Raw genomic sequence first — 72,089 nt, forward strand, 5'->3', positions numbered from 1 at the left:
AATGAAAAATTAGGTATATGGGGTTTAGAGAAGGCAGTGCAAGCCTAAGAAACACTGCTCTCTGTTCCTGTGAATAGCAATGAAGAGAAAACTGTATTCTTGAACAAAGAAAATGGCTCTAGGCCTGTGTGGGGAAAAGCATCTCTGTCCCTAAAAGTTAAATACCACTGGCATATTACTGATAATGTCCTAAACATGACTTTTAGGCTTACATTGTTAACAATGGAGCCGATGATACAAACTAGAACATGCTAATAGCATAACACTAGACTGTGGAGGTAAAATATACCACAGTTCATTTGTCTTTCCCAAAATGACCTTCCTCTTTGCTGACTGATGAAAAATCACAGATGAAAATATCCTGGATGAAACTGATGGGAATTTTCATTCTCTTTGGTCCTGTGCATATGCTGTGACTTTCAGAGAGCACCTGAGATTGCAGGGTTTTACTGCTAAGATTGTGGGTTCTACTGTAAATCTGCACTAAACAGACACACGTATAAATTGCTATCATGCTGTCGCATCAGTAGATCAGCTTACAGTCCTTTTTAGACTCTCTTTGTCTTGTTATTTTCATTCTATTCAGGAACTGAGCATCAAGATGGATATTTAAAATACAGCTTTCGATTTACTGATCTACAAATACACTTCTGACCTCCACATGTAGGCTATTAAATCCCACTGATTTGTCTTCCTGGACTTTTCTTCTTATTATTTCCATGAAAAAACCTATTCCTGAAAACTGGATGGGGATTTTGAGCCAAAAAATTCTCTGACCTGGGAATGGGCCTGTCCCCAATGGTTATTGGAATACACACTTGTTCACACTAGACTTCCAGCTCAGCAGCTCTGTAAAATAGAACACAGCACAACATCTACTTCAAAGCAATTCTGAGAGTCTCTGAAAAGTAGTTTCCCACGTGCCTAAAAAAAAGAATTAAGTCTGTATCTTAACATTAAATTCAGAAGAATAAATAACCTGTTTGCTAAGAATGCTCCATTTGTTCCCCATGCCAGAAGCCTTACTTACAGCATGAAGCAGTGAAAAGGAAGTCACTTACCTCTACCAGTATACAGTGTAAAATGAGGGTACAATATTGAATAAGCAGGTGATACCACCACACTGTGGTACAAGGCGTGGGTGGAAACAATGGGAGGCAGAGGTACACATTCCTGGTTAAGTGCAGGTCTCATTGCAGATTTTCCTTGAATACATGCCAACCATGTTTGAGCAGAGGGTCCACTTAGCATTTTTCTCCCTTTTATTGCAATGAGACTTAATGCAAGAATGAGGGAAATGGCTTTTAACAATGTAAAGGCAGCATTTTCCTTTTTCTTTGATCTCAGTTCAGATCTATTCTGTCATTCTTTTTGCTGACAAATGAAAGAACTCATCGTCATGTTTTATGCTCTGCCATGACAGAGAAGGTATTTTCTGCTTTTCATAATCCAGTAGTTATGCATGATGCAATAAATACAGAGAGGCAAGGCAAAGCACTTAATCAATATGTAGTGAGATATATATATTTGTTAAAGCCTAAGTATCATGCGATATCTTAAACAAAATCATCCGTCCATCCATCCATCCATCCATCCATCCATCCATCCATCCATCCATCCATCCGTCCATCCATCCATCCATCCATCCAACCATAAGATTATCTCTGCTAGTACATGGCCTTTAAAACCTGCAGACCATCTCTCTGTCACCTAAATAAAGGGCCAAATCCTACTGTCTTCACTTGGTTTTATTCATACATCCTCCCTCTCGGTGGCACCTCCGCAACTTGATAGCGATGCAGTGCAGTCTGCATGCTGGCCCCAAGCTAGAACACATTATTGCTCAGGCTGTGGAAAGGCTGATTTGGATCCATTCTTTGCACTGCGGCAGTCCTGTGTGATCCTTGCCTGGCACGAGCTTCCTAGCTCATACCAGCTCTTCTTTTCTGGGAGTTTTCGTGCAGTGTTAACGTAGCAGAAAGTTTTGGGTTCTTTAATGTTTTTTTTCTTGTGGAAACAAAATGACTCCTGACAAGATCAGGGAAAACATTTGGGACACTGCTCATTGACATTTTACCTGAGGAAAAAGGAGATTGCAGCATACTCCAAGTAAATCACACAGCAAAGGGAATGTCCTCATTTTAGACTGCAGAGCAGAGAGCCCGTGTGCTGCAATTGCTAAGGTAATGGTTGCTGCCGCTCAACTGTTTCCTCGAAATGCAGCCACTCTGCCTTTTTATTTTTGGGCACTTTTGCATGCATAATGATGGCCATCCATTTAAAGGCAAATGTTCTCTTAGTTTTAATGGGCTTCTGTTCATGGAACATTGTCAGATACTATCTTTACTTTAGTGGAGGTTTTTTTCTTTCTTTTTGTAATTTGGAGGTAGCCGCTGCTTTGTCATGACTCTCCTGGAAGCACAGGGTACCTGTGCCCTTCAAGCAGCTGCTCAGCCTCTTCCAGAACAGCTCTGCTCTATGTACATTGTGGAAAGATACAAATTTTTATAGTGCAAGTGTTTTTACAGTGGATTTATCACATAAATAAGGAATGGAAGAGACCTTGCTGGTCTGGTAATTTACCTCCCTGTAATATTAGATTATTCCCCAGAGTGCATTTTCTAGATCCATGGACAGTCCAATTTTAAATGTTGCAAATGATGGGGTTTGCACAGCTTCTTGCAGGTGAATTCATAGTCTGTATGGCCTCAGTCACCTTTCAAATATTTACACGTTTTTTCTTCCTTATTTTTTTCTGAGTTGACGTGATGCATGCATGCATTTTATTTTAAACTTTTGTTTACAATCTATTGTCTCCCTCCCTAAGAACATTTACAGGCCTTTCCAAATTCCTCTCCTTCTTACCACTATCATTTCCTATTCATTTGTTCTCTCATATCGCATTCTTTGTATTTTTAAGATACTCTTTATTCTCTGCTATCAAACTCAGCTAATTCAAGCACTGCCTAATGCTGCTTCTGCAGCAATGCAAAGGGTGAGAAGGCATATGTGTAATTTTAAAAGGACTGAATATTTTCCAGGTGTTCATTTTACCTACATAACAATGTTTCTGGGGAAAAAATGCATTGGAGAAAACACAATTCTGAGAAATTAAATTTCAAGTAATTGTTTAACAGATTTAGTAACTTCCTTTAATTTTTTTCTAAATTAAAACAAGATCTTGCTTTTCTCTTCCTTCACTGTGAATATATCTGCTCTCTGTAGCTCCCAATTAAACATCATGTGTGAATTTACCACCTTCTTCAGATCATTAATAAATTTTACTTAGTTAGATTCCAAACAGGCTTTTAGGGTATATGATAATTGTAATACTTTATGTTATGGTGCATCTTCAAAGCTGGATTTAATGAGTCACAGAGCCTACCTGTAAAATTGTGTCTGGAATGAGTTGAAAGGGGAATAATATTTTTTTTAAACAAAAATATTTTTTGCTGAAGCTCTGAGTAAAAAAAAAAAAAAAAGGCAATATTTCTTAAATCTAGCTATCTCCCAGCTCTGCTTTTTTGCATTAATTTTTTATTTAAAAGTTTTTCATTCCAGTTGGCTTGCAAACCTTGTAATAAAGTGCTTCTAGGATCAAAGGAAGTTATTTTTACAGTATTACCTCATTTTCTTTTATTAAAATAGAGAACAGCTTTAAGTTATGCACATATTTGGTCAAAATGATAGAAGCTCTAACCATACTTTCCATATTTTTTCTAAGGCACAAAGGATCGTCCAAGTTTTGGGTGATAGTCATTTAGGGGGGCACAAGACCTCATCTGGAACAAAACAATGCTATTCTTCCGTGCAGTGTCAGAAACTCTCCACGGCATTTTCAGAAATCCCATTTCTTAAGCAAGAGCAATATTTTCATGGATGTAATTCCAAAATAAAGGCCTTTTCTTTCATTTTGTTCATTGCAGTGGAGTTTAGGGTGCTTAGGAAATGAAGGCCAGGGCCCTAGGTAATAGTCTATTCAGGTCAGGAAGGCTAATTAATATGCAGACACTAGCTATGTTTCCAGTGTTGTGTTAGAAGACTTGGTTTATTTGGCCAATGACAAGTACAGTGTGATGGAAAAGAATCAGCCTTTGGAATTGTAATATTTACTCGCAGGTACTCATGCAAGAGGGTGAAAATTATGTCCTCTGTACATTGAAGGAAAATGTAAGTTTTTAAAAGAGCTATAGTTGAAAGAGAAACAATCCATACTATGTGCTGGCCTAAACAAAGATGAAGAGAGATATGTGACATTTATTCCATCATTCCTTTACAGATTTCCCATTAGACTTTTAATAAGATATGTAACCCTTACAAGTTACACTCTTCTGTAAAAGGTGCATCACAGCAAACTCTATTGCAGATATGCGTGTGTTTAAAAATGAATTGAATTAGAAAGGATTATAGCAATGTATATCAGAGACTTCCTCTCATTTACTCCTTTTGGAAACAAAAAATTAAAAGTCATGCAAGCCTTTTTGGGCTCAGAAGACAATCCCAGGTGCAATGTACCATGATGCATCAGTCTTAGTTGGTATAGTAAGATATGGGCAGGGGTCTTTGTGATCAATATAGTTCTTATGCCAGTGGTTACAAGTTCATTCAGGCATTTACAGCCTAGATTTGCCTACTACTCATGCTGATTACATGCAGGCGTGCACCCACGTGCCACTGGAGGCCAAAGTCAGAAGCACATGTGAGAGGAAACACTTCAGCTTGAACACTGCACTGAGCACTTCATCTCAGCTTAGGTTCACTCTCTCCTTGTGGATTTGGGTTGGACACAAACCAAGATAATAGGCTGAAGCCCACTTTGTCGGGAATCTGCCAAGACTGGCTTTTCCTCAGCACAGGGAACGATTTGAACCTTAGTTATAGCTAAGCTAGTAGCCCGTGATTTTGGTGTGGAACACATGAATGGATCATGGACGCAGCACAAGTCTGATCCCTGGTTTATGCTTCTGTTAACTTCACAGAGTTCATAACTGCTGAGCACAATAGTAAATATATGTACCCCCCCTATATAAATGAATAGTGGGTGCAAGTCTGCCCCAAAGACAGATGTTGCAAAATTAAAAAGGAACCCGGAAAACAATTCTGATACATTAATGGGTAATCCACCTTACATATAGAGTTAAATCTACCAAAAGCAGCATCGATTGCAGGGTAATGCCATAAGTGTCTCTAGCAATCTATTTCTGGAAGCCCCATCACTGCAAACCATTTGTATGTTGGACTCATCAAGCTACTTGTGGATTTATAAGATGTTATTCTCATTAATGATATATAACTAACGTGAGTCAAGGCATTGCTTGTCACTTTAACAGAAGTCAGTGCCTTGTCTGAGAGATGTTGTCTTCAGACTGTGTACAAGAAGGTACATAATGAAACAAAAAGGATCAGTGAGTTATGACCATTTCAGACATGGATTAACAGATAGCCTTTTGTTTTAAAAATAAATCAAAGGAAAGATATACTTTAGTTTAGTCCCCATAACTAAACAGGTAAAAATACCAAATATTTTACTTTTTCTTATCATTCACTGGTTCTAAAATAACAGCCTGAGATAAAACAGACAACAGGCTGACCAAGAGCTCCTAAGCATCAGTACAAATGCTCCTATTGACCTCACTACAGCTTGGATTGGTCCCCAAATTATTTTCATTTTTGCAGTTTAAAACTGCAGTCAAGCTGATTCCTGGACCATATGTTTCACCAGAAACAAAAGAATTGTAGTGATTGTGGATATGAAAATCCAGTATTTTTCTTAGAAAAGGAATGAATAATACATATATGTTGCGTAATTAATTTAAAATTCTTACATGATTAAGCATTGATGCTTCTTCTAATTTTTGCACTGGTTTGGGTTTTTGTTTTTTCATCATTTCAGAGGTAATAACAGTTCAATAAATATTTCTCAATTCAGTTCATATATAAACCAGGTTGTTATAAAAATGTCTTTAATTTTGGTTTATGTACCCTATTTTACAATGCAGCAGTCATTTATAGTTATATACATTTTAGAGTTAGGACTACTGTATCCTGCTAAGGAAAAAACATTTCTATTTTTTCTATTGTTTGAGCAGGCTTCTTTTTCTGCCCTTCTTTAACATTTCAGAATATAAATTGATTAGGAATTCTCTGAATTGATGGAGATTTTCTGTTTTACTCTTTAAATTTAGATTTTAAAATATATTTTCCTCTACAAGCTTTTGATAGATATGAGGCTGTGCTACTGTTAATATAAATAATGTCTGGCCACTAGGAAGACATATATTTATTTACAATAAAAACTGATGTATTAATTATTTCATTCAGTAGACAAGTATCATCACAAAGACTGGGCTTATACAACATAGCAGGCATCACAGTAAAAATCATAAATACTCTACTTCTGTTTAGCTTGACAATGGCAGGTAATAGACTATCATTTCTGTTCCCTTAGCTACTGTATCCTTTTCTATCCATCATTCTTTATTGTTATTATCACACTTATTTCAGCACTCTTATATCAGCAGCATTTAGTGATATTGCAAAAACATGGTTCAGAAAGGCTGAACTTTTAATTGTTATGAGAAATAAGTTAGCTTAATTATTCTATGTAAGTAGAAAAGATGTGGTTTGTTCTTCTTCCTAAGTCCTTCCTTCCTAATCGCAATTCAACACCCTTTTTAAGCATTGCTATGTATGAACTTCATGCTGCTAGACAAATAAATTCTTTGGAAAAATGCACATTTTTATTTGGAAATAATGCCATCTCTTTGTTAGATTTGCAGCAATCCTATTTTGCCTCTACTGTTTTTAAGTCGAAAATGAAAAATTATTTAGAAGATGTTTGTGCATCATATTGTGCTGAATGGTATGTAGGTCAGCATGCTGCACCATAGCAGATAAGGCACAGTGAACAAGTGTTCTATGTACTTACAAGCAAATATCAGTCATAATAGAAGTAGACAGATCTACAAGAGCGTTTTGGCTTAGGAAATGTTTCTTGTCATTAGCATTTAAAAAAAGCTATGAGATTCAGGCCTATCAGCACCGATTCACAGCAAAGCCTGGCTTGCACAGGTTGTTATCTGTTCAGTACAGAGGTGCAGCTGGTTAGCAAATGGATTTGCAGATTTTTTTTTTTTTTAGCAGGGATGAGTAAAAAGGCAAAGAATCAGGTACTTACAACCCATTCAGAATGTAACAATTTTGTTTGTGTTATAAACCAAACCTTCTGTTTTTTGCAAACTGCATTATTTTTAGAAACAGAACCAAGAAAAAACGGCTGATTTAAAAAAAATCTTTATTCATATTCCAGTTTCCCTAAGGGCTCCAATATCCATGAAGTAATACCAGCAAAGGGAGCAATGAAGACTGCAGACTTCCATGATTCAGTTTACGATGCTGCTTTATTGTGTTAGCAGTCAAGTCAAAAGGCAATATCTAATATTTTTAATTTTTTTATTTCTTCCTCTATGTGTTCTCAGAAATGCAAAGGGGAAAATGTGACTGATTCACTCCCTAATGCTATGGCTGAAGGTTAGGGTCATTTTTATTTTCCATGGATGTGGAATCATTCCTCATGGAGATAATAATCAGGGCTGATACTGAAAGTAGCTCAGTCATGCCTGAGTTGTAGGGTGCTGTTCTGCACAGCTATTTACAAGGTGGAAGGGATGGGTTTCCTTTCTAAGGAGAAATGCTGCGCATGAGCTAATGGGACTACTTATCAGGTATGTGAATGCTGTTCTTTTCAGTATGGCAGAGAAAAAAGCTATAAAGTGCATGGAAAAGGTCCTCTCAGAAGGCTTCCTTGGCTGAGGAGGGGATGATGAAAGGGCTGTGTAGGTGCATGTCCTCCTGCCAGGCCTGCATGTAAAGGGAGCAGCCAGTGCAGTGAACGAGTGAGGACCATAGCTTCAGCCTGAGCTACCATCTGAGTTTGAAAGGACTGTGGGATGATTTTTAGCCTCTCTCCAGGACTTTTAAGATGAAAAACAGCTCCATAGTGTATGAACTTAAGGAAAACAGATAAACATAGGAAAAACAGATATACATAGGAAAAAAACCCCATGGTTACAGCCAGCATCTTTCCATCATATAATCATACAATCTCAGAATCACAGATTCATAGAATATGCTATACTGAAAAGGACCCATCAGGATCATCAAGCCAAATCCCTGGCCCTGCAGAGGACACTTCAAGAACCACACCATGAGCCTGAGACTGTTGTCCAAACGGCTCTTGAACTCAGACAGACTTGGTTCCGTGACCAATTCCATGGAAAAACTGACCCACAATTTTAATTTAGGCTGCTGGACTTACTTGGAAGAACTCAAACATCACAAACAGTAAACATCAATGAGGCCAGTAAGCCACTGATGCTCCTCAACTTGGTTTTATCAAATGACAAAATTGCTCCAGATTTTAGACCAGTGTTAAAGGCATTTCTCCTACATCTGAACCAAACATTAACATTTCATGAATACCAGCCTTGGACAGTGTCCAAACAGGAGGGTACCAGAAGTGTGTACCTTAAAGAGTGCATTGTTGAGTCCCTGAAGGCAGAGAACCAAAGCTTAGAATGAAAGGAATAAATTCTAGTGAACAAGTATGAATGAAAGGATTTGATTGAATATGGTAAGGACTATACAAGTCCTGAAACTGTGAGGTGAAATATACAGTAAGTATTTGTATTGTTGACTTGAAAAAGGGAAGGAAGAGATATTTATGGTTGGACAAATGAGAACAGAAAGGAATCATAAGTAAAGTGCCATGGAAAGTAGTGCAACTTAATATTTAGGCTTTGATTTTGCACAGAGAAGTGCTAAAACCAGACATAAATGCATCATGTGAGTATAATTCAGAATGGAGTATATTGTTGCAGTTCTGCTTTTTAAGGTACTGCAGCCTTATTGAATGTATTTTAGATGTGAATCTAGTGATTCACAAAGTTTAAACCCTTGGAAAACACCTTCAGGTGAAACTAGAAATAAGAGAAGAACCTCCTCAAACTAAGTTACTTATGGTGTCTGCTAGTCTACTGTAAAATTAGCTCAAATTTGCCAAGTCATAATTATGTTCTGTTTTTCCTGGTCTAAATTCGGGTCACTTAATTTAATGGACATTCTATGGGTGAAACAGAGAGCAACATTTGACTCAGAAGCTACAAAGAGAAACGTCTCCAATATGATTTTATTATATTGTTATCTTACATTGAGTATCTTACTGTTGACTGTAGTAGCAGGTCCCTGCTTCTGCACACTTGCCATTGTCTGATAAGAGACATTTTTGAGCCACAGCACTGATAAGATTCTCACACTTGTTCATGGAAGATGAGCAAGATTCCCTTACTTTTATTCATGTTGAATAACAATACATGGTCTGTTGAATAGAAGGAGGTAAAGAAAATCCTATGCAGATTTTTTTGAGATTAGTATCCTATAGTATAACCATTTTTAATGCATAACCATATGGGAGTGTCTGTACCATGGATTTAAATTTTACTTTGCTCTTGGTTTAATGTAAATTTTTCAATTAAGCATTTGTATCTCTATAGATTTTGTAATTGTTAATTTACTGCTCGTCTTAACAAAGTTTATCTACTGATGGAAAGCAGATTTCTTTACCCTGAAAAAGCCAAAGCAGGAAGCTATGGTTTTCCCACACTGGCTGAAATTCATATACTTAACTTAAGGGCGGCAAGTATATTAAACCATCTCAACAAAGATGTGAAGACTTAGTGCAGGTGACCTGGACATGTATGTGAACTTCAAAATGGGTCCTGCTCCATAAATAAGGCGTATCCTGCACGCCTTTTTCCTTTTCTTTTGCCACTAGCTATCTAAGCAAGTGACAGTATTTAAAAGCCTAGAGTTGGGCTGGACTTTGCATATAGGAATCCAGGGTTTCACACACATGGAGGGAACCTTATTCAACAGAAATGTATTTATATGAAATCATCAAATTATGAAATGTAATTCTGTCATAAAGCACAGTTGAAAAGTATACAGTAAGAAATGTAACCCTCCTCAGGGCCATTTTATGGATCTAATAATATCTCTTTTTTTATACTAATAGAGATATATTTGATTGTGCATAAAATTCATAAATAGTATAACATATAATGGAAAAATCAAAGATGACATCCTAAAAATCAGTGGAAAAAATCCCATTCATACAAGTGGTAGATTTTATGAAGTGAAATTGCCATTTAAGCCAAAATTATCTTTAATGTGCCCAATTCAATGTAGTTCTTTGTCTTACCATAAGTTTGACATTTTCAGATTGTTGTGGAAAAACGCATCTGAGGCACACTAGGAGAGAGTTTAGTTGTAAGAACTTGCATTAATTACGAAGTTCATGCTTATAACATCTATTACCTTAGCAGGAGACGTGACCAAAAATCACTGTTTAACTCAGGGTGTGAATTAATGGAATGTCACTCTACTCACATTGTGAAACAGGTCCCACCTTCGGGAAATAATTGGGAACAGCAGCTGAAGACTCAGGGTGCATTAGCAGAGCCCTGACCATGTGGGCACTGTTGCATGGAGCGTGAGCAACAGCAGCAGCTCCTGGTCCAGGCTGCCATCAGTGCTCAGCCCTCCTTGGATGTGCCCTCTCTCAAAAGCTTCCTGGCAGCTGCTGCTCAAGTGATGGAAAAATGAGGGAATGCCACCTGTGAGGGGCAAATAGGACAAGCTCATGGCCTCAGCATCTGCTCCCTGCACTGAAGAGCTGCAGGTATACTGGGGCAGAGTGAGGAAGTGTGGAAATAACGCAGATCAAGGCAGCCTCTCCAGGGGACACAGAGGACTGAGTAGTTCATTACATCTCTGCCTCTTAGGACCTACTACCCACAGTCAGGCTTAAGTTTTCCAGCCCAATTTGAATCCACAATGTCCTCCATACCTCAAGGAATGTAAGAGTTGTGCTAACTAAAGAGCAGCCATCCTGGCTGCTGAGACAGGTTCTTTTGTTACCTGCATGGGTAAGTTTGGTAAATCGTGATGCAGTGAAGAGACGTGTCGATAATAGTGTAAAGTGTTTCCTTGTAACTTGTCCAGCTTTTGCCACCTTACATGCATAATGAATGAGGAAAACATTGTGGGCCCTGTTTGAAGCAGCATTTTAGCTGACTATCTGTGTATCAGCACTTGTAAAATGGTGTTGTGTCACTGCAACAAACTGAGTTACAGCAATTTACACCAGCTGAGGACTTGGAACTAGATTTTTAGGAAGATTTGATTAAACAATATTAGAGCAAAACTCTATCTTCGGCAGTTCCACATTTGCATCCAGTAATGACCTGTATCTAATGCATCAGAGGGAAAAAAATAACTAAAGCGACAAAATCAGTACACAATTATTCTGGTGAAACTCATGCATTGGATTTCCAGAGCCAGACAAGTCAAGCTCAGGCATGTAAAAAGAAATCTACTGATCGTATCATTTCAAAAGCAGATCAGCAGAACTCGATCTTACTTGCACTGCTGGTTTCTTTGAATTCAGTGACAGCAGGATCAGGGCTACAGTCATCATAAGGCTAAACTCCACCTTACAACAAATGGAAGAAGGGGTGAGAGTTGATAAGGAAATATGTGTAATGATCTCATTTAAGGTTTCATGTTATTTTACTGTAGCTCCTCTGAAGCATGGTAGTAAAAACTGTTAAACCAAGTAGTCCCACTAAGACCTGCTGGAGGGCACCTGTTTTTTTCCTGTATCATATAAAAAACACCAAAGGAAAAATTAATAATGAAGCAAGAACAGCTATAAAAAAGTAGACAATGAAAAATTACTGTGTTCAGGGACAGAAAACAAATGCCAAAAGACTCAGATGTTGTACACATAAAAAATGCTATATATATTGTTAGAAAGCCAGCATATATACCATGCTATGGATCCAAAAAAACATCATCATGGATCAAATCTGTAAAATCCTTCACAGCTTTCTGTTCCTATTCCTCTGAATATATTTAGATTTGCCTAGCATCAGTCAGAAGTAGGATTTTTAGGATGTGTCTGAGCTAGGTTTCCATTCAAAGATGGGATTCAGTTTCTTACGTCTTCTCTGGGAGCTGTTAGTGGAGTTTACCACATTGGGCTAATGGAAAAAGAGACACATTTTGAGCAAATAAACCCACTAAAAACATGATGTGCAATTGCTTGATGGCAAGGCTATAGTTATTAGCGCTTGTAAAACTGCAGATACAATTAATGGAACACGGCTGGGACATCTCCTGAAAATCAGACCTATTGCTGTGATAAGGAGTGGGTAAGAGAATAGGCTAAGAGGAGAGGAATCAAAGAGCTTGATGGTGGTGAAGAGAAAATGTGATTAAGTAGGCTGATAAATTTCTGGGGAGGGTGGTGGTGTAGACCCCCTTAGTGGGTGAGATTTATAGGCAAAGATGTATCTTCTAGAAGCTCCCAGGAGAAAGACTGATTCCTATGCTTGTAGCCTAGCCTTGGAAAACAGAAGGCTTTCAGCCCTTTGTTATTTTGCCTTCATTGGCATTTTACTCTACCGATCATATTAGTCACGCCAAAAGCCCCTCATTACAACCCCAGGATGCAGTCTTTCTGTTTTACCTGTCTTGGTGGCACCGAAGCAATCTAGATCATTTTATTATGTTATTTTAAGGTCTCACACTAATCCCTTTTGGTCATAATCAGCATCTAGAGAAGTCCCCATAACTAAACAGGGCTCCTGTGCTAAAAGACATTCTAGAAACAAAAGCCTTCAGTGGATGAGTGATGCAGCCAGTCCTTTTGTAGGCTTCTTCCTCATCTCAATTTCTTTTGGCTGTTTGCTCAAATACAAACAATAGAACTCACTGTCCTGATTTGACACAAAATAATGCACTTATTTCAAGAAACAACAATGTTTGAATTAAATAACTCTGCTGGATGCCACATGTGGGAAAGCACATATGTACACATGTCCAAATACACACTTTTAGAAATGCTCATTTGGCAAATTAATAGCCTAAAAACTTCCCAAACAAAATAAACATGCAAGTAGTGATTTATATAAAAAACACTTCCTTCTGATTAAAGCGTCAGCTCAGTGTAAACAGGGCAGAAGAGGGTTTTAAAGAGAAGGTTGTGAACCCCTTCCTCACAGTGTCGTGTTGCTGCTCAGCATGCAGTGACACAGGGGTTCATGCAGCTACTTTTTGGAGTAATTACTCATGTTGTAAAACAGAGGCTTACAAGCTGGGGCTTTGTCATTTGGTTATGAAATTAACTGATTTGTGCACGTATTCCTGTAGATTCAAATATTTTATCAGTATGGAGTGCAAGGCATGAGGGCCAATCCTGTGCCACAGCTGTCTGAAGTGTATATGTGAGGCAAACAAAATGAAGTGAAAAAGAAATTTACGTACAAAAAAAAAAAAAAGAAAAAAAAAAAAGAAGGGAAACTGTCCTTGATGTTAGAGCTTGTCTTGCTTTATGCCGGAATTCTGTTGTTACTTTTGAAAATGTAAAAGCGGTTCCAAAGCACATTGGCACATGCATGAAACTGCAATACTCACTTGGCACTGCCTGCTCCCAATGCTGGCAGTGTGGCACACAGACCTCTTTAGCCTCTTCCTCTGTTGTTTTCTGCACAAGAGCCAACCATTGTGGCTACTCATGAGGCAAGGCTGGCAGCTGAAGAACCCAGATGCCAAGCTCTGGATTGTCTGTCTGTTCTGCTTGTGGCTGGTCTCTTCCCTGGCATCTGCCCTGGCATTGCAGCAGGCTGTGTAACCGTCTGTGGAGTTGGGTTCAGGATTAGGCTTCTGCTGGATAGCATGCTCTCCTGGTCACTGTTTGCCTTTCGAATTACCCTTGATTATGAGGAATGCTTTCTCTCCTGCAGACTCCACCCAGGTTTGTGCAGTGCTGTTTGGTGGAGAAAGGGTGGGTGCTCCCCTCTCTTGGCACAGCATGGTTTTAGCTTTAGAGCAGAGCATGAGTAATTTCAGCCCAGAAACCCAACCATATCATCTCAGCCAGGAAAATTTTCAAGTTGAATGTGATAACATGCTTGTATATCTTCTATGGGGCTGAGCCCCCCAGGCCCCAGCAACGGCCGCAGAATGTCATCTCTGGTTTGTGTTAGCCCACATGCCTGCAAGACTCTGCTTAGGCTCTGGCTGGTTTTTAATCCCCTGCAAGTGTCACAGCTAAGCTACATCAGGTGGTTGTTTCTCTTTGAGGGTATCTATCTTTGACAACCAGGAAGTTCAGCAGGGAATTTAAGTGGGGAAACTTCCAGGACAATAGAAACACTGCTAGCTAGTGCCTAAAGGGGTAAAGTGTCTTTTCTTGTAATTTATTAGTGTAGTATTGTTATACCTTGTGACAACAATCCTTTAATCATTAGTATATATTCTTCTGCCTTTCTTTTCTTAGATTTAGAGAATATAAGCTGATCAGAACCCATCAGTCTCTGGGTCAAACTTCTTTGTCACTGTATCTGCCTCATTCTGGGGTGAGCAAAGGAAAGGTTTCCCATATTGAGATCAGGCTCTTGCCCCACTGACACAACACTCATCTGAAGCCTGATTTTCAAAGGACATTTCTTTCGTCTAGAGTCCTCTTTAGGTTATGTATGGATTGGTATAACTCCAGGTCACTGCTCCCACATTTGCATATGCTGAGAAAGCCAGGAAAGCCAGCTAAAAGAGCTTGATGCAAAACCTGTTTTGAACCCCTGTAGTATTACGAAGTTGCATTTATAGATGTTACATGATAATGATTCTAAAAGAAAGAATTTTTAGTGAGAAGAAAGAGAAAGGGATTGTTTAGCAGCCCATTTGCTGGTAAGTAAATCTGTAGAAAGAAGGATGTGCCCAATTCAACATTTGTAGATGCTGGGCCAGTCAAGGCATCAAAGAATCACAGAATAGTGTGGGTTGAAAGGGATCCTTAAAAGCCATCTAGTCCAGCTTCCACTGTGAGGCACAGGGACATGTTGAACTAGATCAGGTTGCTCAGAGCCCTCGTCCAACCTGACCTTCTGTGTTCCTGAGGGTGATGGACAACATGGGGGCTCACACACTTTTGTAAATATCTGTTTGAGGCTTCTGGGAAGAGAACACTAGGATAGAAGAACCTTGCTGGTCCCAGCTGGACATCTCAAGCCACAGAACACCAGCATGGCTGTGAGAGTAGCTGGGAATGAAGGCGATACTGCACTGCCTGCATTTGTTCTTTTCTCTTTTAGCTCATACTTCAGATGTCTCATGCCTCCAAAAATTTCATACAGCTAGGAATGCAGAAATGCAGGAGGGAGCAGCACAGTGCAGCTGTGTGGCTAATGCCCACTGGTATGCTCTCACTGCATCAGAGGCACTGTCACACCACCTATCAAAGCCTGCCACGAGTGTTGTGTTGCCTTCCACCACACTTCCACCACATCCAGAGCTACTACATATCCAGTACATCTCCACTTTTTACTAGAAGTTACTTTCAAAACATTCCTATTTGGAGCTGGAAACACTCTGAGAGCGGCCAGTGTCCATGTTATTCTTTCTGACTGGAGGCAAAGAAAAAGTGGCTTTTCAACAATTCATCAAATTCTGTTTGGATCCCGGAACTATACTATGGTATTGTGCCAAGCTGCAATGCCAGCTTTCAGTAAGATGTCAGAAGATAATTTACACATAAATTTCATACTTAGAATACTATTGAAAAATGCCTTTCCCAATCTTTTAAAAATGAAGATAATTTATAAACCTCAGAAATATAACAGCACGTCACAGAGTCATTGTCATTTAATGAAAAGTTTTTATTTTATTTTCTAGTTAGTAATAATTTTAATATTATTAAAAAAGTTCTCTTTGTTTATAAAATACATTTTTCCTATCAGGAGGAAATTGAAAAATTTCAGCCTCCCAAAATGATCAAGTTGTTTTAATGAATTTTATCACAAGAATCTGTTGCTGATTTCTAATGAGTAAACTCCTTTCAGTTGGAATGTGAAATACGTCCAAAAAAATTGAAATAAAAGTTAATTTCCTAAATATAGTTTGGATTCTATTTCCACATTTGACAGCAACTACAACTTATGCCAGGAGTATGCACAGGTAAACATTTATCACTTTGAAACGGCATAAAACCCTACAAATTAGTCATAAGTCTCTAGTGTAACCTGGATTGCTAAAATCTTTCATTCAAAGCTTCTAACCTATGATGGTCTTTAAATCTGTTTTTAAAGTATTTAATATCTGTAGCCTCTGTAAATGACCACGCCAGAGAACATACAGGTTGTATTGACTGTGCTGGTTGTGGGGAGCTGTTGTTCATGCTTAAGAAGGTGGTGACCACTTAGCTAGAAGTGCCCTCCTTCCACAAAAATCAGGGTGATGCTACAGCATGGTTTCAGGATGCTCTGTGAAGTGCTCTGAATTGTGTCCAGAAACAGAATCAAGAGATTTTCATTTTACCCTCAACATGCACTGCATTTACTTTATATCCCTTTCTCTTCTCTGGTATAAATCTCCAGAGGCAGATGCTTATCACTTCTTACATCAATAAATCCCTTCTCAAAGACTAAAAAGATTTATGAGTCATCATTTGTTTTGGAAATCCAACCTAAGCAACAAAATATGGAAACATTATCATTATTTGAAATTATATTTGGACAACAAACGACAGATGTATGCTGGTGTTGCATTTACCTCTTCTCTTTAAAAATGTAATTTTACCGAATATGTAGTTTTGGTGTCTTATCCCTGAAGAATTTAATCAGTAGTGGTTGGACCGTGTAGATAGTATGTAGTCAATTTTTTTGGTACAAACCCCTTTAAGAATAAGTTGGCAGAACAAAATATTATTTAAAACCTCATTAAAAGGAGCAGCTAAGGTTTGGCACAAACAAATCTCAGTGTGGGAATTAATTCTTTTTCACCAAATTAAAAAATATCACTTTGTTTGTTTTAAAATTATATTGGTGCAGCAACCCCCCCATACCTCCTCCCCCAGAATATAGCTGATCTGCTGGGTTTGATGCTTTTTTTGGTGCTTGTAGAATTCTTATATAGCTTCTATTTGAGATGAAATTTGGCAAGTGATTAGACCATAATATGTCTAAATGCTTTGTGTATTTTGGAGAAAAAAATAAAAAAGAACTGAGATAATAAAGCTCCAAAAGTTGCTGCTGCGTATGTACTGCAAGTGCTTCTCAAAGAAGTTTCATAAGATTTTTAATTAGGTGGCTAAGACTATACGTGGTAGACTGGAACTGTTTGGTCTGTGGGGTAAATAATGTGCATTTTAAAAACATTTATAAATACATATTCCCCCACTTGACTTTGCTATTCCAGTCCACTGAGTAAATAATGCATATTTTAAAAAATTCATAAATACATATAATATGTAAAAACGCTGCCCAGATACTGTATGTGTGGGACCTAGAAACTTGGATGGTGCTGAAACAGACACAGTCCCCAAGGATAATGATACATACTCTATAACCTCCCATGAAAGTTTTCTTTCAAAATAAAGCAAGGAAGGAAATTCTATAGACTAAATTATGCTCAGATGAGATGAAGGCTGTGATGCAAACCTTCAGAACTCTGCAGAGTCAAAGCAAAGTTTGCTTTTGTCCTCAGATCATGCTGCTGAGTATTTTACTCTATTCCTTTCTTTTTCTTCTTGCTACCTTAAGAACAGCATGATTTAAGAAAAGAAGGTCAGCATTCATGTTTCATTTCTTGAGCCCTGTGGATCCGAATACACGTGGATTATTCAGATAGAAAGGTCTTATTTCTGTCCAATTGTTTTTTGGATTCGGTTTTTTAAATCTTTTTTTTTAAATTAAAGGAATATAGACGTAATCTCAAGCAGCCAGAACGCCCCAGTTTGAGATAGGAAATGCAGAAAGTCTAAATAAGAAGTATAACTGAATAGTTCACCTTTGTAGTTATTTATGCAACAAACTGCTGAAACACACACTTAGCTTAACTTTAAGCACGTGCTTATCCTCACTCCTATTCAGCAAAAAACTTAAACACATCCTCTGATCAACTTTAACTAGAGCATATGTTTATATGTTTTTCTGAGTTAGTGCTTAAAGTTACACTGATAAAGGAGCAATGACTGAACCTCTATCAGCAAGATTAAACATTATTAAGGTATGTAGACCTGCTGGGAGTTGTGCTGTGTGGTGGTCAACAAATCTGCTCCCTCCTGCTCTGTGCATTTATTTTCAGGTATGCAATAAGGTGTGCCCACTGGGAGCAAATTCTGCCCAATTGAATGGCAGCCCTTCATGTAATCCTGAATTTTATATGGAACAGAAGAAAATGAGACCCCAAAGAGAGCTGGATTGCAAAATTGCCCATAAAATTATAGGGAGTGAGTCTGATAGGAAATGTTATGAATTTTAACCTCTGGTTTGGTTTTCCCCCCCCCTTCCTTCCATACAGAGACCACCTTCATGTGATCTGGTTCCTTAGTGGAATTATTCCTCTGTGTATCTTTATATCATTTTCTTAGCTTCTAACCACTGTATTTCTGCACAGTTTCGTATCTGCTAGCCCCAGCATTTCCAGCCTATGAAAACCTCATAAATCTACTTCATTTTTCTAATAAGACATGAAAGTCCTTAATTGGCCTTAATGAAATGCACTTAAAGGGCAATAAACGTGTTTAAGCCCCTCTTTCAGGGTGAGCTACAGTACTCTCACTCTGCTCTGTTTTAGCCTTTGTGGTAATTAATCACTTATTCATATGTGGCACATCAGTAACAAGATCAAGCAACTACTGCACAATTGCATGATAATAAGCTGCTCATATATGTGTCAAGATTTAGCAATCCTTTTTAAAGCCTAATTTAAACTCATTTTACAACTAAGCAGGCTGCTTCTCTGAAGTATTTCTACCCAGTATCTTTTTTACATATTGCTGCTGAAATGCCATCTTTTTATTTTGTTTATAGAGCTGCATTTGCCTGAAATCTACTCATGGCACCAATGTGAATTACAGCAAAGTGAGAGCCTTACCTTGTATTTTTGCAAAGGCTATATCTTTGATCAAAGACTACAGTCACCCTCACACAGAAGGAAAGGCAACAGAATTGGCATCCATTTGGATAACGTTTTTGAAAAGTAATGAATTACAATGAACTTTTATTATCCAGGCCTCTGAGGCTGTGTCCCCTGTGAATCTCATGCTGGTTGCTTTTGTCAATGGGCAAGAGCACAATGTGGGAGAAGGGAACCAAAGTAATTTTCTAGCAGTCAGGTCTTTGATTCCTGAAAATGAACCTGCTCCTTAAATCTGAAATCTGATTTGTATTTACTGTAAGTTCTGGAATTTCATTCTTCAGACAGAGAGAAGAGTATACATTAGAATCCGAGTTCGATTAATATTGACAAAAGTTGATGTCTTTTGCCAATCCAGTGGCCTGAGATGTAGTGTCCAGTAGTGTCCAAAATGTCTCTGAGACACATAATTGCTTTTACCAGCCAGGTGTTTTACCCCACAGTGACATATTTATTGGAAATGACCTATGAATGGGAAGTGAGGCATTGGTTTTCAAGCAAGCAAAGAATCATGTCAATGCTTACTACACATAAAAAAACATGGCTTTAAAATGAGCATGTCATTCTTCATAGATTATCTCAAGTGAAAAGCTGTTAAAAACTTTATTTTTAGTTTCAATTTTGGAATTGTGGAGCCTATTTTTTATTACATTATTTCACAATAGCAGTAAATCATATAGGGATTTCTAATGGTTACTTGTTGTCTCTTAGGCATTCTGATTTCTTAAAAGTTTGTGCGTTGTTGTATTTGACCTATAAGAATCAGTTTGTGTTTCTTCTTGTAAGTGGAGGCACTTAGAGACCAGAGACCATGTGAGTGCATGGGCACTTTAAAATCACTTCTTAATCCAGCTCCTCACAGTAACCTGTATATGGTAAAAACACAGTTATCTGTGAGCATGCTTGTGGGAATGTGTGTCTTGGCTGTGGTAAGGTTGTCAGTAAAGCTAGAGACATGCCCTATATTCTGGCAGCTCAGGATCAACACCCATGGATATTTTCTGGTTTAGGCTCAATTTTAATGTAGGGAGACAGGAGAAGAGAGAATACAAGCCCTTTTCCTAGTTGTGCTCCCCATGCAAAGAAAATGGACCCATATGGTCTTCTGTATTTAGGTGCTTGTGGGAAATGCCCTGACTGAAGAAGCAGTTTCCAGAGGGGATGATAGAGTACATTGAGGAGAGCCCATCACAAGCCACATCTTTGTGCTATAAAGGCGGCTTACGTCACATATTGCTGATCATCTAAAACTTAGAAGCAGAACACAGCAGGTTTTTGTCAGCCTTGAAATACCCTTATACCCACAGTTAAGCAATTTGAGGAAACAGCCAGATTGGAAGAATGGAACAATTAAAACCCTATTAAAGTTTAAACTCTTTTCAAAAGTGGAAGATAACTAGTGAAGGTTTAAAGAGTTCTTCAGTCTGTAGCTGCAAGCAATTGGGACCAGCAGGAAAGAAGGCAGTTGGGAGACGGCCTTATTCCAACAGTTGCTCATTCACCAGGAATTGATGTTGTCAGTACATTGTTAGCTCAGGCAGAGGAGGCTCAGCTATGAAATGGTACCACAGAAGTACAAAGGCTTCTGCACCATGATTAAAATGTAATAGAAAATCTTTTGTTTAAAAGAAAATATCAAAAAGAAGGTGGAAAGAGTGGAGAGTTGGACTTGACATTTCAGTTCCAAGGCAATCAGTCTCTCTGAAAAGAGCACTTCTGAGAGATGTTATGGGAAATCCTAAAATTATTGCTTGACAAAGCGATCCAGTTTTATCAATCACAGGAAACCATTTGGTCATAATATATACAGAGAAGCTTATGTGAGGGGTAAGGTGCTGTGAGGTGCTGGATGTGGCCCAGAACGGAGAGCAATGGGAATGGGGACGGGAAAAGAAAGCTGCTAGAAATATCCAGTGCATGCTTTTAGGAATAATCCTCAGCAAGAGATGTGGGAGAATTTTAAACAATCAAGAACATGATTCCTAAGGTGTTTCAGATATATATACTAGTAAGAATATACATATGTAGTTTAGACATTAGAAAAAACCTCAAGGGATGTCTAGAGTATTTTATATCAGGCTTGTGTCTTTGAGACAGTATTGCATGAAAGCCAGAAGTGTAAATGGCAAAAAAAAGAGATTGGGCTACCACAGTCATCAATTGCAACCTTTGTTTCAAAAAGCCCTTAAACCTGCTTCTGATGGAAGCCAGTAAAGTATACCAAGGAAACAGCTCAACCATCTCTCATACCCTTCCTTTTATTGTCCACTGTTATTCGGTGTTGAAGATACAGTATTGGGAAAGATGGACTATGCTATGACCTTGTATAATGCCATTATAATAAACTAAGAAAGCTATAAAATCTTCTTCTTATGCCAGAAATATAGTCCAAGTTAAAAAAAAAATAATACTGGTGGCACAGGAAAAATTGGCATTAATTTGCCAAAAGAATAAGAATAAAAAGAACAGTTAAGGACTTGTACTTGTCCTTAACTGTTATTGTTATTCTTATTCTTTCTCTGGGATATTCTACTAGAGAGAGAAAGAAAGACTGCATATCAAGTCTGTACACTTCACACAGAATTCATAAATGCCTGATTCTGGATATAGAATAGTTGTCAGGGATTTTCACTGCTCAAGCTTTGAAATAAGGTTGTAGATGCAACACTACTGATCCTATTATCCAGTAAATTCGTAGAAAACCACAACTAAAAAAATTCTAAAGAATCTCAATTCATGTGGGCTGTAGTCAATCTCGTCTCTGTTTAGAACTCTGAAATTACAGAGCAGCACTAACGAATCAACCATGGGTTATCAACTACTACCATTTTGTTCAGCTGAAAACTGAAAACCAGGATACTCAAATTGTCAAAAAGTAATTTCAGAATCTCCAAAGACTTGCAGAAATAAAAAGGGACAGATAAAGCAAAATAGGATTACTTGGAACTTGGGAATTTCCACCATGTCATGAAAATGATGCTATGTGTAGCTACAACACAAGAAAAGAGGAAGAACTAGCAGTGGTGTCACAAAGACAAGCCTCAGGGTTGCAGATCTTACATGCTTTTTTAGTTGTTCATCCCTCAGGAATGGATGGTAGGGATGAATTGATAGCTGATGGGCTTAGTGCTATCAGCAATGTGCTTGCGCAGTCAACTGTGGTCTGCAGTACAGCATGGGACCATTGGTGCAAGCTGGTCTACTTTCTATTACATTCTTATATCTTTAAAGAACTGGCTTTAGAAATTTCAAGTTTTGCATTATTTTGAGCATTCATTGCTGTTACTGTCACATCTAGTGGGCAAAGGAAGTTCTGTATTTTTTAAGAGGTTGGAGACAAATGAAATAGTTAATAGATGCTCTTGTATGCTGTCTAACCAGGACTCAGGTGCTGAGCAAACACAGCAAGAAAGACAAGGAGCTTGGTCCTTGGCTTCCATAGAGTAGGCAGCATGTTCCAGGTTAGTGGGCTTTATATTTGCGTTTTTGAGTAAGCACCTTGCTTATTTTCTGTAATGTGAGCTAGTGCACCAAGTCCTGACATTAAAAAGCTGTCACAATATGGTTGCATCAAGTTACATGGATGCAGACCAAAAACCTCATACATTTCATTAAGACTGAAGTGAATGAAGGAGAAAGATCTGAGTGGAAAAACCCATCTTTGTTCTCAATTCTTGTAAACCAGGAAATTTTTCCTCATGGTCAGAGGCAGACTTTTAAATGAGAAGGCTGATGGTCTATTCTCAAAGCCAGGCAGAAGTGTAAGTTCATTTGATTTCTGAAGATCCACCATCCATTTTGACTGGCTTGGTAAGGCTGCTGTTATTTATTGGCTAATGTCATCCTGAATCTAGCCATCTGTTCCCTCCAAACAACTTTTGATTTTTTTTTTTGTGAAGATCAGCTAAAGGTGACAAGAGATCACTCCAACCAGTGTGCAGAGTTCTCTCCTTCAGGGCAAAAATGCTGTTGCTTTTCAAGGTGTTAAGTGAGGAAAGAGGAAATGATGATACTGTGGGATGGACTGCTAGAAAAGGAAAAAGGAGATGATGTGGTCGAAGATTTAAGAGTCTTAGACTTGTTTCCTATGGAGAAGGTTTACTTTCTGTCATTTAATATAAATGTGGAAAAAAGGCCAGTGTCCTGACTGACTAGAGAAAGGAGTGGAAATGTAATGAAGGAAAGTAAAGAACAGAAACTTGGTGTCAGGTTTAGGGGCTTTTTTGGGGGGAAGATTACATCTCCATGATGGACTTTTCTTCAATTAATTTTCCAGATTTTAATGACTTTTTAAACACATTTATGTTTTCCTCACTACATTCCACAATGCAATGAAGTATGGGAAAGCACATACCCTTTTGTGTTTTACTTGTTAGAGTCATTCAGTGAATGATTTTTTCTTGATCACCTTTCCTACATGCTCATGACTGTCTACTGCTCTTCCTGTCAGTCATTCCTTTTTCCAAGCTGAGAACATTTCTCATATGGCACTCACTCCACACCTCTGATCATCTTTGTCACTACCCACAATGCCTTTTCTGAATCTACTGTAACTTTTTTGAGGTGGCTGATTAAAATATGCAATATGTGCAGCACTCAAAATTATAGCTGAACAAGGCAGAGGCAGAATAATGTTCCCATTTTCTTTGCTGTTTCTTTCTAAATTCTGGCCTGTTTGAGTATTGCTGAATGTTGAACAGGCATTTCTAGATTAGTATTCAAAAGTACTTAAAGAAATCCTTCCTAGTGTCAATACTAAAAAAAAAGCCTCTACTTCTGTCTGTGTAGTTATAATTTTTTTTTCTGGACTGTGCAGTCCCTCAGCACTGTGAGAATCCTCTGTGACTCTGCCTGTTTCAGTTCTGAGAATCCTGAAAAGCTTCGTGTTATTAGCAAACTTTCTTGGCCTCTCCATTGTCTTCCTGTTCCATGTTATTTATGGTATGTTGAAGCACACAGGTCTGCCTGTGGGTCCCTGAGGACTTCACAACCTTCCTCTGAGAGGAAACCCCTACCTTACTTAAACTCTTTGTTTCCTGTCTTTTAACCAATTATTAAGTCATCAGAGTACTTTGAGTTTTATTCCATGTTGATTTAATGTCTTTAAAAGTTTTTGGTGAAGGATCTTGCCAAACCTATTTCTTTCAATCAAAAAATACTTTCTCAGCCGGATTGCTTACTACTGTTAACACTTTCATTTCATTTTAATGGATCGGTGAGGTATGATTTCCCTTTCCATAAGCTGTCCCAATGTATCATATTTATTTACACCTCTACTGCCCATGTTCTTTATCATTGATACCAATTTTGACCCTAATGATATCAGACTTATGAAGCTGTAGTTTTCTGCATCTTCCCCTGGGAAACGTTTTAAAAACCCATCAGAGTAGTCATTTTTTATTACCTTATGATTTACTGACAGTTTTAAAAACTTCTTTAGAACTGTGGCTCTATAAAATGTAACAGAGTTTATCCAATTTTTTTCCTTGATTTCTTCTGTTTGAAGGATACAGATACATTTTGTTTAATTTCCAAGCTTCTCTTATACTTTATGGCTTAAGCTAAAAAGCTTTTCTGTATTTTACAGTCTTTTTTGATAGGTGATAAGTGTATTTTCTAAGCTAGTAACATGAAATCTGAAATATTTTGCCATTTAACCTACTCCTTTCAAAATTTTTTTCAGTGTAATATTTGTCTTTACTTCCATGCTATGTTGAAACTGGAAAGAACTCACAGTCTATTATTTTCCAAAGTCTTATGATCTGTAAACAAGTCTCATGATTGTGCAGAGGGTTTGATTACAGAGTTCCAGCTAATGGAATAATGAAATTGCTCTGTCTCTGAATCAGTAGCCTCCTAATGACCTATGAGCTTGCTGCCAGTTTCAAACAAATTTGATAGAAGGGTAGATCTGAAATATTATTACATTTTTAAAGTTTCATGGCAATTGTCTGGGTACTGGAGGGGGACCTCGGCTGCAATGACCTGAAAGTCAAAAAAGGTAAAATTGTCCTGTTTCTCAGGAGATGGATTTATAGCCAGAAACAGAGCAATTGTTGTCTCTTGCCTGATAGAGACAGGAGAATAAGAGAATCTGAGTCTGGTTCTGGGAGAAGTTTTGAGAGGAGGAAGGCACAGATAAGCACAAAACCTAATTGCATTAGTCCTTCAGCTCCTGAAGTCAATTTCCCAAAGTTTGAGTTGACAATATGATGTAATTATGGCTAAATTCTCTCTGTCCACCAGCATTTTTTAAGAGGGAAAACTGAAAGTCAGCTTGCTGTGACTCCCTATACTACTTTTTGTTGGGTGAGGCAGCTAATTCTTCTGCCCCTTGCAGTAAAACATCCCCAGAAACCTATTCCAAAGGTAACCAGTCTTTTGGACTCTCCACCCTGAGGGAGTGGATAAGAAACAGCAGCTGCCTGTATGGCATCTCTCTATAACTCCACAGTTTGCTTGGCCAGTCTCTGGCCCCTTCCAGATCATGGGTGCTGAGACAGGCAAGGAAGACTTGAGTTGGGGCTGATGGCAAAATGCTGCAGTGAGGACGGAGATCAGAGTGCCATGGATATGCTGGGAGGGAGCTTGCTGTTTTTGGGTGCCCTGATGCTCCAGTGAGGGTGCTTGGAGGTAACTTTGTTGTCCAAATGAGCTCATCTAGCTCAAATGTCTGCTCTGAACTATAGCTCTCCTCGTTCACTTACATGCTGTTTAATCCCATGCAGGATCACCCTGCTAATTTGGAATAATTAAAAAAAAAATCAACAGAACCAAACAACTTGATAATATGTGCTAAGGAGAGTTGGCACGATTTGCTCGTCTGTAGCACTTAAAAATGAAATGCTCCATCAGCAGGCTTCCTCAGTGCCATTCAAGGTGATGTAAACATGTACTGAAAATCTGAATAAAGTCATATTTCTAACGGTGCAGGCAAAAATTCTGACCTAGTTTAATCAGTCACTGTGCTTTTCTGGTTCTTCTGATTTGTTGTTCATTTGTGTTGGGCAGCTGGACAATAGGATTTTGCATGGGCCACAAACAGTGAAATAAAACAGCAAGATGTACTGTATTTTACTGAAACATAGTATAAAGGGCAGCAGGGGACTAGTCAAAGCCCAATATTCTGAGACTGTAATTTTTTATCACTAGTTTATTTCCTAAACCAAAATGTTTTTGAGTATAAATATTGGATGAAAGCAAAGCTGCACCACATTGGCTGTCATGGAGGCAAGACCAAAACCTACTTTTTATTAGAATTAAATTAATATGGCATAAGTAGTTTTATAGTTCTAACATTTTAATATTATTTATGTTCTAACTGCTCTGCATAAATAGAACTGTTCCTTGCTTCTTTTGGTTTTACTACTAATAAAAAGTAATAGGCATAATAATTCAGGGACTGTTTGCATTTCCAGGCACTTTTGTTCTGTCATGTTTACCTACTCAAGCAGACGTACTGAATGCCAGACCACAAGAAGTTTTTAACACAATATATAGCAGCCACTTTTCAACCAAACTATGTATCTGGGAGCAGGAGAAGCCTAAAGCAAATACTTACAATTAGGATTATTGATGGAAGGTCTTTCCAACAAAAAGAAGAGTGAGAAAGTAGCTCTGTGCACAAATCTACTAGGATGACTCTTCAGTTTTACTCAGCACATTACAGTAATTACATTACGGATATATTAACAGACATATTTCCCTAATTATCAATTGATTTCCCAGACTACTCAAAAATGTGTAGAAAAAAACCCCTACTCATGATGGACATGAAGGTAATATTTTAGCACTGACAACTTGTTGCATTTCATTCAACAGGAAAAGGAATTTTTACGTATGGAAGAATGCCATCAGTCCCAGTGCCAAAAAAGCTAAGAATCTCAATCACCATAAAACTCATGAAATCAGATTGTACTTCCAGGGTCTCTAATAAAAAAGGGACAAATGTAGATTTCCTCTGCTAACATGCCAAAGGATGTGGTATAGCAGCAGTATTTTTATATTTTAAAGTATATTTAAAAGTACAAGTATATTTAAAGTATACTTTTAAAGTATTTAAAAGTACATGTTCCAAGTACAGCTTGGAATATAGAGAAGCAAATGGGTGATGTTCTGAAACTCAAAGAAGTTTTTTCTTAAACTTCCCTGGAGTCAGGAATGTACACAGTGCACATTGTACTGCTGATAGATTTATGTAAAGCAGCCTACATGCAACCTTTTTCTAGTTAACCCTTAAAGGTAAATCAGTGTGTCCTTTTCACAAACCCTGACCTCAGAGTGTGTAAACCTTACAGACTCCTCCTTCTGCCAGTGCCTCCTATGAACGCTTCAGAGACCAACAAGGTTTTAAAAGCCCCTATCCTGACAGTGTCTAAGCTCCTTCTTGTCTCATTGACATTTAAGAAACTAAACAACACAGGTTTCCTTAGATAAAGGCAGCTTTTTTAAAAGCCTCTCAGAACCTTTGGTCAGTCACTGCTTAATGCAAAATGAGACCTCTCCATTTACCCACAACATGGGTTCCACTTAACCACTTCAGAAAGTTTTCTTCCTGTGTCTTCAAACTTCAAACACAAATCATCTTGCATTTGTGGGACTCTAACCACTCTTGGCAAGTAAATGATGTAAACTGCATTAGCAGAGCATATGATGTCACTGCTTTTATGAACTACCTTTAAAATTTCCACTGTTCCTCTAAAAGGTATGGTCCTCCTTCCATAGTTGTGTGGTTTATGGGTCATAAACAGAAGGGAGAAAGGTATGCTTTTTGTGATACTTAAGCATATTGAGTAGAGTGGGTTCTATCCTTATCTCTGCCAGTTCTTGTCCCCTTCATTCCACCAATACCACAAAAGGCAACTGAATGTCCACTGACTTCAAAGGATTTTCCATGAAGTTTTGAGAGTCATATAGTCTTCATAGTTTATTAGCAACCTAAGGATCAAATTCAGCTATGGACTAAACTAGCACGAGCTCCTTGATTTGACTTCTTACATGGGCTGAGTCTGGAGCTGTCAGAGTCTGCTTCTGATTTTGCTTACATTAATATAGCAAACAACACAGAAGTCAGTAGAATTGTTATACAGTCATAAATTTACTAAAAGGTAGAAGAAAATTAGGCCCTAAGTCTCCTTGGCCTGAGTCATGTTTTAGTCATTGATCATTTTATCCTCAATTTGGGATAAGCCTCGATGAAATTTTGCACAGCCCTATCATGTTTGCAATCTAAAAAGAGGTTAAGGAAATAGCCACACTGGGAGGAGTGACAGTATGCAAATGCCTTTGCAAAGCACATTCATCCTCAGCAGAGTTGTAACATGTCCCATGGTTCTCATTAAGGGTTCTTTGCTAAATCTTTTTGTTTTTCCTGTCTTACTGGCAAATGTTTACTATTCCCAGATACTTACTGTACTTAGCATCAAGCTGTAGCCAGAATCATAGACAGCTGCTGAAAATGTTGGTGAGCATGTAAAATACTGCAAATAAATAAAAGCTGAAGGTGGGAGCAGTGTAAGAATTCTCACACACAGCAGGGTAGAAGACCAGGGAATGGTTATGCTTTCCTCCACAGTGCTGTTCTCTTACAGTCTGGACAGTACTCCTTTAAAAAATGAAATACTCTCTGCATGTCTCCAAACCGTATCATGACTTGAACACTAGTCCTCCCACAGCATTCAGAAAATAAGTGCTGCTGTTGTCCCACACATTGACATGAAAATTCTCTCTCCTTCCCAAAGCATCTCAACCTCAGAGTGTCTAGACTGCTGCTGCTGGGTTCACCATGGCTTCTGGTGCTTCTTTAGGGCAAGCAGGTGTCTCGCAGAATGCAGATTTTCTGCAACAGAGAACAAGGCCTCAAAAAAATCTCTCTTCCTTGTACAACCGTGGCTGAGATAATGTTCCATTTCCCTAGTGAAGGAAAATCCTGTGGCTCCTCAGAATCAGTGATATAAACTTCTGATGGCAGTTGCCGCCAATTTACTTATTTAATTCTTAATGTTTGCATATTGGTCACTGAAAAGTCAAGCTCTGGCACAGAAATCCTGGCATTTTTGAAATTCAAGTCTGAGAACTGAGTATGTATGCCTGGGAAGTTTGGGCTATCCCACTTCAAGTCTACACGTAAAAGAAAATAGAAAAATGCAGTGAATGGAGTCCTACGTTTAAATTCTGTATTGGAGATTGGAAACAGCATTCTTCAAAATCTATAAAGTGACAATGACTTCTCTCAGCCCTGGAGGGATTTTTAAAAAATTGATTTAAAGTGATTCTGGATCAGGAGGTACATACCACTTTGAAAATGCAAATGCAGAATTGGTATATCCTATTAAAATATTCCTGGCTCAATTACTCATCTCTCTGTTGTACATTAATTGACTTTGCCTTATCTTGTTCTCAAAAGAGAAAGTTTCTGTCTGTTTGTACTGTAAAGTTATTGATCTGCATGGTGGCTGTGTGTGAGTCCTCAGAGACATTTTGCAGGAGGCAGGGGAATCAAGTGCTGTAGAGCAAGTTACTGCAAATTCACATTGGCTCCAAATTTGCTCACAGTCTGTTGAGGCCTGATCAGTCTGCAAAGCTCAGAGATACAGCAACATTTGGATGGTAAATAAAAAAGGCCTTGTTAGGAGGATGGGTTTTTCCAAGTGCAGTGGATGTAATTTTAAGGTCAAAACCCCCAGGTGTCCTTCCTCTGTGCAAAGGACCAGTGGGGGCTCAGAGAGAAAATGTGCTGGCTGGCTCAGGGTGAAAATAAACTGCCAGACACTGATGTGGGCTTCTTTTATGTGGTGTCTGTGGAACCAGTTACAGCTCAGAGCAAATACAGCCGCTTCTCAGTAAATTGTTTATGCTCCATTTCTAGTAGTTCTCCTGCTAGTACAGATTGTTCAGCAACCAAATAGCATGCTTAATCCATCAGGTCTGAAAGAGCAGAAATACTTAGAGAACAAATTTGGCCTCATGTGTCCATGTTCAACCTAGTGGCTCTTTTGGATGTTTCATTTCTCAGTTTTTCTGTTAGCTTTTCTCTCTTCTATTTGATAAACCTCTCTTCTTCCATCTGGATTCCACCTCCTCTGGCCAAATCTCATCTTTCTAACTTTTATAAACTTTAGGAAATAAAGAAGATATGTATATAAGCCAGAAATGAAATTCTGGCTCTGCTGGAGGAAGTATAAAAACTGGGGCTGATTGGTTGCACTCAGATTTAAGTGCTTCACTTTGAGCACACAGGAATTCAGAAAATATCAATAGCATTAAGAAATACATGCTTTTTTGGCTGTCTGTGTTTCTTCATGGTCCATGACCATTTGCAAAAGAATATGGAAGACTTTTTCCCATGGAAGGTCTTTTACATGCAAGACATGATAAGCAATATTCAGTAATACTATGTAACTCTTACACCACGTATTTTGTCTAAAAATCTCAAGGTATATGGCGCAAGAACAGAATCACTCCTATTCTAGGGGAAAGGAAGACTCAGAACTGTACATTTCTTGCTCCATGCCACATTCACTGATCTATGGTGGAGGAGCAATTGCGAGTCCACTGTTCCAAATAAAACTGCTTGTGCAGACATAATTGTAGATGAGAAGGACATAAGCAGGTACTTGCCTGGGGTTTATTTAAATGCCTTTCTGCCAGGGACCAGCAAAGACACTCTATTTCCCATCTTATGGCTTCCATACTCAGTTATTTTAAAATTTACTATAAGCAAGTGCTCAAGCATGTAAGCTTAACACTCTCTTTCTGGGAGCGTTCATGTGAACATGAGTCAAGTACTTGAATGTTTGTGGAAAATGAAGGCAAAAGAGGCGTAAGTGAATATTTATGGAAATTGATTGTGATATGCACCTCATTCTATTGGACTAATCAGAACAAGAGTGACTGTGGGGAGGCATTACCAGCAAGTTGCAGAGAGGCCACTTGCCTTCCAGCTCCTAAGCAAGGACCAGGACAATTGCTCCAAGGAGAGCAATAGCCATCCTTTGTGCATTCCAGTGACTGCACATTGCCACACAGGTCTAGGTGAGAGCCCAGGGAGTGGGATAGGCTCACACCCTCAGTTTAATATAATATCTTCTTTTGAAAACAAGATCATATATTTATTTCTTCATCATATGACTAGGGAGAAGAAAAAAAAAAGATAAAGCAGACAAGAATACTCTCATTTATTAGGCTTAGGGAGCTCTGATGTTCAAGCTTGGTTCTTGTGGGAACTGAAGATAAGAGAAAAAGCTCCCCACTGCCAGATATAACCTCTGCAGCAGGATCTTTAGAAAAAAAAAAAAGAAAAAAGAAGTACATCTGAAAATGTTTTCCTTTGTACTGTTGGGTTTTTTATGTTCCTAGGGACCAGCTACATGGATCTGGGAATTATATGATAAACTTTGGATTTATGCTGTCAGTTCCTAGGCTTCTTTTTTTTTTTTACTTGCTTAGATTCTGATCTCAGTGCATTGCTACTTTTCATAGTACATTTCAAAAATCCACTTATACACACATGGGTTTGATATATATCATACCCTAAGGACAACAGTACTGCCACGAGATTACATTTTAACAATTAAAAGGAAGGAAGAAAGGAATTAAATTATTACCACATTTTAATTTTTCTCTTGGTGAACTTCATATATTGGCTATACAGTGCTCTTCCAAAGTATAACGGGTATCTATTTGTGCCAAAACAGACCTGAAATAGTGTGGTCTGGTACTCTTCCAGATTGCACATCAAAATGTGACCTAAAGCAAAGAGAATGGTGGAACTGATTCAAGATCCACCAGAGATCTTTGAATCAGGCAGAGAGCAGACATATTGTTCTCTAGAAGAAGGGAAAAATTAAATTGAAAATGAAGAACTATTTAGAAAAGTGTTTTTTTAAATATAATTTGTTTGATTCCTAAAGATTCTTAAAGTATTGGGAGCTCTCCTGATTCTTTAAGGAATAGGCGTGATGCAGTCAAGCCAGGAACAAAACCCTAAACTGCTACAACTTTTGTTGTATTAACAGAATAAATACAATAGTATTTAACACAAAAATTTTATAAGCATATCACCGCCATGGTACTTTGTCCTGTGAGAAGCATGCACATGAAATTTGCAGTTCATTGTATGAAAAAAGTGACCATTTATTTTAAATTATGCACAACTTGTTGGCATCTGTTAACTAACTAGGAAAGATTGCTGTGAGTTCCTAGATCATGTTCTAGCTCCTCATTCTGTTCTTTTAAGATGCAATGGTAAGCACACAATAGGAGAGGGCTCTTGATTCAAAGAGGGCAAGTTCAGGTCCTGAAAAAGTTGGCAGAATGTAGCCAAAAGTATGTACACATACGACCTGTGGAACAAGCTGTCACCAGAAAGGTGAATTCTCTGTATCCTCTCACAAGCCCGAGTGGGAAGATTGCTTCATGCTCTTCTCTTAGTGGTTTGTGTTTTTAAACATATGCAGCAGTCATCTTCTCCAGGTATTTTGAGGAGTACATTTTGGTTCATGAAATATATACTGAATACAGATATCTTTTTCTTCAGACTTAACCAAATGTAGGGCCCAGGACCTCGTGTGTTTTTGGTTTTATTTTGGACTGCCTAATGCCATGTTCTAAAATATATCAGTTAAATGCAAGCAGATTCTCTTGCAATTAATTTTGAGATATTTTTGACATACATATAATTTTGGGGAAAACAATTTTTTTATAGCTCCTATCATAAACAAACAATGATGTTGTCCCAGGAAAAATATATTTCACTCTCATGGGCTTTCATTGAATAAAGAGATTTTGAACTGAGCTCCTTAAAATATCAATGCTCTATATTACTCCCCAGATACAGATATAAATCTTTATAATAGTGCACTTTACAAGCAGCACTCCTGAGTCTTTTTTTGATTGGTAATCACAGTGTTTCCTTATTAATACAGTAAAAAATGTAAAAGACATAAACAGTTGCAATCTATCTGTTCTTTCTGCGTGGAGATACATCAGCTTCTGCTTTAAGCAGTCCTAATGTTTCAGCCATCATATTTTTTATGGGTTTATATGAGAAGAAAATTGTACCAGAAAACTGAATTCAATGACAGCCATTCCATGAATAAATCCAGTTATCTTTGGTATCCTGAATGTAGTAAAAATGTACAAAAGTTAAATTTCTGCATCATCACAGAGTTATGTTGACTGTTTTTAATGTCAATAGGGAAACAGATTTCCAACCAGCAGTTTTTTCCCCAAACACTGCCTAATTTCAGGTTATGTTTTCATTAAAAGGGTTCTAAGAGACATTGTAGGCTTGCTAATCCTGATACTAAAATATCTGATGAAAATGTAAAAATATTCAGGAATGAAAACTAATCTACACTTTGGATAAAGCATAATAGTCCAGATACTCCTAATACTTTCAAGCCTCATAATGTTCCCACACCCTTGTGCTGTGACTTACGAAATTTCTCATGACCAAACTGCTTCCCTCCCCAGTTACAGAGGCAACATATCTTTCTCACACCTTGATTAATGTTATGTTTGTGTTTGGTAGGGAGCTGTGAATCTGTAGGCTTCCATAACTTGGCATGAATTCTGGTAAGCCCACGTCCTTCCCACTAGCAACTTGTGTTACTGGAAGAATTCAGTGACATTCCTTACCTTCTTTTTGTATGCCTGGACAACATTTTTTAAGAAGTCTTGCCTCTTATTTTGGGAAGGCAGAGCAACAGTGGGGGTTTTTTTGTTGGTGGGGTTTTTGGGGGTTTTTTGTGGTTTTTTTTTTTTTTTTTTTTTTTTTTTTTTTTGGTATTGTTTTATTTGGGGTTTGTTGGTTTGTTTGTTTGTTTGTTTTTGTGGAAAGCAAAGAAGATTAAGATTTTTCTCTCACACCGTCTGTTGTATGCTAAGGGAAATGTTTTGAAAATCCAAGAGCTGGGTGTCTTTAGAGCAAAGCACAATTTTGGCAGTGTTGGGTGTTGATATAATTTTCCATTTCAGAATATTATTTTGGCTTTAGTGCTATTTGCTGTTTGCCAGCTGTCATTACCTGTTAGTCACCTACAATGAAGACAAATGGAAAGTGAGTCTGTTTCTTAGACTCAAGGCAGAGTTAAAGCAAAGCCTGAATGCACCAACGCTGCTTGTCACTGTCAGTCAGACACTTCCATAGTGCTGGTGGAGCCCAAGAATCTCTGGAACAGCTCAAGCAACTGGTCTACAAGTGCCATGCAGATGTTGAACCCACCTTATTCCACCAAGTATTTGTAGAGTAGGGTATGTTAATCTTCTGGAACATGAGCAACCAGCACAATACAGACTTCTTGAACTACACCATCTGGCTTTAGGAGCATCTTCTCTGGGTTTTCACAGAATATCCCTCAGTTATCCCAACAACAATCTTTTGAGGTCATTACGTGAATCTGTATATTAACTTTCAGGGGATGAATGGTGAAATCAATAGCAAAGATAAATTCTGTAGTTCTGTATTATTAGTCTTCCAAGGAATTATATTTACTCTACAAAGACTGTGTTTACAGCTTAGTTGTATAATTTACAGGGTAACACTGGAAAATTTCTTGCTACTTAGTCTTAGGGATAATGATAGATACTTAATGGGGATGTTGATGCCATGTTGCCATTTCATAAGAATGCCATGGAAACATGGTTTGGTTGAAGAATCCATACAGCACTACAAAAGCTGGCTGGATGACTGCATGCAGGTCATAAAAAAAAAGGATTTCCTGTCAAAATACTAATTTATGTTGATTAATATTTTGCAGGGATCTTGTTACCTTTTTGGTCTATTTCAGAGTGATGCAATATGAACCTTATGGGAAATATGTGCCTGCAATTTTTTCAGGTTATATGAAGCTGGACAGACAGCAGGGGTGCTGAAAAATGGCATTAATATTCAAAATTATTTTGACAAGTTGTATATATGGCCTGAAAAATGGATGAAAAATCAAATGATACAAGGAAGCAGATATATCTGGTAACCAAATACAGGGCAGGAAATTTGGTTAGGATCAGGTTTTCAGAATTAGTTTTGGGGTTAGTGTGGAACATAAATCCTGTGGTTCTGAAAGAGATAAGATTACTAATGGGATTTATAAACAGGAAGTTAGTCTGTCATACAGAAGAAATGCTTGTACTCTGCTCAGAAATGGTAAAACCTAGCTTGATTGCTAGGTCTATTTTTTGGTGCTTCCAAACAGGAGCTGGATCATACAGAAGGAGTTCAGAAATGAAATGTGGAAATGGTGAAAGTTCTGGAAAAGTGACTTCCATGAAGTACTGCAATACCATTTGTAGAGTTTGGTGATGACACATAGCTGGAGAGAAACTAAGGCACTGAACTGTGGGGTTTTCTGGTTTTGTGTAGAAAATTCATACCTGCAGTACTGTTTGCAGGTTGGAGCAGTCCTGTGGAGAAGCAGGTCTTTGTAGTCAACCATGTGCTGGTCACAGAGGGTAGTAAATATGTAACTCTAAGTCATCCCAAAGTTCAACACATTGATATCCTGATTAATAGAAACAAGTCCTAAACTCTGTGGTGAATCACTATTAAGCATTAAGCATCACTTATAGAATTTCTTGGTTGGCTCTGGCAATCTATATGTACAAATTAAGATATTTTCATCTGGCTCTACTTCTCTGCAAAATAATCAAATCAACATTGTAACTTTTAGAAACTATGATGCCTGCTTATTCCAAGTAATGCTTATTCCAGTACTGAATGTCTCCTCCTGGTAATTGCCCAGAAAGGTCCCTTGGTGCAATGTGTCTGGGGAATAACGTGAATAGTAGAAAGGGGCTGTGTTGAAAATTGATGACAGCAAAAAAGTGACACATAAATTGACTGGGATGGACCATAACACAGAAGAACATAATAGGAAAACTGTGAGGGTATAATGTTGCAGAAGTCTTCAGAATAGATTGGACTGCAGAAGTGACCTTGCTTGTCCTTTTGCTTAAGGTGCAAGAAGTCTAGATGTTTCTCAATTATGTTTAATGTGTTTTTAAAAATCTCCCTCCTTGCTAAAATTTTCACATAGTTCCCAGTTTCCAGAGATATGTAACTATTTTTATACAAACACACACACAGAGGAATTTTCTGGTGAAAAATAAACCAATTGCCAAATGCTTTTTCTCATGACTTCAATAATTCCTTCATTACCACACCAGATTGTGATGGTTAGAGTTTATTGTGCATTTCTTTCCAATTATACCCATTTTCTAAACATCTTACTACTGTTCCTGCTGCTCTTCTCTTCAGTCTCTTCTATTTGTCTACATCTTTCATGAAGTGTGACACAGGGCTGACACAGAAGTACAGCTGAGCTTGCTAGCAATGAGGAGAGTGAGACAATTTCTTCCCATGTCTTACACAGGATGTTCTGGTTAACACATGTCAGAATGACATCTGTCATTTCTTTTTGTAACAGCATTACACCATAGGCTGGGAATTAGTTACTTTGCTGTCTTCTGCCACACCAGGCCCTTGTCTATGCCACTGGCTTCTGACTAATTAAGCACAAGTGGATCAGTGCCTTTGGGGATTTTTATTTTTTCCTCTATGGATCCTGTACTTTCCACCTTCCCACACTGGGTTTTGTTCTGTTGACTTAGGAACCACGTTCCTAAGAGAAGAGATCTCAGAGAAGGATCTCAGGCTCAACCAGAACAAGCAAAGTGCCAGTATTTCAGAGGTATTGTGTGTTAGCAACTAATTAGCTGGGAACAGCACTATCTCCTGATGGTGGATATGGACTCATTCTTGTGATCCTGGGTCACGTCAAGGACTGAACTCTCTGTGCTTTGCTGTTTTCTTCCTTGAATTGTGCGTGTACTGTAGCAGCCATGACAGCAGATGCAGGACTGTCTCGGGAGCTAGACTGATTGTGAAAGCTGGTGTAAGCATGTAGCATCAAAGACAGGGATGAGCCCTGTCAAAACTGATGCCTTAAATTTTAGCTTTCATGTTTTCAGATTCTGTGCTGCCTAGGGGTGTAGTTCTGAGCCTCTTAAGTGTTAGCAACCTCTCTTCACAGAGTAGGTAGACAAAACAAATCCTTTTCCTGCTGAAGACCAAGGACAATGAGTACAATTTTCAGGCCCAAAAGCATAAACAACAGTGGACTGAAGAGAGAAAATAAGAAGGATGGGACTTCATAATCTAAAGCTGTAATTAATGAAACCCCGATATGCAAATGGACCAAAACTTGTAAAAGTGTAAAACCTCGTGACCAGTCATCCATTTTGTGACCATTTTAAATCCACCTTGGGTGTAGCCCTGGCCAGACTCTTGTGCAGCCCAAAGTATACCCTTAAAAGTCTTTCAATAAATATCTACTTTGTTCTCTAGCTCTGTCCGGTCTCTGTTCCAGGCCAGCCTTCCCAAGGCATCAAAACTAAAGATCAGACTGGGCCCCTGTACCTGTTATTTTGCATGAAAAAAGGAACAAATCCTTGGGCTTTTTTCCAAAGGACCATAAGCATTGAAATCCCAGATAAAAGAGAAAATATTCCACTGTTTAGTCACATTTAGTCTAGGTTTCCATAATTCCCTGATCATGGATATCTTTACAAATTGCACTGTATGGAGAACTAAGCTGTCCTTGAATATTAATAACCCAGCCCAGCCAGATCAATTCTGTATTAAGGTCATGTCACTCACACCCTGCCTGATGAGGTAGGGCAGTTCCAACAGTCTTTAAAGTACCACATTATTTAAGGCCACAAATGCTAATTAAAACTTTTGGTTCCATTAATACACAAGTTCAGAAATTACTTGGAGTTGTCTAAAATGCTGGGCTTTTGTCTATAATGGGAATATCAGTGGAAACTCATAGGTGCCAAAGGCTTTGCATGTTCTGCCCCCAGCTTTGGAGCATGGTGCCAGCTGAGACTCAGAATGTTAATTCCATAAATGCCTTCAAGTCAAGACTACAGGCATGTTTGTTTAATCTGGCTTTTCCTGAACAATAGCTTTGTCTCTGGGTGCATTCTCTAAAGTGCTCTGAGATTTTTTTTGTGTGTGAGTTCTTTTTTAACACGAAGAGCACCACATACGTAAATGTATAAAATGTGCGATGTATTTTTAATGTGCAGTGATACATTTCTCTTCATCACCCTATACAAAAAAGGAAACTTGCATTCATTTGATTCTAAGAACTCAAAGCCTTTTTTTATACTAGCTTGAAGTAAAAAAAAAAAATCAGCCCCTTCTAAACTTGTATATTACATAAATAATGAACATTAATGCATTTTCAAAAATGGTAGCAATCATTTCTCAAATGTATTGTTATTTTAATACTCACAAGAGATTACTTTGATTTTCTGAATAATATCTAGGTTTACAGCAGGAACTGCACAGCCTATGTGAGTAATATGAGACCTAATTATGTTATACCCTGAAATCAATAAATATGTGCTCTTGAAAGTGAGTTATTGATGCCATTTGAGCAAAATCACCTTACCTAGACCCATGATGCAAACTTGGACGCAGCAAGTTTGGTTGGAGGAAAAACCAAACCCTTCTGAGCAAAGCTGCTATTTTGCTGCTATCTCCCTCTCACCTTCACCTTCAACCCTCCCCCATCTCTCCTGCTTGCCTTCACCTGGCTGCCTTTGCTCATTTGCAAATCTCAAATGAACACTTTTTTTTTTTTTTTTTTTTTTTTTTTTTTTTTTTTTGTTATTATTATTATTTGCAAGAAGAAATGCAAATTGCTAAAATGCAAATGCTGGTAGTGACAAGAAGCTATATGCAAAAATATGATATAGGACTTTGATATAGAACCAATTGTGTCTGTAGGAATGACAAATGATACTCATATAGTTAAAATGTTGCATTTATTTTGCCACGACTCTCCATGTGGACATTCTTACTCAGAAATAAACACTTTTTGTTTCCAGTTTAGATAAACTGCTTTCAAAGCAACAGAAGCTAAAACGGATAAATCCATTCATTTTATTCACATGCACACATACATTCACATCCTTATGGAGGAAAAAGGGGCTTATATTGTCCAGCTACAGTGGTTTAAATTCACACATTACTATATATTGTTGTAATTTCTGATATAGGCAGGCTCTTACACTCCATATGGCTTCCATATGCACAAACCCTTGGTTACTGAAGATGGATGAAAGCCATATTGTTTTTTAATGCATGTGCTGAGGAAAAAGAGCTATCACTAACCTGTGAACTGATTATACCTGGTATACTTAAACTGATGTTAAAGGGTAACTGTAGTTGCACAAAGCTATGCCTATAACAGAAATGTTTGGTGGGATACAAAGAACAATTACAAACATGCTATAATTTTTCAAAAGGGATTTCCATTACTGGCAGAAGCTTATAAAGATATCTTCGCTGGAAAGGAAATGTTTCTGCTAATGTAGCTAATTTTATGAAAGGAGATGGCAAAATCTGTGCTAGAAGTGTCCTGTTGGTGGTACAAGGGCAGTCACAGTAGGACTGGTTACTGACAGAGCTCCCCCAACAAACCCTTCCTAGGCAGACCAGACCTCCGGGTCCATTTCAAAAGGTGTTATGTAAATGGGGTGTTAAAACCATTGTGACAGCAGAGTAACAAAGACCATTCCCTGAGGGGGAAGGAATATGCAAAACTGGCTGGGATCCAACAATTTTGGGTCAGGTTGTCTTCTTCTGCAGGGATCTGGGTGAAAGAGCCAGCAGGCAAAACTGGCTTAATTTGTCACGACAGGGCCACAAACCCCTCTGAGCTGAGCGCTAAGTCCAGGGCCATCTGGGAGTTTTGGCAGTATGGGTGGCTCATGTCATAGAGTTCAAGCCCAGTTTTGGGCCCCTGTTTGGTTTTGTTGAGACTTTAGCATGAAGTGGAAAGGTTGCTGTAGTGGGGAGGATGCAAGTGTTGGAGGAAAGGTGCAAAGGCCTTGTGCAGGCACTCCCTGTTGTCCTGCATGGAGGGAGGATGAGCAAAAACATGCAGACACACATGTCCCAAGCATCAGACAGCTTTCACATAGCACCCAGATGTTTCATGGTTCATTTCCTGTGGTTCTGGATCTGTGTCTGTGAAGAGGTCATAGGCAGAGGTCTGCTGAGCTTATTTGTTCATACATTTATAGAGCTGTGGTTAAAATACTGAAACGGACTGAAGAACAAAACTGTATGTAACCTTGGGCAGAGCAGTCAATAGTCTCTGCTTTCATTCCTCTCTCTCCTGCCCCTGTGCACCCTTAGACATCGACTGGATAGTGAATTAAAGTCCGTGCTGGGCAAATCACTGTCAGCATGTAGTACAGCCTGAGTCCAACAGAAGTGCTCCTGATCTATCAGCAACATGAAAGAAATATTACACCCCAGCGGCAGCAAGCAGGGGAAAAAACAAATAAAATGTTATTATAATATTTCCTGTGAAGGAAGTTGGGATAATATTGTGGCTGGTAGCTGACCAGCTGCTTTCATTTAATATTTTTCTAATTTTAGTTAGTGTTGGTCAAACAAACACAGCTTTCAGGGGATTTCCTTCAGTGTTAACAGACTGTCATGTAGTTAGTGGAACAGAAGCTCTGCAGTGTGAGGTATGATCAAGAAATGTGCCCTTTTTTAAAAATAGTGCTTCATTGATACAATTAGCTGCTTGAGGGGGCCAGATTTTCCAAACCTGGGGTCTAGACTGCGCTGTTCATTGGCTTATCGCTGCTGCAATTGCACATCTCAGGGGGACTGGATTTGGATGGGCCAGACCTGCTCTTGGTGGTGCAAAGCATTAAGAAAAATGGAGAAATTCTGTATTACAGTCTGGCCTGGGTAGCTCAACCCCTGGAAATGGCAGCTGTAGCTGGAGGTGAGAATGTACTGCCTCGCACCTGCAAAAAGGAAGTCTGGGACTCAGCCCTCTAAAATTATTCCTAGGTACAGAATGGGCTATTATAGTGGAGTTTTCAAAGAACTCTTTTTAGGGCGAAAAATAAAATTCGCTGGCTGGCTGGTAGCTGAGAGTCATAGACAGTCTGCCACTGTGTACTCAGTGCCCAATGTGCTGCTTATTCTAAGTTGAGCTGCTAAATTGCTTAGTGTTAATAATTTGTGATTTGTTGCAGTAGTGGATCTGCCTGCCTGCTCCTGGGGCTACAGCCATTTAACCATTCCCTTCCTGAGAGGTGCTACCCTCCACCCTCACCTTGACTCTCTTTTTTGCTGCCAAGTTGCAAGACCTTTAGATTGTGTGTCTTTTGCTTTGCAAGAGCTTTTCAGGAGGTGTTGAATGCTTGCATGACTCAGAGCTGGCTTCCACTTGAGATCCCTAAAATCCATAACATTGGGATTCAGAGCCACATGCTTCTCTAACGTTCACAACCAAAATGTCATGGCCATGTGGCTCCTGCATTCAGCAGAATTATGGTTTGCTACAGATGTTTATGAGTGCATGGGCACAGTTAGAAAGTTTGCTGTCCAGTCTCCATTCTGCATGAAGGGATTTGAAGAAAAACCCAGGCACCAGATCCATTTTAGAAACCATAAAAGCTGTTTTGGGGTATTCAGGAATCCTGACTAAATTCACTCAAATGTTAAAAAATTGTGTTTCTGTGTTAAAGGGAGAGGGAATTGCTAGAAACATATGCCATCTTGTATCTGTTTCATTTAGTACTATTATGATCAGAAACTCTCTGTCATCTTAGCTTTCTGATATTTATGTTCCATCACTATGCCCATAACACACTGGTTCAGATGAGAATTTAAGTGATATTTTCACTTTGATTATTAGTTGGTAATGAAAACACAGTCTGTTATCTTAAAATCAAACTGTGAAGGTCGTTGCTGAAGACTTCAATGGTGAAACCGGAGCTCTCTAAAAACAGCTCTCGGAGAAAACTGGTATGCTTGCAAACAGTGTAAAGGAAGAAAAAAAACACAGAACAGTGAATTACCAGAAGCAAGCATTACCAGGAAGGATAGTTTTCTGCCTAAAAATGTCTGTGTTGGAATGACACAGTGCATATATCCAAAGGCCAGGTAAGGTAGTCTTAATGAAGGTGTTCTGAGGCTGGCGATATTCTTCTTATTCCAACATTTTGTAAAAATAAAAGACTTTCTAAAATGCATAACCACAGGCTGAATTCGGTCCTGTTGAACTGTGTTTAATTTTTTAAAGTTTTATAAGGCTATTCTTCAGCAAAACAATTAAGACATATGAACAAAAAAAGAACAACATTTAGAAATTACAGCAAATGATGGACTTTGCTCTTCAGAATATGTTCACAAAATTTTGCTTTTTATTTATTCTTTTGTTAGTGTTGCGAGCAAAACTCTCTGTAACTAGCAGTGGATTCAGAGAATAGAAAAAAACTGTGCATCAGTGACTTCTACAGATAAAACATGAAATAGAGGACACGTCACGGGGGACATCTGCCATAAGTTCAAAAAAGAAGGGCAGATATTCTCCTGGTAGCCAAAACCAGAGTTATAGTCACGGTGTTAAGCAGACCACAATACCTTTTTTGGTGCTGTGGTTCTGATGGCACTTTAATTTGGTGTTCTGTCTCTAATCAATATCTATAAACCTTGCCCTCATACCACCTATTTGCACAGGGTATGCCATGCTTTTCTACCCATTTGCCCATTGAAAATGGCAGAATTCACCCTATAAAGGGCTTGCTCTTAATTTTTCATCCTCAATTAAAAGAACCACACACTTGCCATATTAAAATTTAAAATTGTGTTTATTGAGACATATGGGTATTTACTATGTGCAAATGTTATGTTTACTTTGAGATGTTTTCATATGTGCATATTTCTGTTAGTGATAAAATTATTATGGTAATTCCTACATAAATGTGTATAGTATGTATTTTGAGTATCTCTGGAAGTATTTATTAGTTGTCTTGTTGCTAATCACTTTCAGATTGTAAAATATTGACTAGTGGGCTACGCAGTTCACATGCATGTTGATTTCCCTTACATTTTAAGGAATATTTAAGGCAATATAAGATCTGTAACTTGTCCTAACAAGCCTCATTTGGTTCAGTTTATTGAGAAAATTTATCATAACAAAGATGTGAGGAGGATAATTGTCAAACTCCTGGAAAATATTTTGCAGAGGGGGCAGGAAGGAACGTTGCAGTTTATGGAAGTGAGGACAGAGTCTGACCTACAGATACAAGGAGATGATTAGAAAACAAAAACAGCTTAAAAGCCTTATATTCACAGATGCCTTTAGTCTTAGTGTGCCATTCAATTAAGCATTCTCTGAGAATGTATTGCAATGCTTTCTCATACTTCCACTTTGAAATGCCAGTTCCTTGAAATGATACTAGGAAAATCAATTAATTTGGTGGCCACCAAAATAATCACATATTATTTAATATGACCACGGTATTACTAGCTCTGAGGTGACAAAGTTAAGGGAAGACTGAACACTTGCCCGAAGTGCACGAGAGTTTTGGTTGTCACTTTAGTAAGGCTCTGATTTGGTGGATTTTAATGTAGCCACAGCAAAGCTACCTGGACCTAACACTCCCTAGTATTTCCTGAAACTCATGGCAATGTGGTAATGTGACATAACTGAAGGGCACATCTACAACAGCATCTTAGTTCAGATAAAAACTGTGGGCTTGGATGGCAAAAAAAGTGATCCCTGCTTTTGGAGTCTCCATGGCATACAGGACCATGGTTACACAAAACCTCCTCATAGATGTGCAATCATGATCCAGGAGATTATTAAAAAAAAAACAAAGCGGAAAGTCACATTAATTATTGTTGTCATTCTTGGCATGCTAGCTGAATTATTTCAAGATAAATTTGACTCAGTGTTGAGAAGAAGATTCTGTGATACGTTCGTGTGCTTATCAGAGTAATGGAATACACTCAAAGTTTTGCAGCAACCCACTTCACCAATGCATTCTCATCATAACAGCAGTTGGTCAACTTTATATGAAATGATTTATAAGGCAAGTACCCTGCTTTAATGATGGTGATAATCACGCTTTATCAGATGTATTTTAGCATCCTGAGAAAGAAAAAACAATTCTTATTATGAACACATTACCTTAAATGCTATACGAATGGTTTGTATCTTGAATGTCACTCAGGTATCCAGCAGGTAAATAAAGCTTGGAATCTCCACCAAAAAAACCACAAAACAACAACAACAACAACAACAACAACAACAACAACAACAAAGTAAAAATTACATCAGAAAGAAAGAGAGAAAAAAATCTATTACATTACAAATTTTTTTTGTTGTTGTTTTGAACACAATATAAATCTTGTAATGGCAGGTCTTATATTCCTGTGAATTTAGCAGATGGAGGAAGGATGTATGAAGAGCTCCAAGTCAACTGACAGAATAATTTACATGAAATCTTCACTTCTGAAAACAAAAGCATTCCTAAGCAGTAAGAATCATAGCAGATACTGAATTGGAAAGGACTCTCAAGGATCTTCAAGTTCATCTCTTAAACAAATATCCCATTTAGGGACTGAACCCATAACCTTGCCATTATTAGCACCATGTTCTAACCAGCTGAGCTGGTCTCAGGGTCAAGCAAATCAAGAAAACTCTCCCCTTGATAAAATTAAGCTGTATGATTTGCAGTTATGTGGGAGAGGGATTTTCTCAGTATATTTCCTTGCTGAAAAAAAGGGACCTCGGCAAGATTTATGGGTTTAAACACGTCACGTTTTTATCATGAACACCGAGTTTTCTAAGTGGGTGGGTACTGTTAAGCACGCCAGGATGTGTCACAGAAGCGTGGGGTTGTAAAGTCAGGCCAGTAACTCAAAATGCTTCAAAACCTTTCAAAATTTATTAGGGATGAATGCTCCTGAGCACCTCATGTTTTCATACTTCTACTCTTGCTTAGGTGTTTAGTGGCTGCCTGGAGACAGATAACCTCTGTGGTTATCTGGTTAGCTCTTAACACCTAATTATCACTTCATCCAAGGCTTTGGGCTGGGTGATTGAGAATCAGTCTGTTTAAAAGTCTCTAAACAAAGGATTTTGAAAAATATGTTATTTTAAAGGAATTAAACGAATTATTCCCATAACAGGAATGTTCTCATAGATGTGGGAGAAAAACTAAGCAGTGGCCCAGGGCTTTGTGGGGAAAGGCTGGTTCAATTAGGCAAAGGATAAAAAACTTGCTCTGATTTTTCCCCATGTGTTTTATACCTTTGGTCATCTAAGACAAATAGTAAGGAAAAGCATGGACCAAGTCAGAAGATTCCTCCTTGGCAACAACCAGTACTAGTTAAAGAACTAAGCAAAACACCTTCCTTTATAGCATTTTAAATGTATGGATAAGTGTAAACACATTATTTTTACCACAGGAAGTGGAATGCCTGTGGTCTAATTTGTGTCTTAACATCTGCTTCTCTTGTGACCAGATTCAAGGAAAGGGAGTTGCTCCTAGTTAGAAGTTTCTTTAAAGGCGCTCCTGGCAAATATTTTACTATTAAAGCTGATCGAATCAGGTCCTCTTTCACTTTGTCCCCCCAAGCTCTTGTCTCTTAGCCCATTTCAAAAGCAAACTTTCAGTGCACACAAAATAGTAATCTGCTTTCATTTTGTTTGCAGTTCCTGACTGTATACAGAATTTATATAAAGCCTGCTGTGGCTCTAAAGGCATTACCAGTGCTGGAGATGAAGGTGAAGAGAAAGAAAAAGTGTAGGAATCAGGACAATCATCCAGGAGGAGGAGCCTCAGTTAAAACTGGTTACTGGGGAACAAGATGGGACATGGTCCACCTTTCAGAAATTACAGGTTGCTGGCTATACAGTAGCATTTGTCTCTTACAAAGAGAGAAGGATTTCTGTGTTCTTCACCCTTGTGTGCTTACCTAGACTTATGAATATAGCCTTCAAGATCTAGATATAGTTAATAGTTTGTTCAAAAGGTAGAAGCCTGGAAAGAGGTGTTGAGAAACAAACTAATCAGCATGAGACAACCATGAATGAGTATTCCATATAATTACTACACCTTTGATCTCATTCATTAATTTGCTCAAAGACTGTTTCCATTTCTCAACTGTCACAGCATCATCTTCAAGATTTTGAGCCTTGTCTTCCAGTCTTTTTGTTTCCCTGAAGACTTGCAGTCCCAATGCCACATCTTCCTGAGGACCTTGCTGATCTTCTCTGTGGTTAAGTCTATAACCTTTGTAAGGAATGTTTTATTTATGGATGTGCACTCAGCTGGTGAGGGGGAACATTTGTGTACAATTGTGTATGCATGCACTGCCATGGAAAAGTAAACAAAGCTGATAATTTCTAGAACTATGTGGGGAATGTCAAGGGCATAAATATCAGCATGTTTCCTGAAATTCATGTACGGACAGGCATTCTGAATCAGATCATACATACTGTTTCCTCTCATGCCTTATCTGTTTTCTGTGGGTGAAGCAAACTGTCTTTTAAGTATCTGTAAAATAATCAGCTCAAATGGAAATATTTTTCCTGTCATCAATCTATAAAAGTTGTTTTTCTCTAATTCTTAGAATTGTGTATAGAAGTAAAAAGTCTTCTTATGTCAGGAAATACATTTTTCCTTTTATAAGCTGCACCAATTTTTCATTAAAATATCACAGGTCAGTGAATTCCACCGAGTAACAGACTTTTGCCTTTTGGTGTGGCACTAGCTAAAAGTCCAGAATCACTGACATGAATACAGATCTCATTTTAAATGTACAAACAAAACACAAACAAACAAAAAACACAACACGTCACCACCCCACCTCCCCCCCCCCCAAAAAAAAACACCAACAACAACAACAAAAAAACCAACCAAAAAACCAGCAGAAATCTGTTGAATTTACTAGTGCTTGGCTGTGATATACCCAAGGATAGAATTTGTTTATTTCCATATATTCAGCTTTTTCAATGTCTGAGAGAAAGAAAGACAGGCCTCATACCGACAGGTTTATTCTGGAGAGGTGACAACCTTGGTACTGAAATGTAGCCCCAGACAGAACTTCCCTTTCCACTTGATTCAGTTTTGCTTTTAGGTCATTAAAAAAGGAGAAATTAAGCGCAAATATATCACAGTGGTTTGTTTCTACATGGTGAACATACAAATGCTAAAGGCATCTGCTGCTCCAGGAATATGATGGCTCTGCACAGACCCAAATAATGTGAAGAACAGGAGCAGGTGATCAGCGACTGCAATAATCACAGCCCAACATTTCATTCAGTGCAGTTCTAAAGATGACTACTAAAGAGAGAAAATATGTGCAGAGGCTTAGTTCAAGAATATATCAAGTTCTTTATGAAATAAGTGTTCCAGGGTAAAAGAGGAAGTATCATTCAGCAAATGAGTATTTACTTTAACTCTTAGGAGGAAGTGTACAACCAGTGTGTTTTGGTGCAGGAAATATGGTTGACAAGCAGCTTTAAAGGAAACGTTGAGATTTTAATTAAATCTCTATATTGTTTTTTTCTCTGCAACTAAATATTTATGTTTAAAGAAAATAATATTTTTGGAGGAAACCTCCTTCAGTGTTGCTATCTTGTCTACAAGTATCTTCTGAGAGGTGCTCCTTATAGAGAATACATGGATCTGTTGGCTCTCAGCCTTCTGGTTTCTTATGGTCTAGTGTGACAAATTGAATAATCAGGGATGTGAACATGGCTTAGTCTGATTGTATTGCTGCACTAGTCAGAAGCTTGTGCTTGGTGGTACATACTACCTGCCTGTACAAAAAGGGAAAAGGCTCCCTGTGGGGATTTATAGGCTTTCAAGGGCTGCTGGAATTCAACAGCTGAATAAAGAGACAGAGTCACATTTCACACCTAATGCATGAAGCCTAGCCCTGAAATGCCTCTTCCAGAAAAATGTCCCGGACTGCCAGGAAAGAACCATGGGAGGAAAATTTATAAATTGGAAGTTCAAATCTCATATGGAAGAAAGTCCCAAGAGGCTAACTGCTGTATGCCACTTATTCAGCAAAACAATTCATTCAAGGAGCATATGATAAGTTTAAGCCAGAAATACTGGCAGTTTTCTAGGCAAATAATAGTAAACTTGTATTCCAAGAAAACCACAATCTAATGCTTACCATGGTGAAATAAAGACTATTGAGGGAATTGGAAATGTCTTCATCTCACTATGGTATATTTAAAGTAAGTGAAGATGATATTCTTCCCTGTATTTATCAGTATTCCCAAAAAGTTACCTGAGCTACCAACAAAAGTTAAGTTTATTCTGAAATTTGCAATGGTCTGCATTTATATCTTTTAAAGTGACATTGAAATGATAGATGAATTGATGGAAGAAAAAAAGAAGAAAATTTACCTGCTATTGTGTTAACCTTAGTTAACAGAAGAACCAAAAAGAACAATATCTAATATATTCTTTACTTCAACAATTAAAGCACAGCTAATTTTTTATAAGTTTAGAGAGAAGTACCTCAGGTTTAGTGAATAGACTTAGAATAGTCTTAAGGGGCTGCAAAAGTAGGCAAGAGGTTTTTTCCCCATAGACTTTTTTTTCTATTTGTCAGAGTAAACTCTTTTAACCTAAAGCCTCAGCAGGCTTCTTGTTTTTTAAAGCAGCTATTGTTCTGACAGTCTCTTCATTTTCACTTTATTCTTTTTCTTTCAGCAGACCTATGCACCAGGAACTGAAATGCAATGTGAATTTTGTCAAATCTACATCAAAATAAAGTTCCAAAGCAGTATTTAACAGGAAATGGAAAGAAAGTAATCTTCTTTGCCACACTAGCTTGATGCTTAGTTGTCAGATTTCTCACGTTTGTGATTTTTCCCTTTGATCACTCTAATAATAATTCCTTAGACTATTAAAACTGGAAATCAGAAACCTGTTAGTGGAAAATTCTACTTTTCACCAATCACTGTCTGTGTAACTTTTGTGATTTCTCACTTTGGACCCTGAGCAGAGGTTAGTCTCACGACTCTCTTGTCCCTGTGATATGCCAGTGTAAACCTGTCAAGACTCGTTTGTAAGGAGGTTAGTGATGTGTGATTGACAGGCTTTGACAAAACCTACTTTTGGGCCAAGTGCCTTTGGTGAGGAGGAGTGGATGTCGTCAGTAGAATTTTTCTGTGTTGCTGCTATCTGTTCCAGAAAAATTAAGGAACAGGTAAGACTGGCACAACATGGAAACATTTGCACTTGCTTTATTTCTAGTTCTGCTTTCTAGTTCTCTTTTAGAACAAAACTCCTCCTGTATGAAAAGTTCTCCTAAAGGAAAGCGCCTAAATTAGTTTGCAATCTGACCTGAAAGTAGAGTGCTGTGTAAATGGTCTTTTTTAATTTTTTTTTCCTCAAACACTTAGAACACTTCCAGATGAACAGATAATCACTGCTGTTGGTACTTGTCTTTTAAGAATAACCAACAGTAAATATTGAAGGAAAATAACAAAGGTGAGAATGTTAACTCCTATGCCACAAATCCTGAAATCAGGACAAGTAACATGGGAATAACTTGGAAATGTTTGTCTTTCCACCTCTCTGTCAACACCTGTGGAGTTGTTTGCATTAGGTACTTTATATGGTGCTATATTTTGGGCTGCTGTTTGACACCATTTACAAAGCAATCTGTGTTTTAACATTAACGTCTCTGATTTGCTAATATTTTTAAAGCAAGCTCCAATCATTTTCTTTGCTTGCTTTTTATGGAATCAATAAGTACTTCTTGTAAAGGTGGGGGATGTGCAGTGCTAGCTAAAGCCATCTACTCCGAGAGCCATCATCAAGTATACTCCTCTGTGCAGCAGTGCCAAGGCAATACAACTTAACTGGCAGTTAAGTTGCTATTTGTTCCTAGACTGCTTCTTAGTAGAGGATTGACAATATGCTTGTTCTGTGACATAGTTAAATGGAAAACAAGACGAGGCCACCAAGATTATTTCTGTTTGGGACATAAGGCAAGGTTTGAAGTCAGATACTCAGGAAAAAATACTGGTGCAGTGACCTGCTCAGAAAGAGAAGCTGTTGTAGAAGGGCTTTTGTGTGCAAGTGCTTTTGTGCACATATTTTTTTTTTCCATTTTCTATAAGTCTACCATTTCAGAATCATTGATACTGGGTCCTGAGGGCATGGTTTGGTTAGTGTAGCTGACTAGATGAAAGTATGGATCCTTTATTAGCTTGTCAAAGTATGATGCAGCTGCATCATTTTCTCACCCATTTGCTTAACTTAAATAAAGGTTCCTGGTTAGGCTTCTGTTGCATTGTGCTCTCCTGCTAATTATCAGTGTACTTGTTTTAGAGACAATTAGCCACCTGGTTCATTCTCCCATTGAAGTCAGGTCATCATGAGTTACATCTGCTTTCAGGACTCTTCAAGTCCAAGACATAATAAAAAGATGATGGTTATGATTATAAAAAGCATGCAGGGTTAAGAATAAGCTGTACAGAGCACTGAGTTCTCAAGGAGGATTGAGTTACAAAGCTCTTGCAGGGGCTTTCTTCTGCATGTCACAGAAGATGGATGTGAAAAGGAAACAGATTTTGTGATGCCAGAAGTCCTTTAGTTTTATGTATGGTAAAGAGTTTTTGCAAAGGTAGATGGATAAAGGCTAGGCAAAGGGAGACATGATGGTTCCCTTTGGCACTGCGGTGATACAACACAAAAGTGACAAGTAAGCACGTCTCTGTGCATACAGCATTTGCATAAAAATAAAAGTTGTTCAGACCTGTGGGTGTTTCCTTTTAAAAAATGTGCTATATAATGTGGCATAAGATTATGTGTGATGCACATTTACTTTTATAATCCCATATGTTCCGGTAAAACTCTGTATTTTGAAGTAAGATTTTATTACAGTAGAACCTCGTTAATTCTCACTAATGACTGGGAGACCCTTTGCAAATTACTGAATTTTGTATACAATCAAATGCCATTTAATGTATTGTGTTGCTAGATGGTCTTCTACATCCTGGGGAAGACAAGCTGCGGAGAACCCTGCCGTTCGTGCCTCAGCTTTATTCACTGTGGAGAAGGGGGGTACAAAGTCATTGCAGTGGGTTTAGCTCCAGGTGTTTGTTAAAGATGGTCACGTGGGGCTAGCTCTGGAGAGGATGGAGCCCAGAATGAAAGGAAAGAACAGATGGGGACCTGACAATGAGTAGATTAGCATAATTTACTGTTTCATCCTCTCTGGCTTGGGGTCATGGAGGGATCACAGTCTGAATTTTTCTGGAGAGCACAGGTATCATTATCCTCCTAGATATCAATATGGCCATTTCAAATTTAATAGGGCCACCAACTTAAACAGAGGCAAGACTGAATCTTCCAGTAAAGAGCATGCCATAGCTTCTCCTGAGAAACTGCAGCAGCACATATAAACTGAGACTACAGTGTTCACATTTATTAAGGTATATAAAAGATGTGTGCATCAAATGTAGGCAACAACTTAGAGTGTTCAAATGAACTTTTTGCATGCATAAATATACTCCTGGACATATCTACTGGGTGAGTTCTCATTGGTTGGTATGGAATTGTAGAATACCTTCTTGCATCTCTTTTAACTGCTGTATTATGGAGTAATGATAGCAACTCAACAATTAAGATAATAGAATTCAGCTCTTCATTAGGCACTCATTTTTAAACCTTTTCAAACTAGCTATGCCTCAAAGAAATCAGTCCTCCTGACTCCTTGTCTCTCCCAGGACAGAGACTTTTTCAATTACATATTGTAATTGAAAGCAAACCCCCTTAATTTTGTTTACAAAGATTGGGTAGGAAGAGGCTAAGGAGAAAAATCTGGAGAACTAGAGGGCCCAATAAGTGTGTACAGAGGGAGACAAACTTGGGTTTACAAATGGGGGAAATGGCAAAATTTGTGGGGATGTCTAGGAAAGGGTATGCAATTTTTGGGAGGTCAGGTTCATCTTGGGTGAACCCTCAAGATGCAATGCAGGAGTCATGGAGGGATGAAACTCACTCAGAGACACAGAGAAGACTGAAGCAAGGAGAAAGACGGCAAGCAATATCATGGTGCATCCAGGGATGGCAATGGAAAAGAGGAGGGAGATGAGAGGCATGAAGGTGGAGAGTTACGAAAGGGGAAGACAGGCACGGACGTGGGCTTATGTGAGAGGGGTACATGGCATGACCAGATTATTGGAGAGAAATGAAGTGCTGGCGTAGGCAGGAGAGAAGTAGAAGTGAGATGAAGAGAAGGAAGATGATATGGCAATGGGGAACTGGAGCACACTCTTAACTGTTCATTCGCAGGGTTCTTTAGCACTTGTCACGTTTGGAAGACATGTATTTTAGAGCCAAAGTGTAACTTATAGTAGGGCAGGAAAGACTGCTAGCCAGTTTCCTCTCAAAGACTACTTTCAGCTAAACTTCTACTAGCCAATCGTTTGGTCAAAGTTTCTCAGACATCAAACCATCCTCCTGTGGAGATCTAGTTCATCCATAGTAACCCAAATATTTGGCATCATGAGAACTGCAAAGGAAATGAAAAAGCCCATCATGATCTGACACGTGAATCTTCTGTCCTGAGGCTGGCTGCAGCTGCACCCTGGCATTTACAAGGAGTAAAAGCCCCTCCAGCTATATGCTTGGATCTGATCAACCACCCTTTTTCTACTCTGTTTCCCTCATCATGTTTGTTTTTTTACCCACTCACATGTAACTTGGATGGGAATCCTCTTTCTGGTGCTCAGTGGCTGTCTAAGAACAAATCATACATGAAGTCACACAGCTTCTTTTCAAGCCTGAAAAGCATTTTTCAAGTCACAGAGAAATTACTTCCTATACAATTGCTCCCATAGAAATCAGCAGGAGAAGAGTGAATAGGAGGACCCTGTGGGAGCAGGATGGCAGAGTAGAGGAGCTAGATGAAAGGCACTGGATTGCCCTAATTTCCTGGCATGTAAGAAGGTAATTCACTTTGATAGCACATCACCACTGGTGGCTTTCCAACAGATGGGAAAGAGTTGCTGGTTGAGGAAGTAAGTAATGTCACATGAAACATACATAATTTGCACAGAGAGAAAATGTGAGACCACTAGAGTTATTGTTTTGCTAACAATGATTCATGACAATGACACTTTGGAGAGTGCGGGCCTGGGTTAGAAGCTATGAATAAAATGCATTTCTGCTTCAGGGGTCTGTTCTTGTATATGTTTTCTTGCAAACTTTAAGGAAGATGTTGCAAACTAATTCTGTTTAGCAATTATGATTTACTTCAATTGGCTCCACTTTTCGTACTGTTTAAACTTAGATTTGAAGAATAATATCCACCTTGTTGCTTAACATAAACCCTGTTAAAATAACACACATTTAAAATGGCATCCTTGGCATTATGGAACAGTCAAAGGGGAAGACAAAAGCTTACCATAACATTTATATATATATAGATATATTTCTCAGGGAAAAAAAATAAGATCTTTTAATGATGGCATCAAAGAATACATCTCTCTTAGCTGAAAAGAAGAATGTCTCTTCACAAAAGCCAATTAAGGAGTGAATACTTTTTTTATTTAGACTTGAAAAATGTACATTCTTGAAAAACCTGAAAAAAAAAATCCCACCACTTCATCCACTCAACCCAGTGCTCTTTTAGGGCTATGAAGTTACTAAAGAAATATAACGATGGAAGCTTGATACTTCATGAAAGAAACATAAAAACTGTGATTTTGCTGTTACCTAAGGCATGATATTGAATTATGTGTTCTGGAAGAGCTCTTTCTCAGCTTGCCTAGAGATTCTGGAACAAATTCTACTCCTGTTTACACCTCTGTAAATCTGGATTTACTAAATGACAGGTGGTAGCGTTATCCCAACCGTGTGCGCTCCTAACTGAGAGCAGGACTTTGCCCTACATTAAAGACAAACTAATAGTAGCTATCCCATGAGATAGCCTTGTTTTGTGCATTCCTTGTCCTTTACTTGAGGCTGTCAACCTACATGCTATCAACTCCCTCTTTAAAAATCAGTGTGAGAAGTCTTTCAGCCTGGGATAGCAAAGAGCCTCTGCTGGAGGCCCTGAAGGGCTGTACTGCTCTGATCTTTTTCCTCTTTTACAGTAGGATATTAATGCATTTGGACTTGATTATCCGATGGTTATACAGCACATAAATCCCAGTGGTGGAGCAGGTCCTGGGACAAGCCCTGAAGCAATTTATGCTGCCTTATATTTGCTGCCTTAGGAGTGGCTAGGTTTTATTCAATCAGGTGTTGCCCTTGTTTTGGATAAACATTACAAAATATGTTGAAGAAGTCAGAAAAAATCAGATATAGTTGTAAATGTTTGCCTGTCTACTGAATGGGAGGTTTGAAAATCAGTAGTCAGAAGACATACAGGTGCATGCACGGAACAGAATGAATTTTAAGATATATATAATAAATATGTAAAGTGACTACTGCAGGATGGGTGTGATTTTAGAAACAGCCAAGGGAGTGAGTACAAAACGTTCTGACCTGCCCAGGACTTAAACCACATGCAAACAGCAGAAGCATGTACTGTCAAACTTGATTGTCCTTCATGTCCTGCACTTTTCATCCATTGCTGTGTATTCACCTGGGGAAGCAGGAATAGAGGCTTTCTTCACATGACGCCCAGATACTCCTTCCATCTACTTTAGTTTATGCATTTAAGGACAGTGTTTACTGTCAATACTTATATGTGAAATATCAATATGTTCACAAGAAATTTGGTTGAACTGTTTAAGCCAAGACATTATTCCTCTGTGTAAATATTTGCAAAATTGGGACCACATACTCTAATTTCCTTTGAGCAAATAGCATCTTCTGCTATACCTGGCATATGGGGTGTTTTAACTTTGATAATGTAACAATACAAAAATATCAAAAGGAGGTAGCAAAAGTTGAATGAAACCTATAAGGAATCAGAGGAATTCTGCTATATGCCAAACCAACTGCCTTTGTATTGCAACAAAAGAGAAGTAGATGAAGAATTTAGAGAGAACTTAGAAATAAGGCATAACTTGCCATATTGTGCAAGCCCTAACTCAGGAAAATCCCAATTGTCTTGGCACCTTGTAGGTATGGCAGGCATGATTAGAAGGCCTGCGTGGCACTGGAAATAGAACTCTAAAACGTTTATTCTGAGAAAGAGTAATTGATGCAGGGCATTTTATACCACAGAATGGTAACTGTCTTTAAGTTTGATGCTTTCTAGGCTTTAAGTAGACTTAGACTTTATAGTTTACATTTAGCTTGGAGTTCTGATGAAAACAATGGATTATGTTCCTTAGCAGTTGCAACAAACTTTTAATTTATAACATGACAGTGAAAAATAGGTTGTGTCAACAAAAGAATATTCTTTGCTGTGACAAGATAAAACTATGGCTCATCAGAATCATGTGGATACTGATCCTGCAATTTGATTTATCATTTATTTGTTCTGAAAATCTAGATTTAGGATTTGAACCCAGGATATTTATTATACTATAGCTTCAAAATATTGGGTGACACTTGCATTAGACTGGAACAGACTAGTCAGGATTTAAGAAAAAAATTAATTTGCCTGTGTTGTCTGGGGAAATGAGAGTGTGTAGGGTAAAGGTAGGGTCCCATCATGAAGAAATTGCATGGTAAATAGAGCTTTATTGTGTACTACAAAAAGGGAAGTTGACGACAGTTTTCTTTTATCATTCAGAGTCATTCTGCAAAATGGATGGTAAAAACTTCAAAGTCAAGTGCTTATTGATGTTTTTCCTTATAAAAATAGTACAGGCACTTAACAGCCTCTGTATTATGTACATTCTTCAGCATGAGTGGGTAGCTGTGTTAGTCAGCAGGACAAACTAAATAATAAAGTTACTGATACATTTTTATAGACAAATCAAAACAAATACCTGGGCTTTCAGAATCACTCAGGATGCCTCTTTACAATAGGAACAGCCACAGAAGCCTGAGTGGTTCCAAATGTTGTGTCTACAGAATATTACTTAAAACAGCAGTGTAGCCAGAGTCCTATTGTGCAACAGCAGATCAAGCTGAAACACCTCTCAATTAATTGTGCATTTATTAAACACTGTGATTTCTGAGAAAAAATGTAGTTCATGGGGGGAGTTCATACCTAAGTTTTTAGGTTTCAGCATGAGCCAGCAAGCATTTCAGTATGGCATATAATTTTTAAACTGAAAATAAATGTACAGGCCTAGAGCAAAGAAACAGCTTCATGGGTGTGCTTCTTTGCCTGTTTTGAGCACCTATTCAGGCAGCCAGAACTCCAAATCTGTTTCCATATCTATTCACAGGACAACATTTTATGATCTTTGAAGGGTGATTCAGAGAGCCTGAATAATGTCCTATGGAGGCACCTGGAGCCAGCCAGAAAGAAGCACAAGCATGGAGATATTGCTGGACTTTTAATACGAGGATTACTGACCTCAGGTCTGTGGTCTACAGGACTGCTTCTGCCCCCAGGCAGCGCCCCTAGGTCTCCACATACAGTCTGGAATAAATCCTGTATGCCTGGCCTATGGGACAAGCTGCATTTTCATCCTTGCAGCTGGGAGAAAAAAGGTAGTTTGCTTACAGAGAATGAACTTGAATTTCTTATATTTGCATTCTGTGGAGAAGAGGAAGGGATGTAGCCCCTTGAAACCTGGAAAAATCAGTTTATACCAGAGTGACACAAAAGGACTGATGTGTCCAAAGTGATTTAGTACAATAAAAATTATTTAGGGTTTTTGTATCAATGTTAAGTCCAGTTTGATCAATTTTAATAGAAATTGTATTTTAGATTAGAGTCTTCAGGGCAGCCATGATCATGCCTCTTTAATTCTCATAACCTATACATTTTTACTGCATGGATAAATATGCTTTGAAACTAATACAGCGTCATTGAATCCAATGTATCTGTAGTGGAACCAATCCATGCATACTCAAGTCACTAAATTTTTATGGAAATGAATAGATTTTCTTTCAAGTCATAATATTTTCACTTACACCGGTAGCTTCTCATTAAAACCAATGCTTTGTTTTCTAAAACCAACATATTTCAGTGCAGGTTCATCTACATAATGCTTGAAAGTTTTGGTTTTTTTTCTTTCTCATTATGAAACCCATTGAACTAAAGACAGTATTGGATGTCTAACGAAACCAACACATTTTCATAGGGACTACTTAGGGTGAGTTTAAGGCAGAGAATAGAATGCAGTGTGCTTCTCAGTGTGATTTCATAAAATGAACACTGTGAAATGGAACATGCTTTTACAGTCTGCCTCAGGACTATGCAACCATATTTTCCCATAAGTGGAATTTGAGGCCTTAAGTCTTTTCTGCTCATTCAGAGGATTTTGCTGTTCTGTGGTAGCTAGAGAGCCTACAAGGTAAGGGAAGGGCTGGGGTGAATGGATGAATGCTGGGTGAATGTTGACTGAATGCTAGGGCATTTTCCTCTTCTCAGAGGAAAAGAGAGTAGTCAGATGACTACCATCATCTGTGCTGCCATGATGCTTGACCACTTTAGATAAACCTTTGGACTCTGCTAGCTGGTACATTTTAGGTGTCTCTAGATTATTCTGGATGTGGTGAAACTGGCTATCACACTGCAGTCTCTCCAGGACTCATCTGTTGCCATCTTGCAGAGCCGTACCCAAACTGTGCAATTTTTAAGTGGTGGCTGTGATCATTTCCATTGTATGTCAGAGGAACAGGGGAATTCTGGGGCAACTCCAGAATAACTCTACTTTCCTTGAGTTATTCTAGAATTAAGCAGTGTAACTGATCAATTTGACTCAAGAAGTTGCCATGCACTGTAAACAAATACACTGTAGAGTGACACAGATTAATTTAATACAGTGCAAAAATAGATATTTGCTTCACAATTGAAAGGAAAATAGCCACCGTTTTGTTGTAGATGTTTCAATGTTTTGGCAAAGGTCAGATGTCATTTTTGTAGCTCTTTGTTGGAGTTAGTAGGTTTCTGAGTCTACTTACAAGGGAAAGAAGCCTAGGAAAGGAAGGAGAAGGCTGTAAACAGAACAAAAGTACTGATGGAGCTGTGGAAATGAGGCCTGTAAGTTTCTAAGAAGCAAAAACTTTGGCATTTTGTGAACAATAGAGGTGTTCACAGCAGTTTCTTCCAAACTGTATGGCACTTTTCAGCTAGGATTGTGTGCAGTTTATGTCAAAACATTTCAGTGAAGAAATACAAATACAGACTAATGTTTGACTTCTTTTGTTGTGTTGAACTGGAGCCAGAGAAAGTATTTATATATAAATCCACTTGTGAAATGCATAACCCTCTCAATGTGACTTATATGTCTGAGACTTACAGAGAATTCAAGCTGATTGACAGAAAATACTGCTCTTATGGTGTCAGAATGTATTATCATGCTTATACAGAAATACAAGTCCCCCCCTTTTTTTCACCAATGTACGTGTTCATTGTCATTATGTTCTTCTATACTGGAGCCGTCCAGGTACTGAAATACCCAATTTGCTAGGACCCAAAGCTACCATAAAAATATATTAGACAACCAGATGGATAATTCAGCTTGCTGGTTTAAAAAAGTGTGCATTAAATCTTTAGTATTTTGAAGTCTGATCTAAAAGAAAGAAAAAGATTCTATGGGGTCAAAACTGCCATTCAGTGAAGAAAAGAAAAACAAGAACTGAGACAATTAGGAAAGCTTTCCATGCTTGTGCTACAGTTAGTTAGTTAGTTGCTCTTCCTTTTTTCCTTGTCTTCCCACACTAGGCTCGTACACATCAAGCAACTGACAGTTAATGCAGCCTGCAGATAGATCATGAACAGATTACATGCATCTTTATGTATCTGGCACACAGGTACTATCTGCTTTTTGCCAAATAGTTTATTTAGATTAAACCATATCAATTTTGCATAGTGGATCCTCTATGAGAATGCCCACGTCATTCAATTGCTCCAATTGTATAATTTCTTTTCCCTTGTCCCAGGGGATGCTCTTCAGACCACATGCAGTACTTGTATTTTCCCTTTGATCTCGTACCACTTTCTTATTCCCCTCTGCTCTGCTGAGATATGACACTATTGTGCACCTTTTCCTATTTGTTAAATACTACTAGGATCTTGCACACTGAAGGATTGTTATCAGAATGAAGAGGAGGAAGAAACAGTTGGCTCTCGATAATTTTAGTATCATGACCATTTTTATCAAGTGGGTGGCCTGCATTGGCACTCAAAAATGTTCTCCCAGTGACAGAGTGGAAAAGTGTGTCAGTTCTTGGAAACGGTCAGCACCTTGAAGAGACTACTGTCACTTCAGAGGAGAAGTACAGAAAAAGAGCTGCTGGTAGAAGCAACCTGAGTGTTGTACTGCACGTGCAGATTCACACTGGGGGTATGGCACAGAGGAGAAAGGACAAGAACATCAACACCCATGTTTCTGGCCAAGTGTGTCTGGCAAGCAAAAGAGAGATAAGGGAGTGACAAGGCCATAGAAAGTCTTCAATAAAAGTATAGGATAGGTCAGCTTGATGTCGCAGATCCTTGTATTCTTAATTGCACAAAATTATAACTTACAGAGAGATTTATCTGGCATGAGCAGCTACATCTGTAGATGACATCCATCACTTTTCTCCTAACCAAACCTGGCTCTTGGAGTTTCCCTGTAAACTTGTGTTTCACACAGTGTAGAACTGCTTTTGCACCTTTTATTGGGTCTGGCTGAGATGGAGTTCATTTTCCCGTGGCAGCTCTCCATGCTGTGCTTTACATTGGTAGCTAGAAAGGTGTTGATAACACAGCAGTGTTTTGGCTACTGCTGGGCAGCACTGGCACAGCATCAACACTGTCTTTCTAATGTCCTCCCCACCCCCATCAAGGGGCTGGGAGTGGGCAAGATCCTAAGAGGGGCACAATTAGGCAAGCTGACCTAAATTAATGAAAGGGATATTCCATACCATGTGACAATATAAAAGCTATGGGAGGGAGGATGAAGTGGGGGAATTTGTTGTTATAAAATGTTTACCTTCCAGACCAACTTCTCCACACGCTATAGCTCTGATTCCCAGGAAATGCCTGAACATGGCTTGCCAATGGGAAGTAGTGATTATTTTTTCCTCTTTTGGGAAAACTTTGGTTTGTACTTGTTTTGTTTGTTTGTTTGTTTGTTTGTTTTTTAGCAAAGTGTTTTATCTCAACCTACTAGTTATTTTCCATCTTATTTTCTCTCTCCCATCCTGCCGGGAAGGGGAGTGACAGAGCAGCTTGGTAGGCACTTGGCATACAGCCAAGGTCAACCCACTACACACCTCCACATGTCTTATACATCACCATGTGTATTGACTGCCTTCCTAAAGCAGAGTGCGATTCCCTTGATACAGGTTTTCTATCACTTATTCTGATATTGTAGAGCAGAGTTTGGGGTGGCTGCTATGAAGCAGCAGTGGATCAGCTGCTGCAACTCTTTCTACTGTAACATTTTTCTTAGTAAGTCAATGGAGTAATAAATAACTAAGGCATTATTTCATTTCACTCAGTGTTTTTACTGTGATACTGTGCTTGAAGGTATTTATGCTTCCCACACACAAAGACAATGATCTCAATTACATGACAGGCTCAAGCTAAAACAGAAAACCCCAAATCCTGAGTTTCACATCTTACCAGGAATAGTACTTACATAAGCTAATGCTGATAGAGGAACAGTGATGAAATTTAACGAATTAAAGTGGCATCAAATTCTCTACCTAGAATAAACAGTCAACTTAGGATGATGTACCCTTTCAATAAATGGCCTATGAACAACATTTGAAGAACAAGTGCACTGCTCTCACCTGAGGCATTAGCTTGAGAGGCAAAGCATGTAAGGAGGCTCTGGAAGTTTATTCAAAGCATATGGAAGTTAGATTGGAGACAGTGGCTCAATCTTATTCTTACAATCTTTCCATCAGATGTTCCTGTCACATGAATTCTTGCCCCTAAAACTCAAGGAATGGTGCCAGAAAGTTTCTTGTTCTTCCCCTGGGATGGCAAGAGGTTACATGAGGTAATTTTCACCATACTGAATAGAAAGCTGTATTCTAATGCTTGATGATTTCGGCCAAGAACTAAAAGAGAAAAGTGATGAGAAAGTACCTGTTATGTTGAAATTCAAAACATGCCAGCTCTGAATCCTACTCAGGAAGGTAGAGTTGTTTGCTTTTTTTGTCTTCTAAAATGTATATATTTTATATTCAAGTCTCAGTCACATTTCCATTTGGTGACTAATTTTCCCCATATGCAACTAGGCGAAGAAGGGTGAAGATTTCCAGATTTAAATAAAAGAGTATTACATAGGAAGCTAATTTGCAAACCAGAAGCTTTATGAGAAGTAGGATAACTAATTGTCCTCACAATAGAAGGAGAAGTGGAAGAACAATAATGACTGTTCACTGACAGTTTGAGAAACGATAAGAGCTACTAGCAGCAGTACATACACTTCCATTCTCATCCAAGAGAAGTGTTATCTAAAATGAAGTAGAGCAGCTATAACTGATAATAATGATTTTTATCATAGCCATGACCGCTATGAACCTGGTCAATGGGATAAGAGCAGGACAAGTGGAAGATGAAGCATATAAATAACATGTAAAAGCAGGACAATAAGCAGTACTTCAGAGAGTATCGTCTTCCCTTAGTTGTGTTCAAAGGTCATTTTAGAGAGCAGCTTTTTATGTGTGTAGATTCAAAAATAACATTCAAAGCTCTCCAAGACACCTATTGAGCAGGGGCAAGAGGACAGAGGAAAGGCTGCCCTGGACAGATTAACCTTCATCTCATCTGGAGTACACTTTCTGGGTAAGCAGATGAACAAAGTAGATGAGAAAATTTGAAAAAAACACCCTGTCATTATCTAATGATGCTTTAATGTAAGTGAGAGAAAATATCTTTCCCTTTCAAGCACTGATCTCTTCACACTGTTGGACACTCTGGCATCTGCAGGACAGTGACAAAGTGGGCATGGTCTCACATGTCTTTCCAGAATGTAGGCTTGCACAGAAACAAAACAAAACCACTGTGAAATAAACATTAAGCCTCAAAACTGGGTCCTAAATACTAGAATGAACAAAGTAAAGCTGAAATTCTCTATCTGGTGTTGCTGGAATCCATACTTACAAATTATTTACATAACTATACTCTATCTGATCAACACAAATGTAGTCACTCTTGGTATATCAAAATGTGTTTATGTTTTAGCAGAGAGTAGATTAACTTTGCAGATGCTAATAGCTACAGAATGGAAGGATTTAGACTAGGGAAACTGCCTCATCCTTAACTGTAGAGGCACAAACAGCTTACTTCATATCCCAGGGGAATATGATACAAATCTACAAACAGATAAAACACCAAAAATATTATTTAGACACATGACACTGCCACTGTGAACATAATTACTGGATTTCTTGCACAGGTTTTTTTTTTTTTTTTTGCCTTCCCATCACCTCCCTTCAAAAATGTGTGTTGTGAACTGCCATGTTCTGCAGCTCTGTTTTACACACAGGTGGCACTTCAATAGGGTCATACACATTCACGCCCCGCTGAGAAAGTACTGACAACCCTTTGCTTGTTCCCTGCTATATCGTCACTGACACAGTATAAATCAAGCACTGAACAACCACTCTTGTGGGCGCTGTCCCGTAATAAAAGTGGGACATTCCTCTGGGAAGGGGAGAGTGGAAGTGAAACATATGCTTGCGGAGGCAGGAGCTGGACCTTAACAATTTAAAAAAACCCAGTATTTCCACCATGACTATTTAAAATCCCCACCGTCCCTTTATGTATTTTTAAGTGCATACTCATGTAAATACATCTGATCGTATGGCAAATGTCATAGTGTATGAAGAGGAAATATGATGGCTTTGCCTGAGGGAAGAATTAGCCTCTATACCATGGCCAGGCCATTCCTGGGTTGTCAGGTAAGGCCCTGCTGCTTAGGGTGGTTCTCCTGTCACACCAAAGTCAACATACTGGACTCATTTCAGGTATACCCTCATTTGGGAGGAACTTATATGAAATTCCCATACTTTCTGAATGATTTGTCATGAGTAGAATAATACTCACAGTGGAAGGCAACTTTGACAACGAGGAATATTTTTGTTAAAAATCTTAATTCACCCATCCAGTAATGAGGTACACAAGAAGTTAGCTACACATACAGTGTTTCCCAAAACTATTCCATGAAAGAAATTGTAAACAAAGTGAATTAACAGAATATATTTTTTTCTAAAGAGTAATTTTCTAATTTTTCCGTTGTGCAGCAGCTGCTGTTGCCATGCTGTCATTGCTGTTGCTATGTATTTTTGAGTGTGCCAAGATGTAATTGGCTACTTCAGCATATATAAACTATTGGTAGAAATGTTTCTATGGAAAACCACATCTTTTTTTGATTGGTTCATACTGAAAGTAGATGTGCTTAGCTATCATCTCAATTTAAATTGAGACCAACAGGTTTTAAGGCTCATAATGCAATGAAGCCACATGCTATTCATCATGGTGGAACTGAATTGAGGAAAGAACTTTTATGTTGACATTACGATAGAATATGAGTGAGATTGCATCTCCATGGTCTCCAAATGTTTCTACAGTCTTTAGCAAGCTTTTTGATTCACTGTGAATTGTATTTGCTCTGAAAATAGAGCTGTTTCCTGGTCTTGCCTGACATAACTTGCAGGCTACTAAGTCAAAACTCATTTCAGACTAGCTATGTATTTTGCCTGAGGACCTTTTATAAAGAATTATTGACTTGTGCAATGCAGCTATGCATCTAAAAGTCTTTTGAAAAGGCTAACTAATACCAATGGAAATTGTGTCAAACTCATCAGGTTAGAAGTATGTAAATCCGGACAATTTTGTGTACAGGATGAGATTTTGTGAGAATGAAGGACTCATAATTTCAGCTGGGCAAGGGTTTAGCTGTCTGCTTTGGACATGCCGTATGATCTTGATCTACAAAGCAGAGACGTACATCTGGGCTAAGAAGTCCTGGAGTTGGTAAATAGTAAGTATTAACTTCAGACTCATACCACTGAGTTTTTCTACAGTTAGGATGATAGAATCTGTCTGAAAACATTATTCATATTTATGCTAATAATCGTTTTATAACTGAAGTTTACTTAGGTTACTTGAAAACCTGCTACAGCCCAAATATAGACAGAACATAAGGTGAGGCCTAATGCGAGGTACACAAATACATGACTGCAAACACTATGGGATTAATTTTTTGAGAACAAGTGACATGTTGTGCAACCTTGGTTTCATAATTCTGTCTTAAATACTTTCTCATTGTAGAAGTTAAAATAAAATTTGGGGGTTTTTGGACACTCTGAGGTTATAGTAATGTATTTCCAGAGGGAAATCTGCAAGTCCTACCCTGTAGGAGGTGGCTGAAGTGTTATTTAGACTTAAATGAAATGAGACATGATTGAAGGGTTGTTAAGAAGGGACTAAACAGTGTTGGGTTACATCACGAAAAAATGAATTATCATCTGCTTGGCTCATAATATGTTTTAACTAATCTTTCTTATGTTTTGTGCACCTCAAAATCTCCTAATTTATTAGCACGTCAGACTATTCATTTTTATTATTCCAAAGGCTCCTTGTCTTTGACTACTGGTCTGATTCTTGTTCTACTACATCACAGATTTTTCTTTTTATTGATCTTCTTTTTCCTTTTATTTTTTTTTTCCTTTTCCACTGTCTTTGTCATATCAAATATCCAACTCAGTGTTGGCAAGCACAAATCTTAAGCTTTGGAGATAAATTTGTCTTTCTTTTTTTTCCTCTTTAAGTCATGGGAAGATCATACTATCTGCCTGAGAAGAATTTAATTTCTCTCATCTATGAGTTGTACAGTTGGAAAGAAATTGTATAAAGAAATTATGAGTTGTTTATGTTATTTAGTATTGACTAAGTATTGAAATTTTCTAGTGATAACATGTGTCAGCCTGCAAAAAACCAAGATTTTTTTTTGAAGAAGATTTATATATTAAGATCACCAATCTGCCATTTAAAATATTTGCTCTTCCCTAAAAATCTTAATTGGGAGTAATAAAAATGTTATGATAGTGTAAATTTTAAAAAGTCAGAGTAAATTTTTGTAGTGGTGCGAACTGCAAATGGTCTTTCAGAATATCACATTTTAATTTAAATTTTTAATTTAAAAGTTTCGCTGATATTGTGATGCATCCATGGAACATGATATGTGGAAAGGCTGTCCATGTTCATGTGCACACACACACACAAACACACACGCTCACATTGTTGCAGGACATACATGCTTTACCTTCTGGGACATCCTAGCACCTTAGGCATAGTCTGAGAAGTGATTGCAAGTCCCTGCAGAGTCTATGGATGAGTGTCACAATGACATAACGCCATGGGTATATGTGCAATGCCCCTGCAAAGCATCAATTTACCTGCTACATTCTCCCCCAATCATTTCCAGCTGAAAGCTGGTGAGTGCCACTACTGCCTGCTTGCAAGCAGGCAACAATTTAATGGAGATGATTCCCTTTAAGAGGTCTCTGCTGAGTTTTTGGTTGTCAGGGAAGATGATAGTCTCATCCCTCCGGTTAGATAAAATTAAGACTCCTTCTGAATATCTCATTATTGATCAAGTGGCACTTGGAGTCAGCTGGTTATATTCCTTTTCTGAGAGGCTAACAGCTTTCCAGAGGGGCTTCTAAGGCTATGAAGAAGCTGTGGTCTGTATGGTGTTTTTCACAAGCCTTTTCCTTCAGGCAAATCTCAGATTTAAAAAAAAAAAAAAAAAAAAAAAAAAAAAAGAGAGAGAGACTGACTCTAATGACTGTGAAGAAAAAATTCTTGGCATTTTGAAACTGCAGAAATTAAGTGTTGTGGACTGATTTGGTCACATCCGCAAAGCATTCACCAAATTTGGATGACAGACTGCAGCAGTAAGTGAAACCAGAATTTGGCCCTCAGGCTGAACCTTATTTCATTGGCATCCATAGAGTGAGTGGACAGATTAATTGGTGAGAAATAGAGATATAGATCTGCCCTTTCCTCTCCCTGCTTGGTCCAAAAGGACGTGGTGAGTGCCCTTCCTCAGGTCATGATATGGTTTATATACACATGTTCTCAGTCTAGCATGGCCCAGAAATACCTTGTTTCTAGGACTACAGACTGAGTACATCATGGTATCTATACTTCAGCTTGCCTAATTGTTTCTCACAGAGCAGGTCACCTGAGATTGCTATAATTTTATTCTCTGTTTCAAGCACAAACTGCATTCACTGTCAGTTACAGATTCTTTTTATTTTTATTTTTTATGGAAAGTTTAATAAGAAATGTAAGGCCGTTTACAGAGAAAACAATGAAAAATACAGTTTTCTTTGCTAAGGAAATGTCATTGCAGGCTAAGGGCTTTGTGCTGATCCTTAAAGTTAAGAATGTGTATTTTTAATTCAAGAGTGTGAATGCTGCTTAGGTACAGGAGTGTATAATTTGCTGTAATCTTAGCTTGAGCATTTTTCTTAAACTGGTACTTTATTATTGGGAGCTAGCCCATTTGTCTAAGTCCCTCTCATATTCCTTTAGAGCATACCCACATGGAAATATAAGCTTTTCTCTATCTTTAAGGCAATGGCTTGGGTTTTTTGTCTTTCTAGATCACATACAAATGAATTAATTGTGACTACTTGGTCTTGCTGCTTGAACTTCTAATTTATGTGTATTGTTTTGGAGTAAATTAATTTCCTTAATAAGGAGAAAGATGGAGTTATAAAGGCAGATCACAGGGAAGGACCCTGAAAGAAAACTGCTGAGGTCAGTGTTTGTCAGTGACTTCCTGCACATTCCTCTCCTACAAAGTTCCGTTGCTGATATGTGAATATATGAGCTGATACTTGAGTTTGCCTCCACCGAGGCAAGGAAAAGCTCTCTGTAAATCTGTATCTGAAACTTAAAAATCCTTTGCCCAGGGACTTGGACTAAACAGGTCTCATGATGAGGTCCTCAGTACTGAAATGAATGCTTCAGGCAACATTATTTTATGGCTACTCACTCCAACATGATCTCAGTTATGCAGTGTTCACAGCTGACAGTAACCCTCTGTTTACTACCCCTTCTAGAAATCTCCTACCTGGCTTGTGTGAGACACAACAGTCCACCAGCAAAGCCAAGAGGAGCCAGCAGCTACACTGGGACCCTCTGAGGCTTCTGGTGTTTGGGATAAGGTGGCAAACACGACTTGGTTTTGGAGCAGTCACTGGGGTATTTGGTATGGCAAAAAGAACATTTGCAGTGAGGAAGGGATACATTAAGATACTTTGGATGTCAAAAATTCATTGTTGCTTTCTCCAATATCTCTTGCTGGTCATCAGGGATTAATCTCTCCTGAGTTTAGATAATACCTGTGAAGAAAGTATTTAGAGCTATTTAGACCTATTTTGTATACTCATTCTGGACTTAAAAGAATAGATATGTAAACGCTCCTGACTTCATTAAGGAGACTCAGCTGTATGTCCCCAAGCATGGAGGAAAGACAGTGGGGTGGATCTGACTTTATATTGTCCCAGTTTATTTCCTCAGTCCTTTACTGCTGTGAAAGGGCAGTGAACTTCTGCAAATGCAAGGGCTAGAGGTTTTTTTCTGTGTTTGTCTATAAATTAGATGTCAGATTTTGAGTTTTGAATTTCTTGGCCTTTGCCAATTTAAAAACTTCCTTGTGTGATTATTACATAGTATTATAGTGGTCACATATCAGTCCAGGAAGGCTGATGCTTCCTTCAGCCAACCTCAGAAAGTAATGGTATGAAAAAGCATTTCAGGCACTTCCAAACTGAAGAAGTGAAAAGATGGCCATCTGTTCAGGCCCCTTGCTTTAGTTAAAAGCATTGCTCTTTTGGTCTTTTTAAGGGTATCACTGCAGACCTGAATGCTGCAGCTTCCATTTTTTCTACTTTTCAAATTATCTTCACTTTCCATCATTGCATTAAACAGGATAACTTAAAGATTAGTGTCATGTGAGTGGCAATAATTGTTGCACTAAGCAGTAACTTTTGGGGGGTGTTCAGAGTGGATTTAAGCAACAATAATTTCCTTGACAGTGAGAAATCTGAATACAGTGTGGCTTTGGGAAAGCATGTACTAATGGCAGCACAGGGTATGGTGCAGACAAGACAGAAATAAAGCATGCTCGGCTTTAGTTATGTGGTCCATGCATAAGTGTCACTTTTTTATCTGTGCAGGGATCCCTGCTACAGCAATGTTGTGCACTGTCATATGCCAGTGAGGTTTGCCGGAAATTACTTTCCAGAAGATCAGATATTATCTATATAATTTTTTAGTAACCCTAGTGATTTGAGTGGGATAATGGAGCTGTTCTGAGCAGTGGGATTTCTCTGCTCACAATCCAGGGACAGGGAAGCCAGACCCCTGAAAGATTTGAACTGGGAGATTAAACAGTTTCCTGGCTGAAGTTCTTTGGGCTCAAATAGATTCAGGAGTGACTGAAATTTTCTTTCTGCATCTCTGTTTCAGCTACTACCTCTGTGACAGTATAAGATAACTCAATTAATGTAAAAAGATAAGAGTATATTAGAGTCCTGTGAGGAAAAAGTTCCTAGATTGAGTCCCTAGCGCATAGAAGCATAATGGTAAGATAAAGCCCTTGTTAATTATATTGAAGAGGCAGAAAGAAACCCACAACTAATTGTGCTGTAGTTAAAAGTATTTCCTTTTTCTAAATGAACACTTAGTACTGATATTGCTCATGTTATTGGATCAGAGGATCAGGATTACAAGGTCTGGGCATTCACCAATATGTAGATCTGTCCTCAAATAAACATCACTTTGGAAAACTGCAAGTGTTTTCTTTGTGCTGTGGACGTTAATGTTGATGTAATGATGATGTAGGGAAGTCTTGGTTACTATACTGTTTGTGAGATGCCATTAGTGTTAGAGATAGCGGGACCTTTAGAAGTACTGGACAGGTGCCTGGCTGTGTTCTTGCATGCATATACATGTGCTACTTCTCTTATTTATTTGCATCTTGTCACATCTCATCTCTGACATAAAACCTTTGCTGAACACATACATTGTATCTGGCCTACAACGAGCAAGACTTAAGCCCTGAGACAGGGGAGAAGACAGGTTTTTCCACTGATTCTCACAGAAATCAAACCACACGTCTGCAGCAGAGATCAAAAATCCAAAGCACTTGCATAGAGACGATCACGTGTGTTTCCCCCTCTCTCCCCAACACACGTGTGTGTGCATGCACAGACATGCGATGCAGTTCTGTGTGGTTGTACACAGAGTTTCTGCAGCCAGGGCTTCTCCTCACAAAAGGACAGACTGAAAGTGCAGTTTTGTCATTCAGCCTGCATATCTGCCCTTGGAGGTGTGCTGAATCAGTCTCTTCCTCCATCAGCTTGCCTTATTTCTGACAGTCATCAGGGCTACTGATAAAACTTGTGAAAATAATTAATTTTCCTGTGCAACTCATCCAATTGAACTAAAATCAAATGATGAGAATATGAGGGAAACATTGCTCTCAGCCTATGGATCACCCAACATCCTCAGTAGAGAAGCATCTAAAAGCTGCCTGCTAAGTTGGTTGATATGCCTTTTATTTAGCTTGATGTTAATTTGCTAAACACTGTTTTGGTGTATGTGATTGTAGAACATAAAAATGCAGTAGGTGGTTTATAGGAGATGAGAGCAAAAGAACACTCTCTGCTACGAGCTCTCCATACAATGCATATTCTCCAAAGGGATGAAATTTCCCTCGAGCTAATGGGTAAACTGCAAAGTGAGGTACACCAGCAGCTTTACGGTTTGCTGTAACCTGCTCCTCCTACTCGTGCTTCTTGGTGGGTGTACAACTGTTGCAAGTAGGTGGCACAGCTGTTTGCGTTGACTGGCTCAGTACCTTTGGGATACAGACAACACAGTTAACGTTGCGAGATGAAAATGGCATCTATACTTTAATAAACTCATTCTATTTCTTTGTGGGAAAAAAGGGGGAGACTGCGGCCGGGGGGAGAGACAAGTTGCCAGCTTGACTATATCTGTATTAGTGGCACTGCTCAAATCACACGGTGGTGGCTAATGCTTGCAAAATCCTGACTAGCATTTGAAAGGGTAACATCAGTTTATTATTGCAGCAGTAGCTGTTAACTTTATGAAGATTTCCTGTGCACCTGCCTGCTACCACATCTTTAACATATATGCATATTTATACAACTTAGGCAACATATGTTTGATGATTTTTGTCATTTATATTTACTACAGTATGGATAGCAATTAAAAAATAACCATGTTCACTGTGATGAATTGGTGAAATTCCTGGAGAAGTAGAAATTACACGAGGAATCTGAAGATAGAGAACAAGGTAAAAGGCATGTAAAAAGCTAGTTTGTCAGTTGGAACATAAAAAACGCAGGCATGTGACCAACGTGTGTGTGTACATATAAAACCATAAAAAATTACAGGGAAGAATATGTTATTTCATTTCGAGGTAGAACAAGAGAATAGATAGTATAGAGTGGAATATTTTCCCATTTCATCCACCCTTTGTGAAGAAATGTTGAGTTGTCTTGTATGGGTGATGAAGGAGGATGACATTTTTCTGCAGAGATGGTGTCATTCTGTTCCCCAGTTTTGTGTGTTTTGAATGTAAAATGGATGTGTTTAAATGCAGATACGTATATGAAAGCAAATGGTGTGCTAGGGCTTGCATGATGATACAGTCCCATGTCTGACTCATCCTGACAGAAGATCAGGCAGGTCTCCTGAGCACCAACTCAAGTGCCAAGACCAGAGGAGGCCCGTGGAGAGGATCTGGGGAGCAATCCCTACAAGTAGCCAGTTTAGGGGAAACCTCAGGCTGAGGTCTGTATTTGGTGTGTCTGAGTTAAAAATAGAGGAAGATCCGAGGGAGAGGGTAAGTTTTGGATATTAGCCCAAAGAATCTGTGTGGGTACATGCACACCAGCACCCACACTGTGTATGAAAGTGAGATAAGCACACGTGATTTTTACTCAGAATGTAGGTGCCAGCTTTTTAGAGAGAATTTCTTACCATGTGGCATATTATCATATTCGAGACCTGCTCATCTCTGTAAAAAGACAGAGGATAGTGGGCTGTGCAGAAATGGAGTGAGACAGTGGAAACGCACATAGTGGAGCTGTGAAAACTGATATGAGAGTGGAAACTTAGAAAATTAAAGTTGAAGAGAAAAAACGGAGAAGACTGAGAAATCTAGATCTTGTCCTGAAAGTAGTATTTTCCATGTCAGTGTGGTGATTTGCTAGAACAATTTATTCCACTTGCTAGAAAGACGCACTAAATTAGCCTCAGGGTGCATTTGTTACCCTCCTGTGACATGAAATTAACTGCTGCTGTAGTTTCTCACAGAGGGTAGAGCAGCCCTGGGTTGGCCCCATTCACACTCCCTGCCGATGCCCAGAAATGCCCCGGCTGACACCGCTCTGCTCCGAGTGATGCAGCATTACCCCCAGCGGTGCCATTCGAAGTAAACGAAACTGCACAGCAAACGTTTTACCCACTTCAACAAACAGCAACATTTACTCATTTTTTTCCTGACTGTTGCTTACCCCTCTACCAGCAGTTAGCGCATATAAGGCTGCCGCCTGTGCCTCTGGAGCATTCTCTTATGCAGAGTGCTCCTAAAGCAGTGAGCTCTGCTGGCATTTGGACTGTATTATATTAGCGGGGTGGCTCAAACTGGCCTCTGTAGAGCGCGAGATATGCCACATCACTTGAAACAACATCTCTGGGTGTTTTTTGGCCGGTGACAACAGGTGACAACATCTTTACACATTGATTTTAGTTTGTATTAAATACAAAGCTTTGAATATAAAGCTTTGAGAGTAAGACTGTATCAGCTGCTTAGTGAAATCCATGCTACTTCATCTGCTTTTTTCCTCTCTTGGTATTTTAGCAGTCAGAGAAAAAAAGACCTGAACAGAATCAGATTTGGGTTTAAAAAAATTGCCTGTGTCCCTTAGGATTGACAACCATAGGCCAGCACTTAGCCCAGTGCAGTACAAACCTGCTGATATTTTAAACCCCAACCTGGCATTTATAATAGAAATACAGTAAGCCTTTAACTATAACGACACTAGCAGGTGTCACCACAATAAAGATAACAGCCTCCCCATGAACAAATATTAGA

This window comes from Sylvia atricapilla, chromosome 1 (assembly GCF_009819655.1).
Source record: "Sylvia atricapilla isolate bSylAtr1 chromosome 1, bSylAtr1.pri, whole genome shotgun sequence".
NCBI classification, from domain to species: domain Eukaryota; kingdom Metazoa; phylum Chordata; class Aves; order Passeriformes; family Sylviidae; genus Sylvia; species Sylvia atricapilla.